The sequence below is a fragment of the Vicia villosa genome, linkage group LG4, assembly GCF_029867415.1.
Source record: "Vicia villosa cultivar HV-30 ecotype Madison, WI linkage group LG4, Vvil1.0, whole genome shotgun sequence".
NCBI classification, from domain to species: domain Eukaryota; kingdom Viridiplantae; phylum Streptophyta; class Magnoliopsida; order Fabales; family Fabaceae; genus Vicia; species Vicia villosa.
The window spans coordinates 194152489-194224391 of NC_081183.1; the positions used below are offsets into that span (position 1 = coordinate 194152489).

Below are 71903 nucleotides of genomic sequence, written 5' to 3' on the forward strand. Positions count from 1 at the left end.
ATTAATAATATGAAATTTGTACAAATGAAAAGTCTCCTAAGCATGCTATGCTATAGATAGCGATAAACGAGTGTCTTGCAACGTACAAATTTAAACAAGGGTTAAATATGTCTGGGGTCCTCATAAATATGTGAATCTTCAATTTTAGTCCCTCTAAAATTTTCCTTCAAACAATGGTCCTCGCAAATTTTTCCCTCCCTAAAATTAGTCTCTCCCGTTAGTTTGCACTAACGGAGCTTACGTGGCACGCCATGTATTATGACACGTCACTCTTTGGCATAAAATCACTTTAGATTGCGGGGGTTTTAAACCTCTATAAATTTATCGATTATTTTCATGTTAATCTTGCTCCTCCTTTTCTTCTTCATACATTCCTCTCACAATCATTTCACAAACAGATCTTTTCCAACAATATTGTTTCCATTATCAACTTCTAAAGAGCTTATTTGTTTAGCTAAACAAACTAGAATTATATTGCAGTTGATAGGTTGAATTTGAATAAATCATGAATAGTTCTACTATTTTCACCACAAGGTAAACTTAACTCCCAGCCAAACTCATTATTATCAGATAAATAATTTTTTTTTGAAACAGCATCAAATAAAATAATTAATTTGTATTGTTCTGTAAGGTAAAACACCTCTTAGCATCAAATCTTATAGATAAGATAACTTTCAAAAACAATATCATTATTCTTTGTTTCACCTTAAACATGTTACTTCCTTTTCCTATATAAATCCACTAACTAGTCCAATACTCTCTTATTATCATAACATTCTCATTAGCTGGTCTTTTTTAAGTCTCTTCTAACGTGTTGGTCATAAATACTACGATGCATGACCGCTAACATTCTACATAAAATATTTTGCCCTTGTTTTCATAACTAAAATATATCCATGAGTATTAAGACATAGAACAAATAAAATACATTTCTTTAAAAAGATATATCTAGTTTATAATAGGATGGATATCATCAAAAGATGTATCAAAGTAATTTACATGAAAAATGCACGGGCTTGTAATAGTAGCTTGAAATATTTGGATTTACTAAAGTGATAACTTCTCGGCACTTTAAAGTTTCTCTCAAGAGCAGTGTCAAAATAATTTATTGCGTCCTATTTTTTATATTGCCGACTCTTTATCATAGAGTGGAAGAAAACCTACAAACTTGGAAATCATTGAAATGTAAGTTGATAAATTTCTTATAGAAACAAAAAGAGACTGGAGTCAAGAAGTATAACAATAGAAACAATGAAACCTAAATAAAACCTTCCATGCTAATTAGAAGGACTACTTCGTGCTAATAAATACATTTTATCCAGAAAAGCGAATACACATATTTCAAGCAGGCGATCCAAGAGCGCAAAGATAAAAAAAAGAAAATACACATAGTTGAAACAAGACCAAGCAGGTTGAAACAAGACCAAGCAAAGGACCAAACGTAAAACTACTCCGTCGTGGCGATCAAATGCTAACAAGTGTTATTGATTTTGTGATATGAAAATAGAAAGTGCTTGAGAAAGCTGAGTTTTGATGTTGCTATTAATACGAAGTCAGTTTAGTTGTCTGGTCTATTTTTCTCCCAAAACTATAATCTATAAGAAATACAATGTTGTCCTTAATCTTGCTGAACAACGATTGTGGAACTGGATTATAATGGAAAGAGTTGTCAAGCGTTGGTTTTATTACAAAACATGGGGAGTTATCAAGTGCTCTGTTTTCTTGTTGATGTATCATAGTCGAATGGAGACAATCAATTAAAACATTCATAATGCTCAGAAGCGATTTGATGAAATGTCTAAGAAAATTTAATAATTAAGGGAGGTTTATAACCCCCACAACCTACCTAATTTTATATTGACTTTAAGTGACGTGGCGTGACACATGGCATGTCACGTCAGAATCCGTTAAAGTAAATAGACAGCAGGGATGAAAATTGGGGACGGAAAATTTTAGGAGGATCATTCTTTGAAGAAAATTTTTATAGGGACTAAAATTGAATGATGGATTATTTATAGGGACGAAAAATATATTTAACCCTTTAAACAATCATTACCGCACAACCGGTATGTTGACTCAATCAAAATTGGAGAATTACCAAATGCTACTTCAAATAATCGGGCCAAAATTTGAGTCTAAACAACAAGAAAAATAAAAAATAAAACTATAAAATTCTATACTAAAATATACGACCGTTGGGGTGCCTCCCAACAAACACTCGTTTTACATCGTTAGCTCGACGCCTTTATTATGCAAGGATAGTAGCTTCCCCTATGATACGCCAATGCTCTCGCGTCAACGCAACCTAAAGAAAATGTCATAACCACACACTTGAACAAACGTTACAAAACGATAATATTTACAACAAAACATAAATAACACATATGCCCATATACTCAAACAATAGAAAAATCACAATTTACAAAGGAATGGTGAAATTGACTAAACACGTTGAAAAGTGAAGATATATAATTTAAGAGCTAATCTGACTTTAACTTATTTAGTTAGCTCACCAAACAAAGCGAAACAAGTATAAATATACAAATATGAATATGCACAAAATATACGATATGGACATATTTACGAAACTTAAAACATGAAACCATTGCAATGCAATTAAACTCAAAACCAATCCCCGGCAACGGCTCCATTTTGCTTGCCGCTTTACTGCTCCAACACTAACTTTTAGCAGTTGTAACACTATGGATTGTTAGTTTTATTAGATTTTTATCATCCAAGTTTTATCGAAGTATTGTGCAAGTTCAGAGCAATTAGTTTTAATCATAAAATCACCATTGTAAAGTGGTAGCTTTCTCCCTTTGAGGAACTACTGCACCTTAGTGTTCTTAGGATTTCATTTTACGCTTGGATCAACAATCTTGTTGGCATATGAAGTATTAATTTAGTTTCCATTTCGTTTGAAGTCTGTTCCAGTTTGTATTTCAGTTTTACTTTCAGGTTCAATAATTTACAATTGCTTTAGTTTTTAGTTTTGCTCTGATTATTTTTATAACATTTTTGGTTGTTGTTGTTCCGAGTTCTTTTTATACTTGTCATAGAGTGTTTTAAATCATTTAGCATGTTTTTGTTTGTATTAAACGATTATATTTGTATGTTTGTTTCTGAAACCATGTCCGACTAAATATCTAAGAGTCCAGATTTGAGGACCGTTGTTCCGACAGAACCCGATAAATTATTTTGGCGTTGATCTTAAGATGTTAAACAATTTTGTACTAGAGCAAAAACACTAAGGTACTGGTCAATAGCACGATAGTGTGAGATCCGTACCATAGTGAAATTTATATTTAATTTCTAAAAACAGCGACAACGCTTTAGTCATTAATTAGATTTTATCGGTTTTCAAAAAGTGTTTCAAACCCGTAATTGAGTGAGCGACAGCAAAACACTTAGAGTCCCGAAACGTAACACAAGTTGCGTGAGAGTGTGCAGTGTTTTTTACATCCAAAAACAAACGCCAAAAATTTATTGAGTCCCTGAGGTTCACTGGAAATCACATTCTTGTCTCACTTATCTGATATCTAGTGTTAATATTTACTTTAAGTTCCCTCTAATTAGAAAACTTTAGTCTTAGATTTACATAGCATCAATAGAATACAATAGATTGATTATAAGTCCTTGTGGGTTCGATATCTTTAAAACTATAGCAGATTATGCGCGCTTACGAAATGCCCCCATCACTTCAGTCCTTCATCGAGCCATTCAAAGTGTATCTTAACCGTCACGTACCAAATGGAATTTCCTTTTGCCCATATGGGGGCCACCGCAAGACGTGTTCTATAACACCCTAATTTGCCCCGGCGAATAATAATAAAATCAGAGTAAAAATTTCATTTAAAATATTCATCACAAAATCAGGATGTCACATTCTTCAAAACATGGGCATTTGCTCACAATTATTAACGGATACATAATACATTTAAGTCGGATGAACCAATCAAGATAACATAGTCTTCAAAAAAACTTTTATTACGCAGCGGAAAATATTCATAATTCAATTAAAACCAACATAACAACTTAATTCGACAATTGCCAATATCCAAATTTAAGAAGGCTTCGACCATCATTAAAATCCAACAAAGAAAAACAAATAAGCGTTCATCCCCCTAGTGTTACGTATCAGAGCAACAACGCCGACTTGAACTAACTGAAGGTAACAATCCTTTATTCCTGATCACCAGCATGTTACCCACGAAGAGACAACATTCAAACAGAAGGAGTGAGATATCATAATAATATAAGGAAACATATGATATTAAGTATATGAAGAGTAAAGTTATACACATTTCACCAACTCCATAAAATTATCATCATCCATCAACACATAAAATACAAGTATTCGACAACAAACTATATATTATCACATCATTGGTTATAAAATGCAGTGAGACCAATACCGACTCAAATGCATGTGTTACCAACAAGGGCATAAGCCCTCAACATAATGCCAATAAATAGAGGTAGCAACAAGTCATAAGCCCATAATAACTTACCCATATAGGCCAACAACAGAGCATAATCCCTCAACAATATAATGTATGCGACCCCGACATGCAACAACACAGTTATGCAACCACAAAACATAAGCCTTCTACAAACCTCAATATCGGCCATCATATCATTGTCATCATACAGCCACATCATATACTTATAAACAACACTCAGTAAACAAGGTTCAAGGTGTGTTTCTCAAACAATCATCCATTCCAATGCATTAACTTAGAAAAATCAAGTATTCGGTTTTCATAAAAATCGACTCAAAGATCATTCAAACGATACCATAAAATTATGGAAAATTCACTAAAAATCATGATAAATCATTAGTATACAGGAACCAATTCAGTTTTGAAAAATATAAAACTTTTTCTCTCAGGTCTCGCTAATCAAAATAGCGATTATGCAAAAAAAATTGGCTACGGGAAACCTACTGTCCAAGCTACTGTTTCCCCAAAAAATCCATCTTAAACAGTCTGGTTTTACCAAATAATCGTATGATAACGTCCCTCTATACATATAACATCAATTGGGATCATAAAAACACAATTCTACGACGTCACTTTCGTCACCGAATTTTTTGTCAAAACATAGAATTTTGTGAAAACTGACAACAAGACTAAATTTCATGAGATAGAAATCATACAACACATATAAATCACATAGCAACAAGAAATCATCATCAAACATGCATCAATTTATCAATTCTATGGATATCCTATTCAAAACCTAAGAACATCAACATAGAAATCAAAACCCCATTCCCTACTCTTACAATGGATTTCTTGCTCTAGCCTCTTTGTGTCTTTTCTCCTCTTCTACGATAACTTCTCTTTTTCACGTTTTGTCTAACTTCCTCTTCCCCGATTCTCTTTTCTCTTTTAGTTAACCCCTTACTAACTTCTACGCACTAATGGGCTTAACCAGCAACACCCCCACTATTTCTTATTATTATTATTATTATTATTATTATTATTATTATTATTATTATTATTATTATTCAACCTCTAATAAAATAGCATAAACACTAATCTCTAGCCACACCCTCACATTTCTACACTTTTAGACACACACCCCTCCAACAACACAAATCCACGGATAAATCACAATTTCACAAAATAATTCACAATCAAATAATTAAATATTAATAAACGGGCGTTACACATTCGTTAGACGTCATTTCCTTATAGTCCAGATGGCTGACATGTGGGTCATCTCTTATGTTTCTTTATTTTCCCGAGCGAGTGATGTGTTGGTTTAACTATTTGCATATTATTTGAAGACCCCCTATGAGTCCGCTCCTTCCACCGTTCGTTCACAGATGTTGATGCGATACCGGAGGATTTCAAGAGTCACTTGGTACCAAAGGAGTATCGCATGGCGGCAGCTCCTTTTCAGTGTGCTTTTGCTGACGACTACATGGTATGGTTCGATAGAGTGTCACACCCTATCATGACACCAGATGTAACACCCCAAATTTCATTAATTTATTTAATTGAATTTTATTTCATTTAATTACTTAAGTGATTTAAATTATTTTAGATGAATTATGTGATTTATGTGATATTTTGTTGGGTTTACGGGAAATTAATGTAGTTTATTTAATTATAATGATAGAATAATAATTAAATAAGTATAAAAGGGAAATAATGATATTGGGGCAAATATTAGAAATATTGGGAAAATAAGGAAAGGTGGTGAAAGTAAAGATAAGTTAAGGGTAAAGGTGGAATAGTTAAAAATATGAAAATTAGATTAAAATTAATAGGAAGGGTTAGTGGGAGTCAAAACTTGTCAGTACGTGAAATTGTGAGACTTAAAGAAAAGAGGAAAAATGAAAATAAGGGCTTGAGGAAGAGGAATAACACCATAATCATAACCAAACCTTGATTAGGTGCTAGAAATTCGGGTAGGGGAAACTACTCTAATATAGGTGTTTTTGTATGAAGGGTAGAGAGCAATCCTCACCCTCCTCTAGGTTGTGCTTTGTGAGTTTTTTATTATAATTGTGTGAAATTCATGCTTATTTCCATCTTTAATGTATAAATTTGTGTATGGTTATATGTTGAATATTGTACATGATGTGTTGGTATGAAATAGGAATGTTGTTGTTGCCATGGATAGGTTTTGGTTTTATGAACATAATCTTGAATTCACATAAATTGATGAAATTCGGTGATAATCAATGCATAAGTGATGTCTAATTGTTGTAAAATATGTATCTACTATTTTATGTACGATTTGGGGGGCTATGGGTCGATATTGGAGCTTAGAATGAGCTCTCATGACTGAAATGCAAATTCTGAGTTCTATTACAACGTGGTCGTCACGGGCGTGACGGGTTGACGGTCATCAACGTGTTGGCGAGGATACTGTCACGGTCTCCAAAGGGTGATAGTTTGCATGACGGGTTGAGTGAAAGTTGTCACCCTTGTGACAAGCCAGTTGCCACATCCGTCAAAGCTTTTTTTGGGCATTCGGCCTATTTTTCGATATTGTTTTCTTGTGCATTCGTGTTTGGAAGTTGTTTGAGTGTATTTGATGAAATTAATTGAGCCTGATGAAATATTGTGACGAGTTAAATAATAACTTAATTAATTGTGTAATTATAAGCGTGAATTATAATTAAGTATATGTGTTGTGAATTTGCGATTATAATCATGTGATGTGCATGTAAGTATAAGTGTGGTTGTGATAGTAGAGACTACTGTGAATGCTTTCTTCCATGTTTTTTTATGGTTAGAAGTGGAACCATATCTACTTTTGTGGCATTATCGTTGTATGTCATGCATCATACACGTCAGTATTGAAATAGGCAAGTCACGAGTTCAAAAGTGGGGACCAGTGATCATTCGGGGTTCAGAAGTTGGAACTCGGTGTTCGGAAGTGGGGACTTGATTCAAATGAGGAACCATTGTTGAATGAACGAAAATCAATAACAAACTTCTGGTGTCCAATCGGTACCACATGCAATGAGTCGAGTTGTGAGACACATTACATCCATAAAGGCTATGTGAAATTGTTTATACTTATCTGCTATTGTGTAAATGAATGTATGTTATTGATTGTGTGATTTAATCTACCCTTGCATTCTTTTACAGTGTTAATATATTAAAGTGTATTATCACTTTTTTCTTGTTTGTTTTGTGTGGCTTTGTACAATGTTGTATAGATACTCGGGAGGAGTAAGTGCTATTATAAGTTTGAAGATGACTTTGAAGCTCTCTTCATTTATTTATTATTTTTCGCTATTAGATGGATTTTGCTCTAATATGTAACATTGGAGAACGGGTCGTTTAATTTGTTTTGAATTTTGTTGATTCCATTAAGTATTTCAATTGAAGAGAAATTGAAAGTTCATTTTAATTATTAGAGAAATTATTTGAGCTATGCTGTGAGTTTTGAATTTATTTGGAAAGTGTGCATGTATGTTTGAGTAACATCTTAAAGTGATGAGATTATTTCTTTAAATTAAGAGTCGGGATTTTAGGGTGTTACATCATACGCTCATGGATGACAACTTAGGCCAACTAAGTTGAGGCTAGTTATGACCACACCAAAAACATGTCAGCGGTTTGTCGACGTATTGTGGAGATGGAATATGAGACATAGAAGCATGACTTTTTGAGGATGGTTGTCTGTTGTTGGCCCTCGTTGAATACATGATTGCCGAGGCACCGAGTGCCTTCCAATACAAACGGAGGAGAAGGCAGAGGTTAGATATACCCAATAGGTTTTATTTAGTAGTAGTATTTTATATTTTCGAAACAACTTATATATGGTTGATACATTTTAATAATTATATGACTTATTTCATAATTGTGTACTATATTTGAATCATTTAATGTGTTTTTCTTCTAATTCATAGCCTAAAATGACCTAAAATATTCTTGCATAAAATGGCATAAAATAAAATGTGTAAGAAATTATCAAATTTAGTAAATAAAAACTAAACAAGAGGATATTTTAAAAAATGCATATACAGCCAAATAACATCCATAGACGCATGTCCAAACCATATTTAATAAAATTTAAATGGATATAAAAAAGATAAAGATTTTTGTGATTTTTCGAATTTCCAAAAGTGCAAAACATACCCCTAAAAGTAGAAAGAACATTCCCTTTAAAAAAAATATACTTGAAAACTCTACAACTACTTCAACTCCTGAAATACTTTGATTCTAATAAATTGAGGTTATTTTTCAAAAAAAAGTAAAAAAATTCATTAACATTTAAAAACAAAAACATCCAATATATTTTTTGAAACTAAAACATCCTGCAACATTACACGTCAGTGTGAACTTCCATATATATTTTGAAATCTCGAAGACACTTGAACTTTCATTCAACATTCTTGAGCTCACCAAGAATGATCATCTTGAAATCATGACATTTGGTATGTGCAAATAACATATCAAATCCTTCAAACTAATTTTGATCCATTTAAGTTAACTTCTTTCAATATTATTGTTACATATGCAGAATAAAATTTCCAAAATTGGGAAAGATATTGCTTGGACAAGTGATGATAATTTTAAAAATGAAAATTGAATTGATAAATAGTCATCAAATGACAAGTAGTCAAAAACAACTAAATTAACTAAATTAAGGAAACAAAATTGGTAAAGTTGATCTAAATGCTGCTAAAGTCTGGGTAGGAAATAAAAATCCCAAGTCCAACAAAAGCATTTACAGTTTGCGACCAAAATGTATGTACATCTACCGCGACAACTTCCTGCATTCATCTTAACTTAATCTTCTACAGTCTGGATCTCACCCATCATGATCCGGTTACTCACAACATTAAATCCCAAAACTAAAGGGCTAACCTTCTTCCCTTTTTTGCCTTTCTTCTTCCCGCCTCCTTTGGAGGATCCTTCAGTTTGGTCCACGTCCTGTATATCTGCATTAGTTGAAGCCGTGGGAGCAGCGCCAAGTCCATTAACTTTCTTACCATGCTTACTCTGGAAAGCCATGTCCAACACATCTGATGGTAACATCTCCTTGTAATTGAGGAATTTGTCAATGAATTGATGGTCAGGGTCAAATGATCCAAGATTTTCTTTTAGAAGCGTCTCAGCTTCTGATCTGGATTGCTTCAAGCAAAATTCAAGGAAACTTGTATCTGCCACACTCACCAAAAAGAGTTGACACATTTAATTGTGCATCAAGAATAACATGCTCTAAACCATAAATATATTAGTTGTGGTGGGTTGCAAATGATAATAATAAACATGCCATCATACTTGAACATGGCAAACATATGTATCATATTTTCGAAGATATTTGATTGTTCAATTTTAAAATAAATGTGGCTTAACATACCTTTTGTCCCAATAAGCCTAACACACTCATTCTCACACCAATCCTTGAAGCCCATGGCCTCTGAAAATTTACAGAACAAATTATGGATAAGTATTTTAGAGAATCATCAATTGATCCAGTTAAAATTACATGGAACTAAGAAAGTGGGAGCAATGTGTCTTTTCTTACCAGAATGCTTAGTCATAGCATCTTTTTTCAATTTCAGTACCGATTGAGAAGAGGCGGGGGATGATGATAGAGGTCGCTCAGTTGGCTTGCCACTTGCTGATTTCTGCCGGGTTAATAATCCTGGAGAATTACCTTTCAATGGTACATTTTTTGATCCCCGGCTTCCCTGACTAGCCAGCTGAGGGAAATCGGTCCTGCTCACAAATAAAACATACAAATCAATCAAACTATCTCCATCAAAACAAACAACGATTAGTGATTAGCAATCTACACTTAAATTGGAGAGACAGAAGTCATACTGCTTAGTTTCTTGCTTGGATTGTTCAATTGGACCCCAGAACAAGTCATCGTCTCCTTTATATTTAGATTGGTTGGAAGCATGCGAGTTTACCAGAAGTGGTGAGGCAGTTTTAGATGGAGAGGAAGCTGAGATTGGCCGTGAAGAAGCACTATTCCAATTAGCCTGGGCAGGCTGAGCTTTCTGAGGCATAGGCACTGGACTTGCAGGCATGGCAAAAGAAGCCTTTTTCTCCTGCTCCTTCAGAATGTCCCTTAAAGAAGTTGGTTTAGGGACTCTGCCAGAATCAGAAGACCATGCTGGAGAAGGAGATTGGATGGGCTGTTCTCGCTCTCCTTTCCAAACAACAAAGTCTCCCAGAGAGGGTCCTGCTGGGATTGAAGGCAGTGCTTCTTTTTCTTGCTGTGCAGATCGAGAACTTTTACCTTTTTCAATAGGGCTTGAAGATATGGGTACTTCAGTAGACGCGGCAGAAACTGGGGCTTTAACTCCAGAACCCTTCTTTGCTGACTTCTTGCGGCTTCTTTTAGTATCTTTTGCCTCGATGAAGTTACTACCATTTATTGACTCTGATTGCACAGCAATATCATTCAAAGACAATGTGCTATCTGGAACCTCCGCTTCTGTTTCATTAGACTTTTTCAAAACTTCTTCAGCTAATAGATCATGCAACTGACTTTTCTTGCTCTTCATATTCTGAGAAGCTTGAGAATTAAAAGGATATTCTGTGTTGTCTCCTGCATGACTTTCACTAGATACCTTAACCAAGTCTGGATATGATACAACCCCAGCCCAGGGCGTCGCCAAACTCAAGGAATTGACAGAAGCAGCAACATCGGATACAAGTGTTTCTGTCTGTGCCTTTCTCTGTTCTTCCAGCTGAATTTCTAATAAAGACTTGGCCTTGACACTTGGAGCAGGTTTCCAAGCTCGTCCAGCAGGAACTTCGGCATTGTGAGTAGAAACAGAACCAACTGCCACAGAATCGCCTGAATGGATTGTTTCAGTGATGTTTCTAGTAACACTGACATCTTGATGATCTGCTGTCTCTAGTACAGCATTTTCTTCAATCTGACTAGCTTTACTTCTTGTTTTTTGCAGATATGTGTCATGTGATCCACCATTGTTTGTTTCCCCCAACTCATTAAAATGTGGTATTTCAATTTCTGACTGCTTTGATGGCTGCAAAGTCGTGTTTTTTAGTAATCCCTTTGCTTGGTCAGAAGATTGAGCTTTGTTAGATTTTTGCTTCTTAGATTTCTTCTCGGTAGCCTTTTTGGGTTCATGTGTTTCAACATGCACAGCATTGGAGCTGTATATTTCAGCCAGACTAGCTGGGGATAACTCAATCCCACTAGATCCTGTCGAAGATTTATCAACAGGAGGTGCATCATGCTGTAAATGTCCAGAAGGTATTGCCGGTATGGCAACACCATCAGATCTTAAGGCGCTGTCCGGTACCTGCTTCAATGACTTAGCAGTATAGTCAAAAACAGAATCCTGCACAATGTGGGATTCCTCTTTGGAGATGTTCAGGTCATGCACAAGTGAACTCGCAACATAAGGAGCTGGAGGTTCCTTATTATGATTTTCATTAATTTGCTCAGCAGGAGTAGGTGCCCAGTTATTCTGAGGACTAGTATCCCCGAATACCTGATGAGGCAGACGCATGGTAGACCCTTTACTGCCAACTGTATAACTTGCATCTTGGCTGACATTAGGATGCAAATTTATAGATTCAGTACTAAGTTCATTATGCACACTAGGAATTGGCATCTGGGAGCTCATAGGAAAAGCATCTTGTGGGGTTTGAAGTTGAGAAGGATCAACACGCAAATGTCCCATTGGTAATGAACTTTGCAATTGTCCATAAGATGAATTGCCAAAGAGCTGGCTAGACTGTTGGTCTTGCAACATTTTGGAAAGCAGTTGTTGCTGTTGTTGCCTTAAGAACATCTGCTGCTCCTCCTGCTTTTGCTGCTGCTTTAGCAACAGGAGTTTATCTAACAGGGGAAGCTGCGGTGCTGAAGCAGCTGCTTGAGAATGTAACTGCAACAAGTATTGCTGTTGCAACAGATTCATTATTTGTGGATCTTGTGCTAAACCAGAAGAAAGTAGCTTCTCTGCTGTCAAAGAACTAGCTGGGTTATCCCCGCCTATAGCCAGTAAATTGCTTAAAGAAAGCTGATTTTGCAGTGTCGGCCTTTGCTGTTGAATTCCAAATGGCATTTGAGAGAAATTCTGATCATGAACTGAGTCAATTTTATTCTGAAGGAGATCCAATCCACCTTGTATGGGATTATTTGGCCATCCAGGACCATTATTTATGCTTGCAGATGTTCTGTCGGATAACCCTTGGATTATTGACAATAACTCAGAGTTTTGAGACTGAAGTTGACGTGAATTGTCACTCACTGAAGACAAGAGCTTTGAATGCAGCGACGCATCTGGGACATCTGATTTTGGAGCAAGAGATGCTGCATCCTGCCCCGGCCAATATGGATATGAATTGGGTACGGACATCTGGCGTTCAAGCTCCATCCTCTTGGCAAGCAAGTAAATGTTGTTCCCATTATCTACTCCTGTTGGGCCCAGATTACCAGAATTATTTCCAGCAAAGCCTTTAAAACCTGAATATATAACATAAATGTTATCAAACCTTGTTTTCTCAAAACATCATAAATATGTTGCTGTAGAAGAAAAAGAAAAATCATAATCGCATGAAAAAAATTTACAGCTAAATAATCAAAATAAATGGAAATAATTAAATATAACAGGTAAGAACCTTCTGATAGTGCAAGGTTGTTAATTGTAGGACCGCTTCTGTTACCAGACATGAGTGACTCCAGATACCTACTTTCAACTCCGGTACCAGAACCCTGCCGATGCCTAGAATCACTTTTCAACATATCAACCTCACTCAAACCAGTGATGGTATTACCAAATGTAATAGGATTTTGGCGAGCAGTCATATCTGTCAATTCATTAGGTTGTGGTGCAGAAAATCCTGGTGGAGGTCGGGCTTTAGCTCGTAAATGCGGCATGACATCACCAAGAGAAAACCATGGTGAGTCAACTGCTGAATTTTCCAGACGAACAGGTAAATCAATACCAAAATATCCAGCCTCAAACCATCCAATTATGTCAATTCCTTTAAATGGACCTTGGATTAGACCCTTGGGATCTTTATACAAAAGGGATAACTCCTCTGGAGCAGTCGGAGGAACTCTTCTGGCTCCAAGTTCACTTTCCAAAACACCAGATAGCTGCCTCTTAATAGTGGGATCTTCACTACTAGCATGCCACTTACCTACTTCTTTGGACTCGGATACAAAACCCAACTTGCTTTCCCATGGACTTTGAGGATCTTTTGGCTGGTGTGAATTCACGTCTGATTTTCTTAGTCTAGCATCACTAGATACATCCCTGCTATTGTGCAATAGAGCACTTGTATGTTCACCGGCTGGCGTTGCTCGCCATGCAGCACCAGGATGAGGAGAACTATTTCCTTCAAAGGATGAATCTCTATTACTGGACAATTCATCAGCCACTTTGTAAGAACCACCATCTTCACTTCTATCTGTGCATTAAAGATTTTAGAAAAACTCACAGTATATGCAGAACAAGGAAATTATATTTATCAAATGCCAAAAGAATAGCACACAAGCAAGGCTGAGTTTTATTAGATTCAGACACACAGATGAGATATGAAAGAACCAATATCAACATGATAATGTAGTATGACATGAAGACATGGTGGACACGGGAGAAAGAAAAAGGTACAGAAATTCATGAACTAAGCTTGTTTGTGGTGAGATGTTGAGAGAGATAACTGAGATGTTGTTTGATCTTTAATGATATAAAAAATACCCTAATTCCAAGGTTTTATTACCACCAGTTATGCCTTTATTTTTAACCATTTGGAGGGTATATGAAGCTGATGATACCTGAATTTTTTCAAATTAGTTAGGAAGTTAAAACTGTGCTTATTTTTGAGCAATTCATATGAACAATTTAACAGTCTAATGAATAACGGATTATAGAAGCTATGAAAAAACCACAATGCAAAAATGGTGTTGCAGCCTATGGAAGAAACATAATGCATATAGCAGGTGTCGCAGCCTAAGGAAGATGGCACACAATCTGCCAGGTCATAATGCCATGGCACTCCATGGCAACAATTCAACAACACTGAAACTTAAAAAGCCAAAATCATAATCTCTGAAACTATCACCTTAGTGGCAAACCAAAACAATTCATTTCAGGCAATGTTGTCAAATAGCAGCTATAGCCTATAACATACCAGAATTTGAACAAATCCCTATTATTTTGTGATAGGCTACTTAGCAGAAAGTGTTAGCAAATAGACACTATATAGCGAGGCAGAATTTAAGCAAACAGCTATTTTCCACAATTGACATCGCTGATTTCAGAAAGCTATTCAGCACCTGAAACTATTTATAAGTAATATATCCCGAGTGTACCTTGAAGAGGAGTGATTCCAGGCTTCATTCGTCTAGTCTGAGTAAAATCTGTTGAGCCCCTTCCTTCTTTGGATACTTGAGGTGCACTACTACTAACTATTTCCCCTTTTTCAATACCATTTAAGACAGACTGTTCAAACAGAAAAGCAATATATTAAGCCACAAGAAAAAACAATGGCATCCAGTAAAATATAAACAAAGAGACTATGTACCAGTTCCTCAGAACTTGGTGTTGTGAGAGCAAGAGGCTCCAATGATTCATCATGTGTAAGACTTGGAACCTGCACAAAATCATCAACAAGATTTCTATTTCTACCCATATTAGTCACTCTGTATACATCAAGCAGTTTTGTCCTGTTATATCTGAAAGGTTCTTCATGTTCACTTTCGACTTTGTCTAATGCAGATCCAGGATATGTGCTATTCAAAGAGTTACCACCACGGCCTAATCCAGGACTGAAGACTGGCGGGGGTGTATTCTCCCCACGACCACGACCATAGGAAAATGTAGAGGCCTGTTTGTTAGGTGGTGTGCTTTGGGAATGAGGAGGTTCTACCCTTCCACGGCTTTGTGCGAAGTTAGGTCTCCATGGTCGAATTTGGTCTCCTTCCTTCTCATCCTTCCCATGAGACAAACCTTTATCTAGATGTATATCACCGTCTTTTCCTGAGTCACTCCATTTTTCACGAAGACCTTCTGGCTCCTTCTCATTAGGACCCCAGCGTGTGTTCCACTTGCTCTCACGCCGCTGATCAAAGTTAGCTTCTCGGTTTCCTGATTCATTCCACCTATGAGTATCAGGTGTAACTCGACGTGCTTCTCCAAAATTCTTTGGAACTGGATTTTCTCCCCATCGATCCACCTTTCGTGAATCACCTAGGTCTTTGTCTCCATCCCTCCAACGATCCTTACGGATGGAGGACTTTGTGTCTCTCTCAGTGTCTCTCTCTTCATCACGCCAACGATCACGGCGTCCACTTTCTGAGTCAAACATGGATGGCCTAAAGACATCCTTTCTCTTCTGTGCATCATCTCCATCACCAGATGTTTTAACAGTCTCTGAGCGACTGCCATGTGATGGATTAGAGATCGCATGATTTTCCTGAGTCATAAGATACATATAAGGAAAAGGAGAAGCTAAAAACTTAGAATCAGTTATAAATTATTTTAGGAATATTAAGGCTGAACTCAAATCTTATTTACATAAAAACATTACACAAAATTATAGACAAATAGTAAATACAAACCATAGGTCCTGTTCCAGATTTACTCTCCCCTGGCTTTGGCAGAAGCCATTGTGGTGAAAGTGGGATAGGATTGTCAGAGCCTTGGACATCTGTACGAAAGGAAAAAAATTCAAATTAGTGAAAAAAATTGTTAGAAGCTATTAAAAACTGTTACAGCAAGAAAAAAAAAATGCATGCAAAGCTTGTAAAACCATAGCCTTTGACGATTGTAAAAGTAGGTATATCAAACACTTAACTTTAATATATAAAAACACCTTTCAGCATTGCCATAACATAACCAATTAAATGCCCTCCTTTCTGTTCTAACACACCCTAAACCCGATAGAATACCAAGAAAACAGAGAAAAAGAGCCAACGTAATTTTTAAAAAAAAAAATGAATCTTTATAAAATTTATGCATTGGTAGTTTCTATCAGTAAGAAGCTGAAACCAAACTGGTTGAATAGGATCAAGCCAATAGATGTTGATTATGTGTAAAGCATTAACACTTGGAATATGTGATAACGCTTAATAACAATTAAGGACACACAAAACAGGAGTTGACATATATAAAAAAAAAAAAACACAAAACACATCATCTCAATACCATGCAAGACATGTCATGGAAACGACAACCAAATACTCTTAGCTACATTTTACAACCAAAAAAATTGAACTTCAATAACAATACAATTAGTGTCAAGATGATGTTTTTACCAATATTTTGGCAAATAAACGCCTAAAAAACTCTAAATACCAAATTTTTTTCAAATTCCATCCATGAGAAACTAATATCCCCAAAATACAATCTCAAGTTCGGTGAAATCTACGTAACTCTTCAAAAAAATTAAAATAAATAAATCTAAAAACAGTGACCCTCACTGCACTGAAAAGTAGTAAGCTTGAAAAACGCAGCACATACGAAAATAAATTGATGAAAAAAACCGGTAATTTATAATTCACATAGTTTGAAACTCAAAGACGAAATGCAGCGTGTAAACCCTTGAGTAGCGACGAATTCATCAATGTCAATTACCGTATATAAAAACAATACAAAACCCTAAAAAACACTGAGAAAAGTGAGCCGCATTTCGGTTATTACCAAACCAAAACCCTAAGTTTAAACGGAGCTAGGAGAAGTGATAAATCAGAACGAAGATGAATAAGAAGAATAATAAAATTGGGAATGGTGAAACCTTTGGAGATCTGCAATGGAGTTGCAGCGTTAGCGTGAAAGCGAGTATCGGAAGTTGAGTTTTGAGCCATTGATGATGAACGAACGAGAGTGAACACTGAGCGAAAACACTGTTTGCAACGATGAAAGGGTGCGAGGGAGAACGTAGGTTAAGCCTGAGACACAATATAAAAGGGTAGTGTGCACGATAACACTCTGTAACCTCCTGTGCGCACGTTAGTCATAACCTTTGTGATTCTCGGTGAGAAATTTCCACGCGCTTTAAGTTGACAGTGTGTAACACGTTAATTGGTTTGGGTCTCCGTGTTTTGCACGCGCGTTCGTGTTGAAAATTGGGAAGGGTTTATTTTTGTGTGTTATTAGAATTTTCCCTCGTCTATAGATTTTCGTGGTGCTCCCTATTCTAAAATACTTTAAAACTGTAACCAAAAAAAAAAAACTAAAACTTTGGTTTTGAGATGGAAAGATTAATAGATTATTTGGTGATTAAATTTATTGAGCTCAAAATATATACATGATTTATTTGTAATCTTATAAAATAACCAATTTAAATCTAAAATATTATTTTATATATAATACTGTATTAATTATATTTTTAAATTTTGATTTTTAATTATTATTGATAACATAATCTCAATTCAATGTTTTTTATTTTAAATTTAAGACCAGAAAACATTTTAATAAAATTATTATTCTATTTGAAATAGTTAATTGGGTTATGTGTGTATGACAAATTTAGTCTCAATTTTCAAGATCAACTTAATTATATATTTTTAATTGTATATTTTAATTTCCCGTGACTTGTTTTATTTTTCTATTTTGATTATCTTACTATGATTCAGTATGTTATTCTTTGTATGTATAATAGTAATTAATATGTAATTATTTAATAAAGATACTAATCGTTGTATGGAAAAAATATTTATATTAAATTATAAATTATTTTACACTATCATAAAAACTAAAAATGTCTTTTAAGTTTGCATGAAATAAGAAAAAGTACTTTGTAACTTTGCATTCATTTGCATTCAATGAGTTCAATCTATTAGATTGATTAGGACATCACACTTCTACAATCAACCTAAGAAACTAATGAATGTGATAAGTAATCCATCAAAGCTTTATAGTTCATGAGCTTTATTGAATTTGATGAGGTTGGTCTTTAATCATTGATAAGATAGTTTTCTTCTAGAGATTTTTTAAAGAGAATTTTTTAATGTAAAATTATCTAGGAGTGGTAAACGTGTTGTGACCCGCCAAGTTAATTTGCACTCTCGCCAAAAAATAGCGAATTGGATTGGGATTTTGGGCTTGTCTATCCGCCGCAACCCGCCCCACGCACCCGTTTGGCCAGCCCACGGGCCACGATCCATTTTGTCACCCCTAACTATAAGTTTTTTTTTGCAATTAACATTTCTATTAGACACTTGCATAAATTATGGTTCCTTCTTCATGAGACTTGATCAAACTCAAGTATGGCATGGTTGCATGAAGTTTTTTACTCTGTTTGAACTCAAACTCATTTACTTTCTTTCTATGTAAGATACAATAATAATATTATGAATCGGTATCTGGATGTTCTTGTGATATGGTGTTTCCTTAGGTGAAGTTATATGAATGGTTTTATCATGTATATTCATCCAATAGTCCTTTAGAGTTTGAGCGCAAAAGTGCTCACTGCTCAATGCTCATTCTACCTTTGGCAGATTTTCAACATAATTATGGGAAAAGTGAAGTAGTGAATGAATTCTACTCCATTTGATCGTGAAGTTTCTAATCTTGTATCAAGTTATGAATAAGTTTTAGCATTGTATAAGGTGATCACATCATGTCTAAGTTAGACCATCTAAGCCATATGTATTTTTCCTTCTTTCTTCATATTTTTCTCCAGCGTGGACTTTATCTTTGTTGTTGTCGTGGAGCTTGCTCTACAACCGCGCTGAAACCATTGCAACCAATAATCTTTTTCCTACACACACCTTTGTCTTTCCTTTCCTTGTAATGTAATTTCAACTATATAATTTATTTTAAAAAATAGATAAAAAAATAACTAGTCACTTTGGCGGGTGCGGTGCGGGATAGCTTTTTAAGCTCAATTTCACTTGGTAGACTTGCCCGCCACGCCCCTTTTATGGCAGGCTTAAGGCGGGGCGGGGCAAGGCAGGTGGCCCATTTGTCACCCCTAAGATTACTATCACATGTTGTGAAAATATAATAACACCCTTCAATTTCGGAGATGCATATTAAGACGTGCCACATCTCAATACATTCCTAAATCAAACGCTAAATCAATGGGAAAAATTACGGAGATGCATCTCGGGACACTATTTATTCAAAAATGTGCCAAAACCCTTTCTTCTTCCTCGCTTCTAAAAAACAACTATAAACCACTTAACTTTCTCAATCTCTCTCAACTCACATTCTCTCAAAATCATTCAACCAACTTCAAAGTTTCTTCCATCAACATCAAGTTAATCAAATAACCCATTCAACACATAAGTAAACACACAATTTGCAAATTTTTTATTTTTTTTATTTTTTGAATTTTTGTAGAAATTGATGAATAGGTTATGAAATAAATGGTTCATACATGTTTGATAATTTATACATAATGAAAATTTTATTTGATAGGTAATTATATTGTTTAATGCAATATTTTTGTTGTTTTGGGTGACTGCATTACTGCCATTGACACTGATGAGAGTTGCGGAAAATTCTGGAAATACATCTCCAGAATTGTCCAACATTTGGAAAAGTGAAGTAGTGAATGAATTCTACTCAATTTAATCGTGAAGTTTCTAATCATGTATCATGTTATGAATAAGTTCTTAGCATTGTATCAGGTGATCACATCATGTCTAAGTTAGACCATCCAAGCCATGTGTATTTTTCCTTCTTTCTTCATATTTTGCTCCAACGTGGACTTTATCGTTGTTGTTGTCATGGAGCTTGCTCTACCACCACGCTGAAATCATTGCAGGCAATTATCTTTTTCCAACACACACCTTTGTTTTTCCTTTCCTTGTAATGTAGTATGTACTATATAATTTATTTTAAAAAATAGATAAAAAATAACTAGTCACTTTGGCGGGTGTGGTGCGGGATAGCTTTTTAAGCTCAATTTCACTTGGCAGACTTGCCCGCCATGCCCCTTTTATGGCAGGCTTAAGGCGGGGCGGGGTAAGGCAGGCGCCCCTGTTTTGTCACCCCGAAGATTACTATCACACGTCGTGAAAATATAATAACATCCTTAGATTTCGAAGATGCATATTAAGACGTGCCATATCTCATTACATTCCTGAATCAGACCCTAAATCAATGGAAAAAAATTACGGAGATGCATCTCGGGACACTATTTATTCAAAAATGCGCCAAAACCCTTTCTTCTTCCTCACTTCTAAAAAAACAACTATAAACCACTCAACTTTCTCAAACTCTCCCAACTCGCATTCTCTCAAAATCATTCAACCAACTTCAAAGTTTCTTCCATTAACGTCAAGTCATTCAAATAACTTATTCAACACTAAAGTAAACACACAATTTGTAAATTAATTATTTTTTAGATTTTTTGAATTTTTGTAGAAATTGATGAATAGGTTATGAAATAAATGGTTCATACATGTTTGATACTTTGTACATAATAAGAAATCTATTTGATAGGTAATTTTATTGTTTAATACAATATTTTTGCTGTTTTGGGTGACTGCATTACTGCCATTGACACTAATGAGAGTTGCGGAAAATTTTGGAGATACATCTCCAGAATTGTCCAACATTTGGATTCCCAAAAACCAGAGATGCATATCTGGAGTTTTCTAGTCTGGATTTTTTCACTTGTACTTATTATGTAACGTTTGTGTGGTTTACTGACATGCATTATTGCTGATAGGAAATATTGATTGAGGCACAGAAGGATTGCACATCACACAATTTTTCAGGGGGGAAAAGAGTCAAATATCGCAAGCTCCTGCTACCTCTAGCCATGTTGATGCAGAGGCGTCAACTTCTCACACACTAGAGGTACGCGAGGCTTCCCATGCCCAAGAGACAAAAGAGGTACCTGTGACACCCCAAGTAAAGAGACAACAAAGGTACTTGAGACACCTCATCCATATGATGCAGTATGCACCACATGGGTTTGGAGGAGGCCCGTCATACTTGTCAGTGCTGCTTTTTTATCCGAACCATACTGCCAGACATGTCTGTGACAAAGAGGTAAAATTAGTTGGATTTATTATTTTTAAATTATGTTTGTTATAATATCTAATTTTTTGTATGATGATTTATTTTTCTACATGATTGTGATACGCTAAAATTCATCAACTATAGGTGGAAGATTACTGGCCTACAACAGTCAAATGAGTAATGGTTTTAGGATGTTTTGCAACTATATGGGATGAGAGACTTGAGTAAGCAGATTGTTGACCATGGTATGCTTAATGCGTTTATAGATAGATGGCACACAGAGACGTCATCATTTCATCTACCATATGGTGAGATGTCTGTCACACTAGATGATTTCTCGTGTCTGCTGCATCGTCTTATTAGAGAAAACTGTTAGATCGCATGAAGATTAACATATATGATGCACTTGAGTTTATGGTAGACTATTTGGGTGTTAACATAAAGGCTTCCATGGCGGAGTTTAAAGCCATCCGAGGGTCTCATGCTAGGTTTCAATTATCGCGAAAAGGTGTATACATATGAGCTACTTATATCACATTAGGTTGTTGGTGATGACGAGCAGGTTGCGCAACATATAGCGTATGCTATGACATCATAGTTGTTATGTTTGGTTGGCATTACCATTTTGTGGACGAGTGTCACTTATGCGGATGTCATCTACCTGTGATACTTCGATGACATTGAGTGGATCCATCAGTACAACTGAGGGGTCGGTTGTTTGGTCTACTTGTACTCTAAGTTATTCGAAGGTTGTATGTGGAAAACGAAATAAGTGACATGCAGCGTCACACTATTTATGATAATGTTTATTGGGTTTTTAGTGTTTTTGTGTCATTTTCATTACACTTTTGCACTGCTATTACTAATGATTCATGTGTTCCAACATTTTTCAGACTTGGATCCTTCAGCATTTCCCGCGCATCATTGGCTGGTCACGTGTATTGATATTATTGATGATATTTCATGTGCTTATGCATTCACCCCGCTCAGAGGGAACCAGGTGACAAAGTCATTTGGAGTGTATCTTGACTGCTTGGTAGCAGAGGACATAAACTTCCATTCTTACATCGATCATCGTGAGACGCGTCCTTTTGATGACATAATACTAAGGATGGTTGGCTTATTGTTCACATCTGATGTTTCCTCATTTTCCCAAGGATGTCATGCCACAGTTCGACTAGCAGTATATTCCCAAAGATCTTTATGTCTCTGTTTCTCCCGCTATGACACGTAGACATATGGATGATATGTTTGATGATTATCTTAATCATCTGGCATCGAAGACGGGCATTGACAGAGAACTTTTTCCAGATGGCTCTGAGGCAAACACTATTACAAAAAGTATCTTTTATAACGACACCAAATTTTACTTCATCATGGCCAAAGGATCCAATGTGGTAGAATTTATTCAATTAGACATTTTTCTTTTATTTTTATTTTCATTTTAAGCCCATTTTTCACCACGGTTGGAATTTCCAACCGTGGTGAAAAGTGGCGCTTGGTCATGAGTTCGGATCCTAGCACCTACAGTTTTGTTTTTTTATTTATTTTTAAGTCATTTTCACCATGATTGAAAGTTCCAACAGTGGTAAAAATTATTGTTGTTCTACTGCTGTATTTTTAATATTTTATGAAAAGACATACATCAACATTTGTTTAATACAATTGTTGTATGTAGCGCATTGTCATGAGTTCAAACCTTGTTGTTGTTGTTGCTGTTGTTCTGCTGCATTTTTTATATTTTATTAAAAGACATACAACAACGATTATTTACTTCAATTGTTGTTGTATGTAGCACGCTTATTGAGTTTCTTCAATTGTCCTTAAACAAATCTTGGTCATCTATTTAGTGATTATCGACACTCATAATATTACTATTAGTGATCCGCGTAAAACCTAAAACTTAGACGAACTTCATGTTCTACCTTCAAACCTCATCTTTCATTTACGACACTATATTCCTCCATTAAACCAAACTCGAAAACATCATTTCTTTCATAAATAAAACTCCAAAATATCATTTCTTTCATTAACGAATTTCAAAACTCTGTCATCTCTTCTCCAACTTGAATGAGACAACGAAAGTACGAATTCAAGTTAGCAATGTTAGTTGTTATTATTCTTGTTTATTTTTTGTTGTTGTTGTTGTTGTTGTTGTTATTATTATTATTGTTATTGCTCTTGTTGTTCTTCTTCTTCTTCTTGTTATTGTTGTTGTTACGGGTGTTCTTGTTGTTGTTCTTATTGTTGTTGTTGTTGTTCTTGTTGTTCTACTGCTACATTTTTTAAAATTTTATTAAAAGACATACAACTGCGATTATTTAATATAAACGCGGTTGTATGTAGTGTGTAGTCCAGTTTACTACCACGGGAAATCGATTGTGATTATAATTACTCCACTTACAACCACACTCTACATAGCAATGGTTGTTCAACCGTTATTATAGATCTTTCGCGACCGTTGTTATATGTGTTTTTCGTAGTAGTGATGGGACGTTGTGGATGCCATGATGGCGGAGTCACCACAATACATGAGGAAGCGTAGGAACAAGGGGTCCCGAGGCCAAGTCCCTAATACGCAGTAGTTTATAGTATTTGTACTCTGGATTTATTTTCGGTTGTATTCTATTTTGACTTATTTCGACTTTGTTGTGTACTCTGGATATATGTTGTATAGTCTAATTTATCACAGAGTACCTTTACTATATCTTCAATTTCATCTGAGCATCACTAAAACAAATGCAAAATTTATTGGCGGGCATGAGGCAGGGCGGGCGGGCCGTTTTGCCACCCCTAGTTGTGTCTAATGATAATGTTTAGAACTTGAATTTAAAGATTGAACTTGTAAAATTATGATATTTTGAAATTTTAAAATTTGATAGGTCTCGTGATTTTTTAGAGATTGAGTCATAATATTCGACCGATTTAATAACTGTATAGTTTTGTTAGAGAAATCATTTTATTAATCGAGTTATCTGGTTTAATCAAATGATTATTTGATATAATACAGTTTAGTTATGTGATCAACCCTCGTTGATATGATGACCAATCTAATATCAGAAGAAAAATTATATATATATAAAGAAAAAAGAAAAAAAATTGGTGTGGCTACAGCCACAGTCAATCTTAATATAGATCCACCCATGAGATAGTAGATAAGATGGAGAGAAGTCAAAAAATTAAAGAGAGAAGAAAACCTAGAAAGACCTTAAGAGTAGTTATTAAGAAAGATTTCAAGATTAACTATTTAAATAAAAACATGATCCTAGATAAAATATTAAGGCGCAAGTTGATCCATGTAGTTGAACCCACTTAGCGAGATAAAACTTGGTTGTTGTTGTATACTCCCAATCAAACTTCAGACTGCCAAAGGAACTATTAACTAAAAAATAGTTATAAATAGTCTCCATAATCTAATTAAAAGTTAGGCTCAAATTTTTGTCTAATAATATATTTTGCCTTTTCAAAAATTCTTCTAAAAAAAACTTCCAATTGGCTTTTGGAGCTACTACTTTGCACTTTCTACATGTATTTTTTAATTAGTCATAATTGATACGATTGAGCAATTGATTAAATAAAAAATGCACCCTATAATTAATATAAAATTATATTTACTCAAATCAACAAGGAAACTACAATTGAAAAATAAATACACACTTATGCTTATAAACCATCCCATCATTTTACTTGTGATGTAGAAAATGAGGGGATTCTTGAGGCAAGTTTGGCATGAGCACCCCCTGTGGTCAATACTTGAGGAATTGACATGCCACCAGATATAACAATTTCTGTATCACAATAAAACACATTGTTACAACATAGAAAAGTTAAGGAGTGATAAGAAGATTAATAAATTAAACTTTAATCTATACGTAAAAGAATTTGAATCGTGTACTACTTGATAAGAAATATGTGCATGTACCTATTCCTTCGCGAACAGAGAGATTAGGCCTCAAAATATCATTTGGACTAATGAGAAAAATATCTCCAAGATACAAATGATTAGTGGGAATATAAACACAATAAAGCTCTTCTTCATCTCTGGGCTTCCTTAGTACTATTGAAGATGTGATAAATCCCAATGCATACTCTCCAATTCGAGGGTGTTTTACAAGGGCCACTTCCTTGAAAGCATTGGAGCTTTGATCTGCCAAGCATGTGAAAAGCTTAGAGTATCGAACAAAAAATATTAGTGATATTTTAAGCTAAATATACAAAACACAAATATTTTTTATTGAAGGTGTGTTTGGATAATGACACTTGTGGATTTAGTTACATTTAATTATTAATTTTTTTAAAATTATAACAAGTATCAATGTGACAATGTCAGAATTATGTATGTGGACGTTTCATGAATACATGATTATAACAAGTATCAATGTGTCAGTGTCTGAATTGTGTCTGTTGATACTTCATGAATAATACATACCTGGTGATATTGCTCCACTTATTTGCTTGGAGGCAGCATATATGTAGCTTACAAGTGGCATTTTCTTGATGAACCATTCACCTAAGGTGAGAACAGAAGTTCCTAACCATGATGACATGAAAATTCCAACTAGAAAGATGAAAGTTATGGATGTAACAAATCCAAGACCTGCCCAGTCAAACAAATTAATTAATTAGAAGACATGATAATAATGTCTATTACAAATGAAACTAGGCCACTTAATTTTGCAATGGATATTGTGAGAAGTGATCACATGATTTCTATTATTCTCTGCTTAAAATGGAAAGAAATCGGCATTATTGTTCACTAATAGCACATTATTAAAAATATGCGACACAGTGTGCTTATAATGCTACTATAATTATTATTTGACAATATTTTGTACTAAATAACACGTTGGGAAACAACTTCATGTGTTATTTAATAATATTAGAATGATTGATATTCATAAATCAAAATGCAAGAAATATAATCCAAGAACTTACCAAAAATATTGATCCCAAGATGATTATATATAGGAGAAAAGAAACCATCAACAAACCGAACAAATCCCCAAGTGACATAGAATGTTATTGCAATGGGAAGAAGAATGACACTGCACATATTACATTATTTCTAATCAGAATATGATAATCAAAACTAGAAAACCCTAACAAATTTTTTCATGTAATCTCAATCATTTGGATTCCAAAAGTTTAAATCACCACGTCATTATGTGAATCTCTCTAACCATGCAAATCTCAATAATATGAAACAGTATGTTATAATTTGAATAGACAAATTGTATATACCATCCTGTCATAAATTTCTTTGAGGCCCAACTTCGAATCACTTTTGAAAATGCCTGAAATAAGTGAAAGAGATTTGATTTTGTCAAATAAAGTGAAATAATTACCATGAAAACATTGTTTCACGATGTAATTTGATATATCCTCATGTATATGAATGTTACCTCTTGACCAGAGTGATGTTGAGGGGAGAGAGTGGCGTTGCCAGGAGAGGAAGAATTGGATGATGATTTAGAGGCTCCATTGTTAGAGATGTTGGACACTGGAATTAGAAGCTCTAGATCTCTTGTTGCAGCCATCCTCTTTCTCCTTTTCTTGATTATTATTGTTTCTAACAGAATGTTAAAATAATTTCAATTAATTAGCGAGCTTATCAACCATTCTCTCATTTGTACATGTGTATTATTATTTTTACTCTCTAATAATCATGTGACATGTGATGTTTTACTTTGAAGAAAACATAATAATTTATACTTTTATATAAGTGAATGATAAAGGAGTCTAAACTTTTGTGTATGAATGTTAATAAGTTTTGAGTCCTAATATGTTGGTCTGGATCACCTTTTGATACACCGACCGTAAAAAATATAGGTGGTTGCTCTTTACTTCATTAATGATTATTTAATACTCTATGAATTTTAAAAAATTGTCTAACTCCTTTAATATGTATAATACAATTTGGACGCACTCTCAACACAACACACCATATTGTTTATTTGAAATGGTATTGTGGCTTTAATTATTTTATATGTCCGTATTTTAACATTCGAACATAGTTATTTCTTCACAATTTTAACTTTAGGACAATCACACATTTAGTAATAGAGTCTCGTGAACTCTCATGATCATGTAACATATTTCTTTAATTAAACTCTCTCTAAAATTCTTTCCTTATTTAATCATTTCATTTGATAGCACTACTCAACCATATTTTGACATAAGAAATAATATAATGGTCATAAATTACGGGTAATGCACATCTATATATTTTATCATTTAATCAAAAAAAAGTGATTTTTTTTATTAATCATCAAGAGAATAATTTAGTTTTTAAAGAGAAGGAAATTTTGTTCGAGATGACAACGGACATGGTTCAACCCAAAAGCATACTCGCAATCTTGAAACAAAAAATGACCTGAAAAAGTGTCACATATTAAGCAAATATACAATGTTCGTCATATAAACAATAAGGTGATTAAGAGTCTAAGAGTTGAGATGCAATAGTTGTTGAAACTGTTGGATAATCATCACTGTGTTTATAAATATAGAGTGTGTGAAGATTAAAAGTTTGTTTGGGGTATATTTTGCATGAATTCCGAATCCATCAAGTTATTTGACACATTTTCCAATTCATTAATAGTTGACGCAACATATTGTTAGAATAAGATTGAGAATCTACGTTCAGAATCTGGTTTTGATGATAACAAACATATATTTTGTGAGTAACGATTTTATTACTATTGCTTTCATTAAGTGTGCAAAATATTATGCATTAAGTCTTATACGACATTAATGATGACAACATCAGAAAGAAACTCAGTTAAGCTTCAAGGAATTAAAACATATACATGAAGACTCGTTACAACAAGAAGATCATATGAATAAATGATCAGAAGTTCTGACCAAGTGCAAAGTTTCAGTGATCAAAAGAAAATCAAAGACTCAAGTGCAAGCAACGTCAATGTTCCCAGGCAATACCAACAAAAGACGTCTTTATCCAGTATTCAGAAGCTTCTAAGAACAAGCATAAATTGATTCAGTAAAATCACATGCAAGCAATCACGGTACTCAATGCAAAGACAAAATTATGACATCTATTTTGGTCTATATCTTGATTAAGCAAAAGAAGACACGCTACCAAAAAGAAAAGCGAAGAAGACACGCTATCAAAGATAAGATTCGCCTTGGAAATAGGTATTTCATCATTCGGTCTACAGCAAACATTAAATGCTATGTTCAAATATAGTTCAAATGGTAATATTCCAACGGTAATAACAAACTTCTATAAAAAGAGCAAAAACTATGATAGAAAAAATAAAGAGTGAGAGAGTGTGAGCAAGCAAATAAACATAAGATTAATTAAGCTGCTCCATTAGAGACAACATACACAAAGCGTGTGATGAAACAATAATGTTGAAATACACATCATAAGCCTATGAAAAGAAAATAAAAAAGAAAACTCTGCATGTTTTGCAGTCTGCTCCAATGGAGTTATAAGAAATCCACAAATACTTGATCGGTCCATATATTCCTCACGTTCAATGACTAGAGAAACTGAATTCACTGAGTTGTTGCTCTATAGTGATTCATGATTACTTAATATCATTAATGTGTTACTAGCTTGAAGAAGAAGATGAAGGTCAATTCACAAGAAGCAGTCAACACAAAAGTTGTTGCTCCATATCTGCTTATGAAGAAGAAAGGAAGATGGTCTTACAAGAAGGAAGTATATTCAAGAGTTGAAGCTCTAATCTCCTTACTCAAACAAGAAAAGACCAAACTGAAAGAAGTAATTTGAAACAAGGGTTATTGCTCTTAATATGCTTTCAGAAGAAGATGAAGATCTCATCCGGAAGTTGCAAACAAGAAGACTACGATATGTTGTTAATTCTTGTAATGATATGTAAAACACAAGAGTTGTTGCTCGTATTGTGTTATTCCTTAAGAAACTTCTGATAGATTGTTTAGGCACCATAAGTGACTTCTAGTCAGTGTGTCGTAAACATATATACTTAGAATAAGAGAACATCTGCTTAATTAAGAAGCACGCGAGTAATCTCCAGAAGAACAATTCTGAAAGAATTGTTGTTCCTTGGGCATCCTCTGATATGGATACTTGAGAAGTCCTTGAGATCTGGTTAGACTCTTAGAGGGTTCTAGGTCAATAAACGTTATATCTCGTGGAGATCACTGAACGATTTATTGTCTAGGGTAAGTCACGAGCAGTTGGCTTGTGCAGGTTGTTAGTCACAAGCAGTTGGCTTGTGCAGGGTGTTAGTCAAGGGCAGTTGGCTTATGCGGGAAGTGAGTCACTCACGTGTAGCTTGTGCATTATATTGTGAGTCACGATAGTAGATCGTGCAGATGTAATCAGTTTGGTTATAGTGGATTAAGTCCTCAATTGAGAGTCAAAATCACTTGAGGAGGGTGGACTAGATGTAGCCTTGTTGAGAAGATGAACCAGGATAAAAATGAATGTGTCTTTTATCTTCTGTATCTTTCATTTAACTCAGAACATTCACACTGATTATCTTCAGAACTGTACTTGACTAAGTCAGAAGTTCTGATAGAGTTAAGAAGTTAAATTGAGTGTATATCTCATTGGTTATGTGGTGTTATCTCAAACATGCTTTCACAATAATGATCTAAGCATATCCAGAAAATGAGATACTAGAAGAAAGAAAAGAATTTTAGAAAGGGAAATAAAATATGAAAGAACACAATTCAACCCCCCCCCCCCCCCATTTCTTGTGTTTTTCTCCACCTTCACATATAAGACTGAGAAGTACAAATTTTATGTTTTTGAAATTGGTGTTACTTTTACGTATATGACTTATTCAATTGGTTTTGCAATTTTGGAATGTGAAAAGAGGATAGAGTTACTTGAGCTTTAGAAACGTATCATAATATGTTGAAAGACAAAAAAACATGCACAAGTGATTATCATAGATTATTTCTATTAGACGACTTTAAAATCTTCAATAGGCAATTTCATAAAAAGATTTACCTTTCTCTTTAAATACTAAAGCATATTGAGATGATCGATCACGTATGTGTCTCGGTTGTTCGTCAACCATTTTTATATAATTACAACATCAATAAGACCTAACACGACATAAACACAATTTAGTCATAATGCATGTGGTACAATAGGCATGTATGATGATCAGATAACACTATCTAGATGAGGCTGAATAAAACTATCTTGACAGTTTCACATTAGTGACACAAAAAGAGAAACAAAACCCTAAAACTTCTAAAACCAAAACAATGATAAGCATGAAAAGACTATATACATAACAATAAATAATTGTGATATCAATAAAGAAACAAATGAGATTTCAAAATTTAAAATAAAATGAATGTATCAGTCACTAGAAGTAATGTGAGAATATAAGCTGAGAAATGTCCATTAAAGCCAAAAACCCGATTGGAGGAATGTTCGATATTGATTAATGAAGTTAACTTGAACTAATAACATTAGGAATAGAGAGATTTTGCAATTTATCTATTTCACAAGGGGAAATCATAGTTTCTTTTTTTTATATCCACTGGATGAGGAGGGAAAGCTCGAGGAAAGTTATATTAAGAGTGTCTGTGGATAACATTATCCGGAAGGTGTCAGGATAGTGTTATCTAGACAATTTTTTTTACTTCAAACTAGTCATTCCAAAGAAACGGCGTGAGGATGAAATGTTTGTCTAAGATATATTTTGTACGCATCCCAAATTCATCAAATTGTCTAACATATTTCCAACTGTATTGTAATTGATGCAACAAATAAGATTGACAAGTTCAAAATTTAATTTCTTAAAATTAATGGTGTTACTTCTATAGAGATGACTTATTCAGTTGACTTTGCATTTTTGGAATGTGAAAAAAGAGGATAATGTTACATGAGCTTGAGAAATGTGTCGCAATTTGTTCATTGACTATGAAAACCTGTCACAAGTGATTGTTTTTAATTGATATACCTCACAAATGATTTTGTTTACAAATGTATTTCCTATGCCATGTGTATTATTGTGTGGGTATTATATAACAAAAAATGTGAGAGGTATAATTAAGGGAATTTTGGTAAACAAAATAATCAAGCGTGAATATGGGGAAATGTACAAACCTACTCAAATACCGGAACCCATAATAGATGCTTGAAATGTTACAATAAACCCTTCTACAAAATAGGCATATGTCGATTATGTCATGTAATTCAAAAGTGTGAGAGAAATATCCAAACTTTTAAAAATATGTTGAAACTACAATAGTAGACCTATTGTAGGAAAACATTGTTTGTACATAGGCTGACTAGGTTAGTCAGAAATACCCTAACTAATAGAGTCAAATCTGCTCATAGAAGATTAAAGCACTTATTAGGAGATTTTAATGGTGATTTTTGCAAGGGTTAGGAATTAGTGAACCAAATAATTGAAATGAAGCATAATGAGATACATAAATCATTTGGTAAAAGATCATAATATTATAACATAAATTAATGGAAAAAAATATGTATTCATAATGGACTGGTAATATATCTCGAGTGAAACTGAAATTTATCTATTATGAAGTTGTGCGAGCATAGAAAATGCGTTCAAATAGCTCAAAGTATGTTTGTATGCTTAGAATAAGATATTGTCTTCCTTGTGCTTGTTTAATAGCCAACAAGGTAAAACTCGAGAGACCTATATGTATGGATGAAGTAATTACGCACTAAAAAAGGCTTTTGTTCGATGATGGTTATGATGATGATATGATTAGGGATAGTAAATTAAATATATCTATTATGACAAAATGGTAGGTGATTTGAGAGAGGTTTTGAAAATTTCATTATAAGATGAAGCAACACATCAAATAGCAGATGTGTAAGATATTTTATCCATAAACCACTGATTTGAAGCCACTAATGGAATCAGTAAAAACTAAGAGTGCTCCTAAGAAGGTCAAACCAACTCATAGTGATAACTATACTAAGCAGTCACCATCATATGGTTGCTCGCATTAGCAAACTCCCGTCTTCTCCATTTTTACCAAAAACGAAACATAGGGATGAGATGTCTATCCTTATTCACATATACATTTGACTAGATTGTAGATTTTAAAGGTGATTGTAACTGTGAATTTCATGATGTTTCATTTTTGGTAGGTATGGGAGAAGAGAACCATATACTTGTCCATCAACATCTTATCAAAGAGTTAACATCCCATAAGGAAGATTACACGATGTTATACGAGAAAAAAGAAAGATGTGATGATATTTATCGTGCTTTGATTCTTGGTAGAACAATCCAATCAACAATTTAAAAGTGGACGTGTTTCCCTAAGACGTGTCACTTGTAGCAATGACATATGATGGAGTTTATGTCGATCGAACTAGATATGATTTCTCATAAACATTTTCCCATTATGAAGTGGTCCACCAAATAATCTTTTAGACGAATTATCTGTATCGGACGACTTTCAAAATATTCAATAAACAACTCCGTACAATGATTTGCCTTTTTCTGTGTGTACTGAAGCATATTAAGATAATCGACCATGTATATGCCTTAATTTTTCGTCAGCCATTTTTTTTACAATCACAATATTAGTAAAAACTAACAGAAGATAGACATTATTTTGTCTTAACATGTGTGATATAATAGGCATGTATAATGCTCGGATAATACTATTCAAATGGGTCCATATAATACTACCTTGACAACTTGGCACACGTGATAGAAATAGAGAAAGGAAACCCTAAAACTTCTAAAACTCATAACAATGACAAACATGCATTAGATGACATACCTAACAATCAATAGCTGGGATATCAAGCAAAAAAAAAAAGAGATTTCAGAATTAAAAGGAAAATAAATTTATTACACTCACTAGAAGTAATCTGAGAATATAAAATTGAGGAGTATCCTTCAAATTTCAAAAAATTAATTAGACAAATGCCCGATATTGATTAATGAAGTTAACTTGAATGAATAACATTGAGAATAGAGAGATTTTGCAATTTATCTATTTCACGAAAGGGAAAACAAATGTTCTCTTTTTTTACAAACTTATTGAATAAGGTGGGAAAGCTTGACAAGAGTTATATTAAGAGTGTGTCTGAATAACACTTCTGGAAGGTGTGTCAGAATAGTGTTCTCCAAACAAATAATTGTTTCTTTCAAACTAGTCATTTCAAAGAAACTCCCGGAGGATGGAAAATGAGATATGTTTGTGCACAAATCTCAAATTTATCAAGTTATTTAACATATTTTTCACTGTATTAATAATTAATGCAACATATAATACTAAAAATTATTTTCAAACAAAGAAAAAATGCAAATAAAACAGCCAAGCACTTGGGCTCCAGTGGTAAAGGAGCTCCTGCTAAGGACCCAATCCAGGGAGTACCGGGTTCGATTCCTAGGTGGGAACAATGTTCGGCCAGTTTTCGTACCTCTCGGCACAAGATCTGGATTACAAGGGCCCCATTCCCTGGGGAACCAAAGTGTGAAAGCAAATAAAACACTTTTTATAAAATTGATGGAGTATTTAAAAATATGGGGTATACACTTTGATATTCTTCAATTTAGTTGGTATCAATACTCTCAACCAATCAAATACTATATTCAATGTGACGTCTCTTTTTTATTTGTTTTATTTAAAATAAATTAAAATTTTAACATAATTTGCATTACAGATATCGGTGTCCAACATAGATCGATGGGTACCAAAGAACTTACCTTTAAAAATACACAAAAAGAAATAAGAAAAATGCTCTTTCCACCCTTATAATGTTCATACCACATCCTTGAAAATAAAAAAATACTCTTATTGTATCCGGATGCACCTAAAATTACATAAATAAAGACGTTACAAGTGAAACACTTATATTTTACTCAAAAGTTTGTCCGAAAATGTATCTCCTGAAATTCAAAGATACACTTTCGTAAAAATGTCTTCACCCCTAACCTTTTTATTGTTCTTGTTCTAACCTTTAACTATTTCATCTCTAATAATAGTTATAAGACGTTAAACAATTTACTTCAAATTTTAATCAGTCATGAAAAATACAAAACTACAAACATACATTGCAAATAACAATTTCAAAGTGATTAATTAATAAAAAATAATTTGCTTTCATGTAATTTTTTCCATCATTTGTTTTATTTGTAGCATAACAATTTAATTTTTTTATTCTTTATTTCAAATTTTCCCAATAATTATTTAGTATTCATAGTAATAGAGTGATCTTGAAATAGCTAATTGTAAATAATAATTTTTTCCCATCAAACTCAGCTTTTGAGCTTTTGATATAGCTAAAGTTAATGATTTTATACAGAGAAGATTACAGAGATACATCTACGGAATATTTCGGTGATACATTTTCAAACTAAATTTAAAAAAAATGATTATACAATTTACGCTATAAATAAAAGTGTGTCTGATATGTATTCTGGGACATTAGAAGCATTTGAGACTTTTTTTTCGGTATTGTAGAAGAACATATGAGGATAGAAAGAGCAACCCTCAACAAACAAATGACACTTTTATTGTTCAAATACCATTTATGCTTCTACAAGTAACAGTCATTATATGAATAAAGTTCACACAAGATAGGAGATGGGACTTTTCCTATACTATATGGCATGATCCTATATGATCAAATTGGCTTTTGAGCAATGACATTTCTCTTTGGGAATTTCTTTCTCCACCTCTATACCATCGTAGGGACCTCCAGTGCAATTACTTTTTTACCCCCAGAATTCGGAGATGCATCTCCTAATGCACCACATTTCATTTTTATAGGTGTTTTCGCAAATGCATCTCTGAATTCACCCATTGATGGATTTCAGAGTTACATCTCCGAAATATTTATTTTCTGATACAAACCCAAAAAACCAGAAACACTTAACATAAATTTAACATAGATGTTCCAAATTACATAGATATTGAAATAGAATTTTAATTTTACATATTGTTATCAACGAGTAACTGAGGATGTTACAACATTTTAATGACATCTTCTCCATATCTCTGAATCTTCGCATCAACTTCAATCGGACTCTTAGTGGAGTACCGGTGAAAAGTACTCCACATAACCTTTAAATTGTCATATATTTTCAGTGCAAACTGAGTGAACAACATCTTTCCTTAAATATCGAGTGATGGTGAATGACACCCGAGCTTGACTATCTTCCGATTTTCTAGATATTGCAGGAGAGAATTGAGTATCGTAATCAGCTCAGCTAGCGGGGTATCCTCGGAGAATCTAAATTGAAGTGGAGGTTTCGCACCATTGAAGTAAACAAAAGTAAGATGGGGATATGACTGGGTTAGAGACATGTCTCTGGTTTGTGGTTTGTGATGTTGAAGAATTGGTGAGAGACTATTTATAGAAGGTGTGGAGCAATTTGGTCCCATAATTTCTTATCTTGTGTCAGCGTATATTTCAGAGATACACTTCCGAATTCACCCCAAATTTTTTAGCGTAAAATGAGTGTTTTAGGAGACGCACTTCCGAAACATTCCCTGAAGGTTTTTTTTAAAACATTTCAGAAGTGTATTCATGAATTATGCAGAATCAGAAACATAACTTAATGAGGCAGAATCTACACCATCGGTAAAAGTAGGCAGCTGTAACATATTAAATAGATATATTAAATATGTATTGAATCGTATAGAATTTACATTGCACACGATAATACATACAAAAAAATGGTTCGATTATATTCTAAAATATACAGAACAAATTGTCACCGCTAAAATCTAAAATTGGTTCTTTCTTCGACTTCTCCTTATTTGTTTCTCTCTCAAGCTCCGTTAACTTGGTGAATTCTTCCATTCTTTCCAAAAAATGAGCCAGCCAAGTTTTTGCCTCTTTTGCAGAATGTGTCGTCCACTCCACAAACATAGCCGGAATAGGACACGTCGATTTCAAATAAACCCGAACAAAATGGAGCGACCTTAGGTTCCCAATACAAATGATGCGGCTGGATGGGTCATGAGGTGGCCGACTCCGAAGTGAAAAATGTGTTTGAAAACCATATCTTGTCAGATCGATACACACCCCGTCACAAGCACTTGCTAAAAGATTACCCATTTTTGGGAAGCACATCCATTTTTTAGGTGATGCAGAGACAGTAACACATGGAACAAGAGCATTGTGAATTTTATCGAATCCTTCCTTGTTCCCATATAGTCTTGTGTAAGCTTCCCTATGCACCATCAACTCCGAAATAAGTGTTTGTCGCATAAGAGTGTGATTCTCTTTTCCTTTACCAAGTAAACCCGACACAACCTGAAACCCGCAATTACCATCACCCCCACATCTACAATCCTTTCAATGTGTTTGTGCATAAAAAACATCATCTCATCAATGTGAATAATCAGTGATGGAATTGGTGGTTTCTTACTCTGAGGTGTACGAGGTGGTTTGGAAATGCAAGCTCCCTTGAAAACACTTTTTTGGGATTTTGGGGTAGGACAATCCAGGAAATGTGAATAAATAATTTCATGGTAACACGGAGTCCGCTTTGTTGAACTGTCATCTTGTGTAATTTTCACCTATTTTGAGGCACCTTTGATTTTTACCGGTTGCGAATTGTAGCAACCTGCCTTAAAATTTACGTTAAAACGAGTCGCAACCCACTTTGTTTGGGCAAGTGAGAAACCCTTACAAAAAATATAAGAGATTTGGGTAAGTAGGTTAATTAGACAAAGGGAAGGTATTAGACACCCTTTGCCTCCCTTGTACTCAAGGGGACCCATTTAGCCTTTAGGTTTTTTAAAAGGTTTTTTTTATAATCGTTGATTAATAAATTAAAAATAATAGGCCTTTGGCCAAAAGGGAAAAACCTAAAAGGTTTTGATAGGGTCATTGTCAGATCGAGACAACAATGACCATGGCTAAGACAAAATATAGAAAGAATGAAAAACAAAATATAGCAAGAATAAAAAAAAATGGCCTCAATGTATCATCATTGGCCAAACAAGTTTTTAAGTTTTATTAAAACGTTTTAAGAAGGAGGCCTCATAGAAATCATTGGCCAAACTGGGCAAAAAAACAAAGGTTTGTAAAAAATATATTGACAATAAAAAAAAAAACCCTTTTTAATAAAAGGGTGGCCTCATACCAAAAGGTTTAATCATTGGCCAAAACAAGATTTTTTAAAAGGGGGGCCTCATAGGTTATCATCGGCCAAAAGTTTTGAAAAATAAGTTTCAAAAAAAGGGAGGCCTCATATGAAGTCATTGGCCAAAAATTTGAGTTTGAGTTGAGGGATTTGAGTTTGAAAGGGGGAAAGGGTTTGTCGGACGTTGTCAGTTAATCGACAACGGCAGGTTAGGGTTGTTCAAGACAATCCTAAGGCAAACCCTCGGAGGGAGAAGAGAATCATAGAAATAAAAATGTGTGTTTTCAAAAATTGTTCGTGAAAGTGGGAAAAAGGTCCCTTTTAGGGTTGCCAAGACCCCTTTTTATAAAGATGGAAATTAGGTTAAAAATCCATAAAAGGAAATAACCCATATCCAAAAGCCCAAAATTTGCCATTAGTAAAAATAGGAGAAAAAGTGTGAAAATGCCACTTGTGGGATTCGAACCCGTGACTTCTAACTTACAAGCCTTATTTCTTGCCAATTGTGCTATGTTATTTATTTGAAATAAAAACCCAATTGAAAGCATATGAAAGACGAGCTAATATTTGTTATTTAAAAATATATAAATAATTTACAAGTAAATTATTATATTTTTAAACAAATAATTACAAAAATCCAAAATATTGTAAATAAGCCAAGGAAGTTTATAAAACCCAAGTTTAAAAATAATTTTGAATTTTGAAATTGGGCCTCATATTTTATGAATAATAATCCCAATTAAACACACACTTTTATTTAATATATACCCCTATTTAAAACATAATGACTTCACATATTATGGATGTTAAGTCTAAGAGATTGAATTGAAGTACACACCTATTTTATAATCTTGATCACACTTATATACGTATATATTTTAATACATAAGAGATATAACGATCAACGACTTCTTTAAAAATTCTGACCTAACTTGTCCCCTAAAGAAGATTTCCCACTATGACACCCAATCACCGTCTTCTTGAGTATACTGACTAAGACTAGTCACTCAAGGAACAATAAATAGACATTGATTAATTGTTTGTGTTTACAATATTGCTTCTTAAAAGTAAATTACACAAATTGTTTAAGTACAAATGCAACATAAAAGTGTTGAGCCAGATATGAGCAGTAACTTCTTGCTTCTACAAGATTCTACAAAAATGTTTTTGATATGTTGTTGATTTGCATCTTGTACTAATCTTCGTTCTCTTATTCCTTTGTCCTCCTCAGCTTCAGTTTCATATTTTTTCAACAACTTTTACTTTGGCTTCTTCGTATTTGGCAGTAGCATTGCAGCTTTATCATTAGCGACAAACAACATCTTTTGCTTTGGCATTTGCAACCAGCAACATCTTTGGCTTTTGGCCATTGTTGTAGCAATCAGCAGCTTTGCATTAGCAATCGACAACCTTTCTTCTGAAGTATTGATCTTCTTTTATAGGCTTCATAGAAAGAGACGTTGTGGGGATAAAAGAGTATTTTCTAAAATCCATTGATTACTTTCCAAGAGATAGAAGTGTGGGTGTTGGATAGTACAACATGTTATTTCTTTAGCCTGTAGCTTGGAGCTTTGACATGATGGCGTGGAAGACAGGTTTTGAATAGTACGAACGTCTTAATAATTATGAATTGTTTAGCAAACCGTTGTACTGAATCTTCTTAAGATAGTTTCTTGATCTTATCTTCAAATGATGTACTTCTGATATGAAGTAGTAAGCTTGTAAGAGATCACTTTCTTTTTGTTGTTCTTCTGATGATGTATCTGATGAGTAGTTCAGAAACTACTTTGTTATGATAGCATGAGAACATTAGAACCAATAGGAACATAACTTTGTCTTTTAGAAATAATAGCAACAACCTTTCTAAAATACAATGCAAGACTTCCTATATCAAATATGTATATGAAAAGATAACTGATTTGAGAGTGAGAAAGAAATCACGAACAATAGTGTTAAATTCTTTCAGAATAGAACACTGACTTCAGATAATAGTGCAACAACGTATCTGAGGACCACATCTTCATATATCAACAAGAGTCATAACAACTAATCTGTATTTCTGATATTTGATCTTTATCAGCTGATCTTTACTATGTCTTTAGAGTAACGAGCAACAACTCTTCTGACAAATATATATTGACATCTGATCTTTGAGGCAACAACTTTGTGTTTGATGTAGACTTTGTTTTTTGATCCTGAGATATTTGAGACTTCTGAAGCAGCAGCTTGTTGAGAAGTACACAAGAGATCCTCTTTCTGATTAACATCCAGTATTCCATAGAATTACTGATGTTTCTTCAGAGGTAAAAGAGAGTAGTATTTCTGACGACATTATTTCTGATGATTTTTTAGACAACAATCCTAAATCATATAGAGCTTCTAATTTTCACACTCAAGAAAACATTAGAAACACAATTGTTTACATATAAAATACATGTGTTGTTATCATCAAAACTCAGAGATAAAGTGTAGAACCAAATCTTGTTCTAATAGTACCGTCCTTCATTGGACCTTAGTCATAAAATCAGAGTCTTTTCCAATGAGTGTATACCTCTTCCATGCATCCATTATTTTCTCCACCACGACACTAGATTTGACCATGTTTCCTTCATCATCCTTGATTTCTTCTGTGCCAACCGCAAGTTTGAGTTTGGATCTCACATTTTTTGTTATATGATACCGACAAAGTAATGTATAGGATGTAGGAAACACACTACCAACCACAATCATAAGGGTGTTATCTCGGTCGGTTACAATGACACTAGGCATATTTTGTGGATCCTTCAACAAACTCTTGCGTATCTCCAACGCCCATGTAACATTGTCTTCTTTCTCACATTCGAGAAATTCAAATCCAACCGAAAATGTCTTCCCTGTAGAAGTGACACCAACAATTTCTAGAAGAGGAAGCATGTACTTGTCGGTATTGTACGTTGAATCAATCATAAGGACGATTTATATGTTGAACAACTTGATACTTTTTGTATGAGTCCAAAAAATGTCACGGACACTTACTTTATCATCACACATTAAGTACCTTGAAACATAGTGGTTATCGTCCAAAATTTTCAAAAATTGTTGCATTTCGGATCTCGAATCTTTGCTCCCATTTATTCTGTTTATATCGTTCGTTGTAAACCTGCTTGATATTTGACACATTATGCGATCTCCGGCTTAAGTCGACCTACAATTGGATGACCTTGTAGTTTGGTGTCCAACGTTAACCACAAATGACACTAAACTGCCACATATCTACCACCCTACATGATCCGCACAATTTAAACGGACACTCACAATTTCTCGCTCTGGTGTGATCATGTTTTAACTGTCGAACTCTTGAAACATATGTTTTGTCTCTCTCGTATATCATTGTTACAAATGCTTGCCTACTACTAGTGCCATTGTCAGACCTTCCAATCACAACATCAAACCCGAGTTTGCTAGCTTCCATTCGGACCCAGTCAAGCATATGTTGATGAGCCTTGAAAACTTGATCGCTTGGAAATTGTTTCCCAACATTTATCGCGATAACAATTGTTTTAGCATCGTCATTCACCTCATCCGGCTTAACATCATCATTCAACTTGGCCGAAACAATTTTGGGAAACACGTCGGGGTGCACCATATCTAAAACGGGAAAAATATAAAATCTGTTAATAATTATGTTCTGTAACAAAGATATTTTCGGAAATGCATTTCCGAAATAATGTAGGTGAATTTTGGAAATGCATTTCCAAAGCAACGCAATATTTTGATCCAAAAACAACTCCAAATGCAAAGAAATAAGGGATGAAATCGTGAAACTTTACCTGAAATTGAAGCTTTTTATGCTCTCTTTGACATGATAAATCACTTGAAACTTGGTTTGAAGCCGAAAAATAGATTGATAATGGATGAAGTTTTTGGTTGTGGAGTGAAAATAGAATAATGAAATAGTTCATCAACAATGTGGTATATAGTGAATTATTTTAGAGATGCATCTCTGAAAATATCCCTGAATGTTTAAATTTAACGTTTAAATAATAACAGGGTGTTTTCGGATATGTATATCCGAAACGCCTACAATTTTGATATGAATAGGGTGTTTTCTCTCACCACCACCAGGTGGAGAAAGAATTTTTATTTTTTTGGTTTATATGTCATGCTTCTATCTTTTATTTTAGTTGTGGATAGTTCTTTGTTTTCCTTAACTATGCGCCAATCATATTCCACATAATATTTCATAAAAAGTTGAGTAATGTATTTTCAACCATTTACAAAATCTATTTAAATTTAACATAATTAATTAATTATAAAATAATACAATTATTTGTTGTTTCTAAAATATTTTAGACTTAAAAGTAACTTTACCGAAATTTTTAAATTAAATTGATAAGAATTCATCATATCTAAATGATATTTACCATTTTTGGAACGAATAGACAAAATGTAAATGATTTGAAGATGCCAAAGTTGCATCAATAGCTTCATGTGATTCTGTCGGTTGATTTTAGTTTTGTTTTGGGTCTTCACTTTTGATGTTTGGAGGTCATAGGCATTGCCTATCTCATTGCTTAATGTGGAGTAGCAATAATTTCCTATAACTTGAAAAAAATCAATAAATTGAATTTAATTATATGTGTTTGTGTGTGAGAGTGTCAGACACAAAACACACATTTGTTCAGAAATGTGATGCTGATTTGCTGAAAACAAAATTCTAAGAAAAAGCATCATATTATTTGAACCAACATTAAGTATTGACATCATCAAGATTTCAGTTGACTCAACACTTATAGCAAACACACATCATAAAAAAATGCAGCAAGTTGCTTCTAACCTAGACATTGAAACGTTTACAACAGAAATAGAGGAGGATCCTCCTCTATACAGACACCATTCTTTTACTTCAGAACACTCTTAAGACCAAAACATTTTTAAACAATTAATAAATAAGAATTAAAACAACCAACAAAAATAAAAACACCACCATCCTTTATCTACTTTCTTGTTTTTTAAATTATGCATTCCCTCCAGCATAAACACAACTATTATAACCTACAAAATAAACAAAGTATATATTGTAAATTGAGCATGTCAATTGAGTAAAATAATCGAAGCAGGCAGGTAATGTCGCGCAAAAACCACATGATAACTTACTTGGGTTATTTGATGTTAGTGTCGCTGTCTGTGAGAAATCACAAGTTAATGGATTTTGCCCAGTGTGATAAAAGAGATTCATGGCATATGCTGCATGATTCGCTAATGTGTTAGGTTCGAAACAAGCTCCTCCTGGTTGGATTGAGCTGCAATCAATCCCCTGCCCACAAGCATAATCTAAGTTTGCTTGTAGCTGCACATCAGTTAATCCTGGTTTTGGCACACACCATGCTATGTTACTATTATACGGTAATGTTGGAGTTGAAACTTTTGGCGACGAATTCAAAGGAGATTTTGACACATCCGGATTAATCTTCAATAAAATTCAGAATTACAAAGTGTTATTTACACTACTAGAACAACAATAAGATAAGATATGTGAGCATGATTAATGATTGCAAAATGCTGGCTTCATGTCCATTTAAGAATTCCGCTTTACTCGGCGTAGGACTACGGCCTTTTGTTGTAGAACTTGGACCTGTTGGTGCAGCAATCACAGGAGTTTTCGACACTTCCGGAGTCTTCAATCAAATTAAAAATACATTGTTAACACAACAATAGTGTAGGTGCTCTAGAACAGTTTCAAGATGAGAGCTATGAAAATGATGATTCTTGGTGGTTCAAGGTTCATGGTTCATGCTCATTAAACTATATGAAGTTGGTTAATCATTAACCAATGACAATATTCAATAAATGATATTGTAATTAATATTGTGATATTATAATGATAGAGTGCATACCGGTGCGGCCACGGGGCTACTAGTAGGAGTAGAACTTTGCTGCTTAGACAGGCCGGCATCATAGATCATCGACTGATCAGGGTTGTAAAGCCCAAAGGCTCTCTCAGAAGCAGCTCCGGGTTTCAAATCCTCGTCATACAAGGCAAATATGTATGTGTCCACTGATTTCCCCGGCATCAATGGAGTCCCAACCTTGGACCTCAAGTGTGTAATGAGATTACCGTTGTACGCCTTTGCATTCTCAATACTCGGTCCAGCCTCGTCGGGATCCCCTTTGTATGGCCACCCTGTCTCCGCAACTACAATCTCAACTTCCTTAAAACCCATAGCATCTAACGCAGATCGAACCGCATCCACCTACACAAAACAAACTCATCAAAAAAACTTGCATTTTAAGCTTCCGGATTCCTAAAATAACTAATATATAACTTCTTTTTAGCCTTATGCTCAATAGATATACACTCATTTTAACTCATCTAAAGTGTAAAAACCTCAACTAATATCTGCAATTTACTCAAAACAAAGACAATTATATTTATCGTCAGAGTCGTCTTTGAGGGCGGGCAACCTGACTAACCTGAGCATCAAACATATTCATGTAATTGAGCTTAGTGTTTGCGTCAACTCGGCCCGAGTTGGGCTGAAAGAGGCAAAAAGCCAAATTATCTGCTCTTCCAGGGTCACTTTTGTAAGCAAAATAAGGGTAAGGGTTAATAGCAAAAGGAGAACCAGTATCTTTGTTAAACGACAACAAACCCTGCAAAACGGTACTATATTCCGGATGAAAACTTCCAGCAGAAGGAGGCTCAGAGTTCTTCAAAACCGCCATAGTATGCACCGTAGAAACCTTAATCTTCCCGCCGAGAGAAACCGCCTCAAGTGCGCCTTGCATGTTCTGTATCGCCGGCAACATCTGGTTCACAAGATTGGTATCGTTTGAGTCTATCACTTCGTTACCAACGGTTATGAGGATGATGTTGCTAGCGGGATAGTAAGGAATCACGTTGGTGTTTATCCAGGTTTTTGCGAAAGATGGATCGGAACTGAGTGCCGGAATGTCGCCGTTTGCAGCTCCGATTACAATTCCGATTCCGGTGTTGGCTAGAGCTTTGATTATGGCGGGGTCGGTTCCGTATAATCGGACTTTTTCAAATGCGGTGGTTTGGAGGAGTTTTGCGGTGGCTGACGGTGGTGGAAGGTTGTCGGCGACTTGTCCATAGTTCACGCCGAGAAACGGGTCAGAATCTGCACACAATAATAAAATTCAGATAAATAAACTAAAAAATTAGAAAATATCTGAGTTTAAAGTCGTCTTAAATGAGTTCAGTTGATAGTTCTGCAGAGATATCAGATATAAATTTGATAGTTTGCAGAGACATCATATTATATCTGATATATGAGATTGAATGAAGGGATGAGATGTAACTTACATGCAAAGTTGAATGCTAGAAAGAGGACAAGATATGTGGAACCGGAAACCAAGTTTGTCATGTTAACCGTTGAGAATTTGAAACTGCACTTAAACTAAGAGAAGGAAACAGAAATTTATAGCACGTAGTGGAAGGGTATAACCGTAAAGTAAAAAATGTTTTAAATATCAATTTCTCAATGAATGCGTTTTGAAAAGTATACATTTAAATTAAAAATTAAAAATTTATAAAGTAGTGTATGTGGCTAGTTATTATGAATTTAAAAAAGTGAACAATATTTGAATAAAATGAGTTGTGGATTCAATTGTAGATGTTACTTGCATGTTAAACAAAGAAGATTCTAGAAGTTGAAGAGGAAGATACATGATAGCATTAAAGTGATGAAAAGCATAACATTAGTGGAATGTTGTTTTGGTTACATAGGCAAGTAAGGACTAAGGAAGCTTTGCTAAGGTTGGCACAATCTATGAGCAAGCAATCTTTTTATGTTTTTAGTTGTTTAATAAAAAAAAACATTACACTTTTCAAAACTCAAATTTAAGCTCTTGTTTTAGAATATCATTGTGTATAATTTATTAAATATCTAATAAAAAGTAGGTAAAATTATAAATGGAGAAAAAAATTATTGTATGTATAACTTTTGAAAGTTTATTAAAAATTTCTACTAAAAATATATTAATAATAAATGCATTAATACTTGATAGTTCATTGGTTTTACAAAATAATTTTAGTTATTAAATGTTAACCATTATACTAAAGACGGTGAAATGTGATAAACTTGATAGTAGCCTGCACTTTGAAGTGAAAAAGAGATAAAATAATTAATATTACATTAAAAAATATTTATTCATTGTTGTAAATTGTTGCAATGTACTAACACTCAATCTACAATGAATGAAGTAACATTTTTCTTAACTTATTTTATTCTATGCTTATATGCAAGAGAAGTGTCCATATGATGAGGCAACTTAGACAGTGTTAAGAAATGTGGTTAGGCCTAACTCAACCCTACAAAACCGGCTTGTAGGATGAGGATTGCCCCCACTTATAAGGACATGTTCAGGCCATATATTGTCCGATGTGGAACTCTTAACAGGCAGTAACATCTAGACACAGTCAATTCAAACGAATGTGCTAAGGCAACATACTCTAAGTTAGTGGTGCAATATACCAAACTAGTCAAATTCAAATAAGGTTAAAAAAAGCATAGCTTAAAAACAAAAGTAAAGCAAATAATATAAAGACGTATGATGTGTGAGTGCTTGTTTCTTCTTTTAGCTCGGCTCCACATTAAAAGTTGATTAGGCAGAAAACTAAGTTAAATTGCATTGCATTGCATTGCATTGGGACTTTTAAGGAGAAAGTTGTGTTGTGAGATTGAGACCAAGAGGTAGGCCACGGCTTCCACTTACATTCAATAATTGTCCATCTCCATCTCTCTCTAGATTAATCAATTTCTTGTTTCTTAATTCCTAAGTTACCCAACAAAACATCACCAAGTGTAAATTTTCATATATCTTTATTTACCTATGTGGTACTAGCAATAGCATGTAGTGCTATCTATAGGGACATCTAATACAATTTAAAACATGTGTCATTAAAATGTAATTTTATGTATTTTATGTTGTACACTTTTATATCATTTTAATTTTATGATATTAAATTTTTTTATTAAAATCATTCTTGTGCAATTATATATATTTAATATTTTGTATGTTTTAATTAAAATAGTTAAATCAATATTAAATTTAAATTAAATTAACTACAAATAAATAAATATAAATATGTGGGATCAAGTTTGAATTATTCATAATCAACCATCATTGAACTAAAAATTAATTAGGTCAACTAAAAATTCTTAAAACAATTTGATCCTATTGTTTTTTTTTTATAAATCGATGTATCCTCTGCGCGCAACTGCAGAGACTAATTCTTTAGGACAGGAATCAATTCCAGAATTTTTGGTTAAGCTGGAAGAGACCATCATCTTATCATCTAAGTGCTCTTGGATTAATTTGATCCTATTAAAAATAACTTAGTTGATCTAATTTAATTTCTTATAATTCACTCCTAATAAAAAGGCTCTTAATGTCTACAAATATTATTTGAGTTTTGAGGTCTATTTATATTAAGAGCTTCTTCGATAAATGTATTTATGTATAAAAAAATTAATAAGATAATATATAACAAAAAGAAAACCGATACAAACTAGAGAGAGAAGACTATATCAAAATTCTCTATAAAAAATGAACCTAAAAAAGCAAGTCTATTTCTTTTTTACAAAATCTACCCTATTTATGCGGGTTTCATATAAGAATAAACTCACTCTTTTTTTAAAGTGGAAGAATTTGACGCAATTTAGTGAGTAGCTTAAAAATTATAAAATTAACTTAAATAAATATAATATCATTATTAATATTTAATTCATAGTAAGATGTCCTAGCATTATTAAAATGTAATACCTTATTGTTTTGATTATTGGAACAAATGTGCTCGAGTTACACGATTATAATTATGATATAATATTATAGAGACTATTCATTGTACAACGTTTAAAATAAATTCATTAACTAAATCAATATTAAATTTATGTTTTCTTAATAACATTCATCATGTGTTGAGAAACTACTTTTATATTTTTGTTGCAGAAAAATTCATATGAATGACTTTCTATTATACTATCTTTAATACCCCTTGTAAACCAAAGTGAGGGGATGGAATTTGAATCTCTCACACTTACCTTAGCCTAAAATCTTCAAACTTAAAAGGAGGCAAGGCTTTGGTCATGATGTCAACACATTAATGTTGACCAGGTATGTATATAACCTCTAACTGTTTGTGAAGGACTTTTTCTATAACGAAAAAGAGATCTAACTCCATGAGTTTTGTACGAGCATGGATAATAGGGTTATGTGCAAGAGAAAATGTGTTGAGGTTATCATAATGAATTGTAGGAATGGTATAATGGATGCCCAATTCTTGAAACATGAACTAGATCCATAGAATCTCTGAAGTAGCTAGGGCCAAACTGTGATACTCAGCTTCAGTGTTAGACATGGATGTGACTGGTTGCTTTTTGTCCCACTACGAGATGAGTGTCTTGCCTATAAAGACACACACGACAGACGTTGAGCTACGGTTATTAGGGCCATAGCCCTCATCCGCATCACATAAGGCCTGGAGAGAAATAGGGGGAAAAGGTGCAGGTTTAAGGTGCATATCCCGTGAGATGGTGCCTTTGAAGTACCTTAAAATATGATTAACAGCTAGCCAATGACTTTTAAGTGGAACATCCATAAATTAGCATAATTTGTTGACAACAAAGCAATTATATGGCCTCTTGATAGAAACATATTTGAGGGCACTTACAATTGATCTATACATAATTTGATCAAATATGGTATCTGACCTAGTTTTGGAGAGTTTTAGGTCAACAACCATATGTGAAGAAAGAGGTTTTGCCTCAAGCATGTTAGTTTTGGTGAGAACATCTCTTATGTTTTTGCGTTGAGAAAGAGAAAGAGAGGCATTGGAATGATAATTGACCTTAATACCCATAAAATAATAAAGTTTTGCTAGGTCCTTGAGAGGAAAAATAAAGCGAAGTTGGGACACAGGGGATTGAGTGAGGATGATGTCGTTGCTAGTGACAATGTTGTCATCAACATTAACCAACATGTAAACTAAACCAAAATTGTGGGAGTAAACAAATAGTGAGGGATCACACTTGTTAGGTACAAACTTCAAATTGAGGAGAAATAACTTAAGGCGATCAAACCAAGCCATTGGGGCTTGTTTTAAGTCATATAATGCTTTGTGAAGTTTGCACACAAGATACTTGTTCGAGGATTCAAAACTAGGAGGTTAATTCATGTAAACTTCCTCTTCCAAGATTCCATATAGGAAGGCATTATTAACATCAAGTTGATGTAAATGCCAACCTTGTGAGAGAGCTAATGTGAGAAGGGTTTTGATAGTCACTAGTTTGATGGCAGGTGAAAAAGCTCCGGTGTAGTTATCACCATATCTTTGGTGAGACCCCTTAGCAAACAACTAGGCCTTGAACTTGTTTACTGAGCCATCTGAGTTTTCTTTGACTTTAAACACCAATTTGCACCCAACGAGGAGTTTTCATGGAGGCAAAGGGACAAGGGACCATGTCTCATTTTTTATAAAAGCATCATACTCTTGAGTCATGGCAACAAGCCAGGTGGGACTACTTATAGCTTGTCTAACAGTGTGAGGTTCAACATTAGTAATGAGTAAAGTGGGATGTAGTTTTAGGCATACTATTCCACATGCATATGCATTGAGTTGCATAGTTGAGTCGCATTGAATAAATGAGTTATATGCATAATTGTAATGGTGTATGATGTTGAGTTGGACGTGAGAATATTGTTATGAGGTGATGTTGTGCTCATCTGTTGAATGTGTAGATGTTTGCATCCTACCTTGCAGTATATACCACATATTTTATTGATGTGATTTCTCACCCCTTTGTTATTGTTGTCTGTGTTCCTCTTTAGAGTACAAATAAGCAAGTAAGTGAGTAGTTGCTTAGAGCGGGAGGATGACGCGAGGTCGTTCTTCCTTCCTTTTTGTTTTGCATTCTTAGAATTAGGTTGCTCTGGTATATAACACTAGGCGGGGTGAACGATGCTTTTATTTCTATTTTATGTTATTTGGAGAGTTTGATGTTATGCTCCCGTCGTTGTGATGACTATGTCGTTTAAGGAGATTTTTACTGTATTATGTAAGTTTAACAAAGTAAATTCATGAGACTTATATGATTTGTGAAATATGTTTATTTTTATAATTCTGATGTGATGATACCCTAAGTGAATGAGAGCATGCGATGACAGGTGTTAAATGTCTTATTATATAATTATGTGCTACAAAACATACGTGTTTGATGTAGAGTAACATCCTAAGTGCGAATATGTGTTGTTCTATATGACTTATTTTACTAAGCGCATGATTTTTAGGGTGTTACATAATGGTATCAAAGCAGGTCGGTCCACCCGACTAGGTTTTTGTAATGTTGTATGCTCCCTAGTATGCAACGTGAGTGTGAAACACTATCGATTCTTGCTTGTTTTTCTAATTGCTTGCCAATAAGAGCGGGATTGAAATAAGTCAGGGAGAAACTTATGCTTCTCTGAGATGTTGCAAGTGTTTTTAATGAAGAAGAAATATGGTAATATGTGTTATGTGTTGATTACCGGCATGTGGATGAAGTTACTATCAAGAATAAGTATCCGCTTACGAGGATTGATGATTTGATGGATCAATTAGTGGGTGCTTGTGTATTTATCAATATTGATTTGAGGTCGGGATATCGTTAGATTGATGCGAAAGTTGGGGATATTTTAATGAGTGCATTCAGGATAAGGTATGATCATTACGAGTATTCAGTGACGTTGTTTGGTGTGTCTAACGCTCCCGGTGTATTCATGGAGTATATGAACATGATTTTTCATCCGTATATGGATAAGTTTGTGGTGGTGCTTATTGATGATATTCTAATTTATTCGAAGACTGACGAAGAGCATGTTGAACATGTGTTAAAATTGTTGCAATAAAATCAATTGCATGCTAAGTTGTCAAAGTGCGAGTTTTAGTTAAGAGAAGTGAGCTTTCTTGGCCATGTGATTTTTAATGGAGGTATTGATGTTGATCCATTAAAGGTCGAGGTTGTGTTGTAGTGAGAAACTCTTAAGTCTTTCACTAAGGTCCATCATTTCCCTTGATTAGCTACTTATTATCGTACATTCATTTAGGGCTTTTCCAAGTTGGCCCCGACGTTAACTCAACTAATTGGGAAGGGTCATGCTTATGTTTGGGATGTGAAGTGTAGAGAGAGTTTCCAAGAGCTTAAAAGGAGGTTGACATTGGCTTCAGTATTAATTATGCCGATTCCAACTGAATCTTTAGTTGTGTATTGTGATGCTTCTAAGACGGGCTTAAGAGGTGTGTTGATGCGTAATGGACAAGTTATGGCTTATGCATCAAGGCAACTTAAGGTTCATGAGAAGAATTATCCTACACATGACTTAGAGTTGGCCGCCGTTGTGTTCGTGCTTAATATTTGGAGGCATTATTTGTTTGGCTCTATATTTGAGGTGTTTATTGATCATAAGAGCTTGAGGTACCTATTTAATCAAAATAAGTTGAATACGAGACAGGAGCGATGGCCCAAGATGTTGAAGGATTGTGATTTTAATTTGAACTGCCATCCTGGTAAAAGGTGTAGAAAACCGTTTTAGATTGTCCAACAAACCACATAGAAAATCAAAGTGATCCAAGAGAATATGTGGTGCCATCTAAATCTTGAATACTTGGTTAATAGTGTGTCACCATGATTCTTCAAAAGGCATATACATTGAAGTTCTCACATGCTCGCTTAACCTTACTCGGGGTCCATTTAGGTTACATGTTAGGGTACACTTGGATTGCATGTCACTTTACATAATTAAATAATTAGCCATTAATGTGTAGATGGTCTCCATTAAATAATTAACATTTGAACCGTTATACTTATTTCTTAATCATTCTGCTCTTAAAAGGGCCTCGTGTTTGAGGGATTATGGACCGTTATATTAATACTAACCGGGTCCAACTAACATCAAGAGACCCCGAACCAGCCACTTTAAAACATACAAACCCCTCAGAAAGTATGTCAATCAAAATAGGCGAGATGGAACAATCTTCGAGTCAAATGGTCCAACTCGCTCCAACATGCTTGATCATCGTATCACATGGTCGAATTGGTCTCGAGTCAATAAGCCGACTCCACCTTGAGTCATGTAACCGATTTTGATAGGGGTTACACAATTGAGGCTCGAATAAAGGAATGAGATAGTAAATGGCCATAATGAAGTTACATCTATAACAATAAAGGCTATGGAGACTAGATAAAATAGTACACCTACGAACACAACCAATTAGGGCCGAGAAATATCATCATTTATTTTACATATGAGAAACATTTATGTTTAACTTGTTCATTACAAGTAGGGTTACAAATATCGTACTCTTTGTAAGTACAATATTACACAAACACTAGATTATCAAACCTACATATATGAAGATAACACATATCACTAGGTCATAAACCCTAACAAAAATCCACCGCCCCTTGTTCATTTTAGTGACTCCTTAATTACAAAACTATCGCCAACAAATAATCGAGATAGTTCATAGTACATATTTCATACATCTTAACACATACATCTAGTCCACATCATTACACCACATGGATACAATTTATAAGTTCAAAACATATTTTTCCAGATTCACATGTTCATACAACATTATTCAGTTCAAATTTTCACAACACATTTATAATGTTCCTGGAACCATTTTGTGTATATAAATTTTACATGATTGTAACTAATTCACATAAGCTACACACTCATAACACATACACACGATTCATATATTCATCGTGCAATTCATATTCATATAAATAATATGTAACACATAATTCACATAATCATACCATGTTTATAAGTACATCACAATTTAAACATTTTTATTATTCACACGCGAACACATATCATATTATTTTGACATCAATATCAATACAATAAGTATAAGGTATTTTAAAATCAATTTAATTATTGGATCACTTATCAATTTTAATCACATAATTTAACGGTAAACCACAATGCACCTTGACAATGTTTACAATACTCATTTTAGTTTCAGTATTCAACAATCCATTTAATCAATATAATTTTTAAGTAGGGCTTAAGCAATTGACAACGGCAAGTCGTGAGCAAAAATGGTAAACTGAGTATTTTATTTTGTCATACTCATTACTTCACACATGTTCTAATTGAACCGTCATACCCATAACTCCACCACTAAGAATTTAACCCAAAATAAATAAAAAAAATCCATTTTGTCATCAATATTTGAATCCTTTTAAACAATTGGTGGAACTTTACCGAAAAATCAATGAGATGTTTGATGTTTTTGAATGTTTGAGGAAGAGGTTATGGGTTGGCTCTCGATTTTTTGCAAAGAGTTTAAGAGAAAATATATTGAGTTATGCATCAAATTGTTTAAACGACATGTATGTATGCAAACATTTGCATTTGCAAGCACTACCCCATCATAGATAAAAAAAAGAACACATATTTTGTCTTTACTCATATCTAAACCCTAAATTCTAACCAGCTCAAGTTAGTATCACTAAATTAGTGTTTTTTATAATCTAATGGCTCTAGTTTCACTAAAAACTAGCTAAGTAGCTCAAGTTACAACCAAAATTCTAAGCAAATGTAAAGCAAGAAATTGAGTATATGAAGTTCAATTTGATAATTTAACTTAGTATGAAAGATTGACTAATTAGACTTCAAAACGAACATGAAAGTTTCATGTGATTGAATTATATTTCTAAAGATATAAGAATAAATCTGATTGGATAATTACAACTCTATATAGGGTGTGATTACTAGATAAAAGTCGCAAACAAAATTTTAAAGAGTGAAAAGACATCTAAAAGTGCAATACAAGATTACATACATTCAAACTCACACCTTAACTAACACAAGAAGAAGGTTAATACTATTTATATATAACCTGTTTAGGTTTGGGCCAAGCAGGCCCATTACTTAAGTTTTGGCCGAACAGGCCCAACCCTTGATCGTGGCCGAACATGTCCATATCAGTTTCAGGCCCAATAAGCACGCACTGGTCGTTGAGGGCGTCAGACGCACATACACACCAAAGAGTATGTGGTCAAACTCACTAGCGAGGAATTCAGGCAGCTCACCCGGAACCCTATGCTCCACCTATCCATAATACGAGTCAATTGTTGACTCAGCCCTACTCCATGGGGTTCTGGCAGTTTCCTAGCACGGGGGCTTCCAAATGGATTTGACCCAATTAGAAAATCTTGGCCCAACGCCAAGGGCTATAAATACCTTCTTTCACTAGAGGGTCATGTATTCATTATTCTCTCACACATATCTCTTTTGCATTTGCTCTCCTAGCTTTATAACTTACTTTGACATCGGAGCACCTTGCAGGCACACCCCTCAATCCAGCAGAAGTCTAAATTGTTGTCGGCCACAAAGATTCGTATGATCAGGTACCATTATAACCATTACAAGGTACCTATCTAAAGGACTCTAGAATTATGGTAAAATCACACAAATGTTGGGTGTTATATATATCTCTTTATTGAAAAGATTTCGTCCTTAAATTTGCATCAAATCATAAACATACGATTTACTTTTCTCAAAATTAAAACTTAGTCCTACTAAATATAACATTATATATATGTGACATTCAATATATACTAGACATTCATTACAAGCCTAGGACTAAACATCTATCACATATTTACTTTTACTTACATAAATAAAACGAGTTACAACAACCTAAACATGACAAGAAGAATTGTTCAAAAAAATCCAAGAATTGAACAGAACCGTCGAACCGAACTGAAGTTAAAATAATAGAATCGTTAAATTTGGTAAGTGAACCAAACCATTATGCACAAACAGTTTTAGAATTGAATTGTAACTGAAATCGAACCGAACTGAAACTAAAACTGAATCGAACCAAAATTGAAAATGAAAAATGCTTAAAATAAGTTAATTTTTTAAAATTGAAAAATAGCTTAACGGTTCGGTTATTTGATAAATGACTCGGTTTGAGAAAAATTGTCTTTTAACTATTCGTTACGGTTTGAAATTTTGAAACGGTATATTAAACCACTAATTCTGATTCAATTCGATTCTTAATAAATTGAAACAGTTCGATTCAATTCGAATAAATTTTTACTATGATTTAGTTCGACTCGTTTTATTTTTTCTCACGTAATATATCTTGAACAACCCTAACAAATAATGAACCGATACAACAAAGCCTCCTAATATTTCTCATACTCAATATTTTTATCATATATAAGGTAAAAAATAAGTATGCTAATTTACCACAGCGCATGAAAGGAAAAATAGAATATTAATCATATAAGCACAAATCATCTATAAATCATACATATAATTAATCGATAGTTGCAATACATACTTAAATTGTGAATCAATTTTAAAATTGAATACCGAGTATAATTTTTAATAACTTGTACACTAAACTAGATTCCTATCAAATAAACATATAATCCACCTATTACAGTATCTTTTTACAAGCTGAATTGAAATAGTTTTACTTTGTGTATTCTAAATATATACGTACCATCGAAGTAAATATGGAGGGTGCGGATAGTTTCTTTTTACAATAAATAAAGGCCCATATTTGAAGGCCCAAATAGGAATTCCTTTATAAACAAAAACAAACCCTAAATTTGTTCTTCCACTCTCCACAGCTCGAGTCAGAAGCAACCTTGCAGGTGCCGCATTTTCCAACCCTCGATTCATTTTCCTCTTTCTGTTTTTTGTATTAGGGATCCGTTGCGTTTTATGATTTTCAATACTTGTGATGATTCAATAAAGTATACGATTTCTGTGACGTTCGATGTCGTAGCGAGCTTGAAATGCTTTTAGTTTTTTGGTAGATGAATCTTTAAATTTAGGGTTTATAATTTACATTTCGTTTGTTGTGATTACACTGTCTTGTGCTGATTCATGAGGTTTCTGCTATATTTCTCATTTTTTAGGTAAGGCGCCATGGTTAAGCACAACAATGTTATCCCCAATGAACATTATAGGAAGCACTGGCAAAACTATGTGAAGACATGGTTTAATCAACCAGACAGGAAGAAGACAAGACGCTTGGGTAATTAACTACAATTTCTAGCTTTTTTTTACCAAGATTGAGTTTGTTCTATTGTTTTTTAATTGTAGGTATTGATTTTAGTCTCAGTTTTGTAGTGTTTGAATTAGTTAATTTTAAGAGGTTAATTTTGCTAATTTTATGAATTGGTTCTAGATTTTTAATTGTTAGTTTGAATTTGAATTATAGTATTGGATAATGATAATTGATGTTCAATATATTCATTTTGACATTATGTTTGTGTTTCAGCTCGCCAAAAGAAGGCAGTTAAGATTTTCCCCAGGCCTACTGCTGGACCTCTTAGGCCAATTGTTCATGGCCAAACTGCCAAATACAACATGAAACTCCGAGCTGGAAAAGGATTTTCTCTTGAAGAGTTGAAGGTAAACTAGTTTGTGTTCTCTTATCTATATATATTGTTATGTTTTGATTAATAGGGTGGTATACTTTCATTATTGTTATCCTGTTTTAGAGTTTTGCCTCCATTTTAGTTTGAAATTGGAATATTTTAGTCTTTCGGAATAAGCTTCCCTACCTTTGTTCTACTGTAATTCTAGCTAATGCCGGATACTGAATACTGTTTTTAGACATTTGGCTGTTTGATTTGGGAGTATTTTCATTAGCCACTTTTTGTAGATTATAACTTCGGACTTGACAATGGATTATAACTTGAGGAATAAGCTATTTCTTTTATATATATTTCAGGCTGCGGGTATCCCCAAGAAGCTTGCACCAACCATTGGTATTGCTATTGATCATCGTCGCAAGAACCGTTCTTTGGAGGGTCTTCAAGCCAATGTGCAGAGGCTGAAGACATACAAGGCCAAGTTGGTTGTTTTCCCAAGACGTGGACGCAAGACCAAGGTAATACAAGAGTTTAAATTTTATGTTTTTATTAAGATGGAATTTGCTTAGTTTTATACTCATTGCTCCAATAGTTGAAGTAGAAATTATTAGCGTGCCATGTGACACATTTTTTGGTTTGCAGGCTGGTGACTCTACACCAGAGGAACTTGCTAATGCCACTCAAGTCCAGGGATCATACTTGCCAATTGTGAGGGAGAAGCCAGCAGTTGAACTTGTTAAGATTACTGATGAAATGAAGGCATTCAAAGCTTATTACAAGCTCCGCCTTGAACGCACAAACAAGCGTCATCTCGGTGCTAGGCTCAAGAGGGCTGCTGAGGCAGAAAAGGAAGACAACAAGAAGTGATGACCTTGAGAATTCAGAGTTCATAATCGATTCATATAATAGTTGTTTCAAGTCAATTTTGTTCGAAATTATTTTTCTTCAGAACATGCGTAGTCTAAATTATGGATGCATTTGGTTATTTATTTTGTGTACTAATACTCAAGTTTGTTGGTTTAGTAATTGCTATGTTTTGTCTTCTATTTCAAGTGCTTATTTTATTAGTTCTCTTTCTAATGCTTTTTTCTATATCTACCTTAATTTGAGTTTAGATCAATATGGAGTTAAAAATTTCGATTACTCTAGTCTCCTGTTTAAAATACTAATTCAATGCTAGCTCGAAATAACAAATACTGTAGGTAAATCATCTTTAGATTGTAACACATGTTATTATATAAGTTTAATATATAGCATTTAGAATTACCCCACATTTTATTTAGTGGAAACAACATATTCTTTGGCAGTGTATCAAGGACGTATATTCTTTTTGTTGAGTTTAAGCGTCATTTGATTAAAAGTTATGTTGATTTGCTCTTTTCCTTTATTGGTTTATTGGGGGCAAAGAAATGACACACTAGCAGGCCTGGTGGCAAGAGCTGCATATTTGCTAGATTCTCCATTCTCCACGCATCATGTGAAGCACACATTGGAACCACCTATTAGAAAAGACACTGATCTTTTCTACATGTGAAGCACACATTGATACTAGTATAGTTTGTTGAATACCACCTATTAGAAAAGACACTGATTTTTCCATGGAAATGAGGAAATGCATCCATAGAAAATTCTAGTATCATTTTAAGGTATAGGTGAACCACCTCATATGCTTTAAGAAAACTTGTTACGACTACAACCAGTCTCATAACTGAATGAAATGTGTTGGAGATGTCCGAGTTGTTGTATAACACAATGAGGGTTGCAATACTCTTCTGAAGTTTTATTGTATTTACAAAGCAGATCTCTAGCCATCAATATCATCCTGAGCTGTGGGCGACAAATTTTTCTTGCTGCATAAAAATTAAAATTGAATCTCATTACTTTTGTCAAGACTCGAGTCCATTCGATTGAAATATGTTTCAAAGAACATAGTTGTTTTGCTATTAAAAAGGAAATTTGGCTTCACTTGTATATTAGGAGATTTGGCTTCACTTGTATACTAGGCTCAAGAGAGCTGCTGAGGCAGAAAAGGAAGACAGCAAGTGATGACCTTGAGAACTCATAGTTTATAATCCATTCATATGATAGTTGTTTCAAGGCAATTTTATTTGACATTAATTTTTTTTATGTTTAGTTTAAATTATGGATGCCTTTGCTTACTTATTTTGTGTAACATTTACTCAAGTTTGTTGGTTTAACAATTGCTATGTTTTGTCTGGTATTTCAGAGTGTTTAATTTATTAGGTCTCTTTACCTACCTTAATTTGAGTTTAAGGGCAAATGGAGCAACTTTCTTCAATTACTTCAAATTCTGCTATTTAAAAAACTTAGCAAATACTTCAATGCTATCTTGAATTATCATTTCTAAGCTCAGATGTAGTTCTTTTGCTATTTAAATTTTATTTGGTTTTGATTTTATTATTGTTGAGTCATTACATAAATATTGGCATGCTTTGGAAATTTTGTAATAGGGACTTGCTAACACTCGGGCATTCTAATGTGTATTGGTTTGAAACTGTATTTGAACCCTTGCAAATAATGAGAAGAAAATTAGGTCCTGCTTTTAAAGGATAAACACATCAATTTTGTATGAGAGCATCAATAAATCATCGTTAAATAGTAACACTCAAATAAAGGTTTATACAGATTCTTGTGTGTTTGCAATGAATATAAGATTAAGATTTATTCCACATTTCAATTAGGGGAACAATATTTCCTAAAGAACTTTGTTTAACTAATGATGTTTGTGCTGCTTTGGTTGTTTGTCTCTTGCTGATTTTGACGTTATTGGATTAGAAGGTTCGTTGATGTGGATGCTGCCTGATCTGGTCTTTTCCTTGAAATCTTGTTGTTCCATTTCTTCTTCGTCTTTTTTGTCAACAAGGACCTGTGTTGGAGAAGTCAAGTTGTTGTTCTACACATTCAGGGTTGCAATATTCAGTCTTCATGTTCCTCAAACTTGAAATATCTGAAAGTGGATTTTGAAAAATGAATTCCCATTTACATGTGGACATAATGTCAATGGGAGTTCATACCTTAATGATGCCAAATTTTAACACACTTTAAGACGGATACGGGTCATCATACCTTGAGAAAAAACTATTAGCTGAGGAGACCATGCAAATACTTCAGGCCGAATGTTATATCTGTTTTTGATAATTTGATCAATTCATAAATTCCTGGTTCACACACGTCGTGTGTGGGAATTTACATGGATTGATCAGAAAGTATGGACTTATATGATGCAAGCAACACTTACATAGCAATGTCAAAGAAATTGGTTTCATTAAGTACAACTAAAGAGCTTTTTTTCTTTGGCCAACAAAAGTTTTTGAGAGGTGGTTTTGATAAAGTTGTTCAACACGTTCTCGACAGTGATCCTTCCCGATTCTACCTACAAGACCAACAAGTATAGACTTCCGTTATTTGAGATGGTAGGTGTTACATCCACCGAGAAGACATACACCGTTGGTTTTGCTTTTTTGGAGTGTGAAAAAGAGGATAATTTTAGGTGGGCATTAGAGGTGTGTCACTCACTTTTGAAGGAACAAGTCGAGATGCCTAAGGAGATTGTTTCGGACCGCGATATCGCGTTGATGAATGCGGTGGCAAATGTATTTCCTTCTTCTAATGCATAACTTTGTCGATATCATATAACATGTAATATGAGAAGTAAGGTTAAACCCGCAGTAGGGACGAAACAAGTAGAGACGGAAGGTGAAAAATCGGTGAAGCACGGTGGGATTGTTGAACAAATAATGGATGCATGGAGTCGTATTGTAAATTCTTCGACAAAAGAATTATATGCCGATTCCGTCACTCAATTTCGGAAAGTGAAAAGTATCCTGATTTATTGAAATATGTTGAAAGCATCATTCTTGACAAGGTGATAGAGAAGGTTGTTTGTGCGTGGACTAATAATGTCCGACATTTTGGGAATACAACCACCAACAGAGTTGAGTCGACACATGCTAGTCTGAAAGATTGGTTGACTAATAGCAAAGGTGACTTGTGTCGAGATGAGATTCCGTAAATCTCATGATTAAAAAACAACCCAATGAGATGCAAACCACATTTGGTTGGAGCATTACGGTGTTGGAACATTGATTCAAGGACAACATACTTTATTGTCAATTGATCGGTAACGTGTCTCGGGCCGGGTTGAACTATATTTTTCACGAGGCCAAACAAGGTGAAGTTGTAGGTTCCGATAGCGCAAAGTGTGGTTGTACTATTTCTAAAACGTATGGTCTCTCGTGTGCGTTTGTTATTGTAAAAAAAGATGAAACTAGGCGAGGCAATAAGAATGGACGAAGTTATCCCTCATTGGAAAAGATTTAGTTTTGATGATGATGGTTGCAACGAAGGTGAAAAATCAAATATCTCTATTACTTCCAAATTGGAAGTGATACAAGAGAGGTTTTGAAAGCCGATGACAACATGAAACTCCACATCAAAGAACAATTGCAGAAGATTGGATATCCCGAAACAACCGACATGAAACCGCCTTCTTAACCGGTTAAGACAAAGGCTGCACCGAAAAAATTGAAGCCTACACCAAATGACAACTCATCTGGAATGAATACAAAGCTTGCTTCAGGTAGAGGTGATTGACCAACGTTGTGGTCATGTACAAACTTTCGAATTTCGACCACAAATTCGCCGTCGTCGTCTCTTTCAAAACCTGTCGAAGAACCTTATCACCAAGGCTCAATAAGACGACACTGTGGACTTTCTCTACCATAGTTGTTTTCCCCTTCTCCGTTAACGCATCGTCCATGGCCGCGGTTCCCTTCAACGCTTCTAACCACCCTGTGTAACTAGTAGGGCTTTCATTTTCAAGTGCCATAAATCGAAATCGTTAACTCTGGTGAACTTTTCAATCTCATACTTTGTTGACGACATTCTTCTCCACGTTCACCGCACCAATTTGTTATGAAATCAATGCCAAGACCAAAGTATAATAGGTTTCTTTTCTTGACAAGAAATCCACAAGGGTAGGAAAGAGGGAAGTAAGAAAAACACAATGAAATTGGTTATAAAGTGTTATCCTTTACTTTCTCTTTGAAACAAGATTACAAGTGTTACAGTATAACAAATAACCTCTCTCACCCTAATTAGGATTTGCAGTATGCAATGATGAGAGACTAGTATGCTATTTATGATAAAACTAACACACTAAACTTATTCTTACACAAGTTAACTTAAACAATTGAGCTTAACAAACAGGCCTAACTCGACATGCTAACAATCGTAGCATTTCGACTACTACATACTTGAGCATACTTCAACTACAACATTGCAACCTTCGACTACAGCATGTGATCAGATTTCGACGACATGCTAAGATCTTGTCGAATTGTCGAACCAAGAAGCTATTCCTTCGACCATACTAGAGTTCAATCCAATATCTCACTAGAGTTTCTATTCACTTTCTCATTGAACGTTAAATAATTACAAGTGAGAAATAACAACCCACATCTCTCCTAACATGTGAGAGAGCAGTCTATTTATAGACTATTAACATATGTATCTAATGTATGATCATAACATGAATACATAACATACATGTTTCCAACATCATCAAACTACTTGTTATATGAGCATACTTCAACTAGAATATACATAAATAGACTTCAACTACAAATTTATATTCGAATCTTGAAGTTATTCCTATCGAGTTCGGAGTACAATCCAAATACTAACCTCCAAAGCTATAACATGTTGTTTGTTCCTATGATTTTTGTTGTTGAAAAAAAAACTGATATTAGAGTCAAGGTGTTTGTCCATATCGTGGAATGGTGGGATTAAACGTTCTCTGCGTGATATTTTGGTGGAAGAAAGTAGACAAGTTATAGAGAGGCAGGACCTAAAAAGTTGGATGGACCTATTATTTATTGAGGTGGCATCGATGTATACTTTGTGGTGGAAATTTCTCTGAGCATTAAAGATATTTTTATGCTTTGCTTGGAATTTTTCTCATGACTTTTTGTACAAGTGGAAATGCCACAATACATTATAGTCCACCCACCTAACACTTTCCTTTATAAAAAAGAAAAATGCTATATTAACATTTCTTTTTAAGAAATTCACAAATTATATTCTAAAAAACCAAAAAACACGTTAGGACATATTTTTAATATTTTACAAAAATGGGTTTTCTGTAAAATAAATCAAAAATAAAATGGAATTCGATATCATATTCTCATATTTTATGTTAAATTAATCATTTTAATATTTTTATTAATTATTTTATTCTTTCTATTCTTCTTTTTCTTCTTTTAATTCTCTTTTCTCTCTACTATTTCATTATTTACTACTTTTTCTATTATTTTAGTTTTTCTTTTTCTTTTGCCTATCCATTTTTCTTCTTTAAAACTTTTAATCTCACATTTCAAAATTAAATTATATTTTTTCTAATTTAAAATATTCAACTTTTTCTTGTTTTGTTTACTATTATTCCAATCTATTTATTTACTATTTTCTTTTATATTTCTATTTTTATCTGACTATTTAATATTTTATAAAAATTATTATTCGATTAATATGATTTTGACTTAATTTAAATTTATTGTTATTGCATACAAATAAAATATAAAAACATAATGAAATATTAATCAATATTAAATATAAAAAACATGTGATACATTAAAAATTAAATAAATGATTGTTAGAACCTTAATTTTTAAAATTTATATTTTTTTAAAAGTTATTCCAAAAATATATTTATTTGTATAAATAAATATTTTTGGCAGAGATTGAATTATTAAAATAATTTATAAATTTCAACAATTTTTTTATACAATTAAATATTATTGACCGAGATTGAATTATTACAATAATTTATAAATTTCAACAATTTTTTTATACAATTAAATATTATTGACCGAGATTGAATTCAATGTAAATTTCACATATAAAATAAATACTTAATATTTTTATCTTTTATAATATCAATTTTTATAGAAATTATAAATGAACATAATTGTGTAAAAAGTTGAAAATTTCAAGAACATCTGTGTAAGTGTAACAACAGAACAGATCCGTAGTTCTTTCTAGAAACAAATTTTATTTAATTTCTTTATTTATTTTCCTCTGGTCATTGTGTGACACTGTTATTTGTTTTTATTATTTGGAAAATTACTTTACAAGTCGAAATTTCACACATGACACATGCACTTCCTCTTTCTTTCCTCACTCTTTGTTTTCTTCTCACATCACTCTCTTCTTCTTCTTCTCATGCTTACAGGTTCTTTTCTATACTTTCCATGTTTTTTATTTTCTGTTACAAACTTTATGATTTTTGCGTTACAATGGATTAACTATATTATGAAACATAGAATTTTTTATATTTTTTTATTTATGGATCTGTTATTATGAGTGTGAAAAAACGCTATTGAAACGAAAATATTAATTAAATATTAATCTATTCCTGGAATTTTGGATTGTGAGATGGTAGATGAAATTACTGATAAATCCTTAGTGGACTCTGTTATGTGATCTATGATATGAGCTTTTTCGGAATTTTGTATATTTATCCTTGAATTCTGTGTGACTTTACCTATGCTGATAGTTATTTGATTTTGTTTTATCTTGTTATTGTGATAGGTTTTGATTGTGAAAACTGAGAAAAAGTTGTTTATATAAGAAGTGGTTTAGAAGTTGAAGGAATTTTCAGTTGCCATGTTTAATCTTTGGGGGAGTTCTCATCAAGATCAACAAACCAAAGATGCTCTTGCTGATTCCAAGGTAAAATGTTTCGGCCGTCACAAAAAATTGATTCTGAGTGAATTCTATTAATAAAATTGATTTCGAGTGTATGTTTTGGTTTCATGTTTGGAGCATCCAAAATTGATTCTGGATGTGTAGAATTGATTGTGATATGTTTTGTTGTTCTCAAATATAGTTGATTATGCTTTACGAAATTGATTCTACATGAAGCTACAATTTGTAGCTTTTGAGTCTAAACGTGATTTTTACACCGAAATTTTCTGTGCAACTCGCTTTTTCAAAAACTTATGCGAGCATAAATCACTTTACTTTCAAATCACTTTTAGCCAAAATCAATTTTACATAATCAATTCACTTAAAATCACGTTCTTCGCCGCAGAACTAAACATACACAATGTCATCAAAATCAATTTTACACGTATGAAATCAATTTTGAATCCTGCAAAAGTGGAACTGAAAATACACTCGTTTGGTGATGTTATGTTATTAGTTATTACCTTTGTTAGGTTGCATCATGGTTCTGATTTCTGAATATTGAAATTCTTACAACCAGATAAAAGAGCTCAAGGTTGCAATTGGACCCTTATCAGGAAACAGCTTAAAGTACTGCACTGATGCTTGTTTGAGGCGATATCTAGAAGCTCGCAACTGGAATGTCGACAAGTCCAAAAAGATGTTGGAAGATACACTCAAGTGGAGATCAGTCTATAAGCCCGAGAGAATCCGTTGGGTATGTTTTGTGTTTGGTCTCATTTTTTTATGATTTTTTCGTGCACGAGTATTGTCTGAAATGATTCGAAATGATGTAAATGATGATTCAGGACGAGGTTGCAGAGGAAGGGGAAACAGGGAAAGTTTATAGAGCAGGTTTTCATGACAGACATGGAAGAACTGTTCTTATTTTGAGACCGGGAATGCAGGTATGATCGTTTTGAGATATTTGGTTTCACTTTTGGACTCATTGGATTAACTTATTTAAACTTATCGACTGATTGGATTAACTTATTTGAATTTATCAACTGATTGGATGAACTTATTTGAACTTATCGACTGACATAAGTACACTGTTTGAAAGAGCTATGAAAAAGCTTATAACATGTTGATAATTTGTTTTCAGCTTATGTTATAAGTGTCTAGAAACTGAATTTTGATGTGTTTGCAGAACACTTCTTCAATGGACAATCAGATTAAGCATCTTGTGTATCTTTTGGAAAATGCTATGCTTAATCTTCCACCGGGTCAAGAACAAATGGCTTGGTTGATAGACTTCACAGGGTGGTCAATAACCAACAATGTGCCTCTCAAGTCAGCTAGAGAGACGATCAGTATTCTACAGAATCACTATCCCGAGAGGCTTGGAATAGCTTTTCTTTATAACCCTCCTCGAATTTTCGAAGCTTTTTGGAAGGTTTGTCATCATTGCTCTCCATAGCTATTCCTATTGATATTATTGATTTTCGGATCCGAATTCCCTGCAATCAGGAATCACACATTTGATGCAGTCAAGAGATTTGGACCGTCGGATCGATATTAGACTGTCCGACCTTGATCTGAGGGAATGTCACATTTGATGCAATCACATGATTTCGACCTTCTAATGAATATTAGACAGTCCACATTTCGACTTTGGTAAATGTGTACCAAAACACAAAATAAGGACGCGAACCGTCTGATTGGTAACTGCATAATTTTGTGAAGGTACAAAACCCAAATTTAAAGATTGTACTTCTTTTTTATGCAGATAGTGAAGTATTTCTTGGATAGCAAGACATTTCAGAAGGTGAAATTTGTGTATCCGAAGAATAAAGATAGCGTGGAGCTCATGAAATCTTATTTTGATGAGGAAAATCTTCCAAGTGAACTAGGTGGAAAAAGCATATTGAACTATAACCACGAGGAATTCTCCAAATTAATGACTCAAGATGATTTAAAATGTGCAGACTTTTGGGGTTCTGATGAAAAGCTCTCAAACCACATGCATTGTGCAGCAGAAGTAGCTCCAGAAGTAGCTACCTGAGGAACTTAACCTTGTTTTGACTTAGTAAAGATATAAGTACTAGTATAATCATAAAGCTATAAGCTCTAGCCAAATTAAGATTAAGGAGATTTATGATGCATTATCCTTTGTTTACAATATTACTATTTCTTCACAATGTAGTAATAGTGCACTTGCTACTTTGCTAGTAGATTAGCTCAAGCTGAGGAACTTTTGAAAATATGGGAATGGCAATATTGCTGATTAAATAAGTAATTGTTTTATGATAAAAACTACAAAGCCATTTTTGAGTAAACCAATGTATCTTCTGTATGCAATTGCAAAAACTAATCTCTCAAGATAATAAGATCTATTTAAGGAATTCTCAGAAAAGAATTGTCAAAACTAACAATGACTTACTATGAAACTTACGAGGGTTAAAGTATTAAAACTAATAAAAGAAGGAAAGAAATTGTGAACAAAACAAATGGGAACTATCATGTTTTCCATAGATAAGTAGTTTTGTTTTTCTTATGTCTAGAAATCAAACTCAGTACTTTGAGATTTACAATATTCGCTATTCGCACACACTCTACACACAAACTATTTACAAAAGAGGTCATATGAACTTCCTCTTGAAATTACGAGTAGTTGTTCGGTAAGAACGTGCCAAAAGACTGACTCCTATGCCAACTCCTACACAGATGCCAAGTCCAATTCCAACACCAACTCTTACTCCAGCATTGAACCATGATAGCTCACCACCATCTTCCATGTCCATATATCCTGTTCTTTGCCAATACATGTTATTGTAATCCTCTTTTTCTGGTTTGAAGCTTTTGTACTCAGCTCCCTATGTACCAAAACCAAACATTGAATAACACAATTTTAACCAAAAATCTAACAAAAAGCTAAGTGCACATTTAATATCATAGTAGATTTGCCAAAATCACTGAACCAATCACGACTTTCCAAAAGCTACACTATCTAATAGAACGTAATCACATATATAGGTGTGGCGTCGGTGTCAAACACTTGTCGGATACAAAACACACCTTCCATGTCGGTTTTATAGAGTTCCTAACTTGATACATGCTTTATATTATCCACAAAATTTTGCATAGCCAAAGAAATAACCATATCCCATAATGAAAATTATAATATCTCTAATAAGCCAAACATAAAATTCAGATTCATGTAAACTAAAAGCTATTCTGTTGTGCAAATTTACCTGTAAATCAAGTCCATGATGATCATGATCATCAGAAACATATTTCTTATACTCAGTTGTTTCATATTCCGGAATCACATCCAACATACCCAACTTCCTATTCTGCTTCTTCCTACAATTGAACTGCAGTGTCCTAGTTAAGATTATAGGTCTTCCCAAGAAACAACCAGCAACATAAACCTCAATTTCAGGAACACAAACATTTTTTCCTTTGAAAAAACCACTATTAGATTTCATTTCCGTTTCGCAATTCATACTCCAAAATCTCTTATCACCATCATCACCATCATTCATCTCAAGAACACAAGAGAGAACACATTGATCTTTATCACAAATCTCAAACTTCATACTACCATTTAATCTTATACTATCCGTATTCACAAAAGTAACTTGTTCCGATTTCTTATCGATTCTATCCCTTCTTAGAATCGAAGAATCTTCATCATTGTTCATGTTACTTCGAACACCATTTATTTCTAAAAGTGTATCGGGACTTAAAGGCACATGATGAAGATATAGAAATCGCGATGTCGATTCATCATCATTCACTTGAATTCCACTAACTCTTACATAAAAAACTCTTACATCAAACCAAGGTAATGAAAATGATAATAATTTCATGCATGATTCATAATCATAAGGCGACGAATATTCGATTATTTGAAGATTTCTTTTTGTTGATTCTCCTTCATTGCATGATGATACATCATAAGATCCTTCCATCTTCATATCCAAAATCATTGAAACTTTGAATCCATCATATTTTTTCTAATCAAAACCTGTTTCACAATCACCAAATCAGTTAAAGGATCACAAACGTTACCTTGTACAAATCAAACAAAAAAAATGAAATCTAAATGGAAGTGGAATTTCTAAAGTCACCAAATAAAAATTGACATTTAATTTCTATAATTAGAATGGATTAAGGATGATGAAGTATAAGAAACTGAAGAGTATATTAATTGATGTACCAAATGATTAATAAACACTTCGTATAGTAATTAGTAGGAGAAAAAATTGAGTGTTTAACACCACAAACAAATATAAATTCCTATATTTCTGGAAATAAACTGTAACCATGAAAACTAAACTGTGGATGTACACACTCTTTGTTTATGATGTTTTCTTATCTATCTTTTATCACAACCACGCATGCTTCTAATCTATGATATCAAATTCATAATCCAAAGTATCTTTCAGATCTTAGTCCACATAATATTTTTTATTACTAATTAAGTCCTGCCACGTGGTTGTTGCAGGCTGGCAACAATATAAACGATATATGTGTTTTTCTAGAGTAAGCATAATATATATTATAGTATACATAAAAATACATTAAGAAAGCATATACTTGTAGGATCATTTTTAGGATCCAAGAAATAGAGGCCAATTAAATAGCAAGTGAAAGGAGTTGTAAAGGACAATTAAATAGCAACAAAGGAAAACCAAGGTATTTAGTAAGAGGATGACCCAATGATAATTTGTAGACGTATGTCTCAAAATCTAAGTGAAGAAAAAGCATGTTTAGGTACCAACATTTTCCAGCGAGCTGGCGGTGTAATGGCATTGGAAGTCGGCCAATGGGTGCCGGAAGCGCAATGGAGCTTTGGAGGTTGGGGTGGTAAGTCCTAGGACGATTCAATTTAGTTCGCAAGTTGGTTAAGTTCAGCGACGAGTCGTGTTTTTGATTCGAATTGGATTTCCAAGAGTTTTGATAGTTATAAATATGATTCTTTATAACTTTTCAAGAATGCGATTCTTTGTGATAAAAAAGATACTATTATCTTGGATGAATCCAACTTTAAGGTTCAAGGAGATTTCAATGACAAATGGTTTTAAGGTTACCCATGATGAAGGCTTGAATGTCTCAAGAGGATGGAGTGCGAGAAAAGGGAAGTCCAAATCCAAAGGTTTCGATAAATCAAGATTAAAATGCTTTACATGTCATAAATCGGTCACTTCAAGAATGATTGTTCTAAGAGAGAGGGACAATAATGATTCTAATCATATTGTATTTGATTCAAATAAGGATGGTGTACTGCCAAAAAAGTACAGGTGTGTGTTCCTCTTGCAAGGGCGGGGAAACGTAGAGTCCTAGTAGGTATGTTACACGTTCGAGGGTGAGGGCTAGCTCACGATGGCGAGTAGCCATGTATGGTGGTTTTTGATGCTGTTTAAGGGACCAACCCACGTGAGGTGAGAGGCCCTACTGTTGGCAGGCGCTGCTAGGTTGCAGACGGGCGATTGGAGTTATGTTGTTAGGCTTACTTGGAGCCGAGTGCTCTCTGAGTGGTGTTTGAATGTGTGTAAGTATGTGTTACTTGAGAGTTGTCCTTTATCCCCTTAAGGGATAGTGTATTTATAAGAGTTCTCTAAGACCTAGGGTTTATGACCTCCTTGAACGTGGTCTTTAACGCTCCTATTTTTTAGGGAGACTATTGATCACCTATATTTTCGGAGTCAACAAGGACTATCTCTCGTTCAGCTACCACGTAGGGCGGTCCGCATGGGCGGCTACAATGAGTTCTGTCCAGGTGGGCCACTTGGTAGGCGATGGGTGCCCTAATCTAGGACTTTGCCAAATAGGACACTTATTTTATTTTTTATTTATTACGATTTCTTAACGTGTAGGAAAGTGTGACACTTATTTTATTTTAGGACGGAGAAAATAAAAAAAATTGAATTATAAGTAAGTCAATTTAATCAAACTAAATAAATAAACTGTATTTCATTTTCATAAAATATTTTTGTGCTTGTGTGGATTTAGTAACATTTATCTACAGTTTTGCTTAAGATAATTTATTTTAATTGCCATTTTTCTTTATCTCAACGTCAAAGTTATTGGCGTGGTTGATTATAATCAGATTTTACAACATAATAGCCAAAAGTTGAGTTACATTGTAGAAAAATGCAGGTTCAAGAAGGTGATTAGGGAGAAAATTAGTGTTAAATAGAGTGGTGGGATCAATCTTATCCGATAATAAATAATCAATATTCAATAGATATACAAAGAAATTGTATTAAGTATTAACGTCTCGTGAAGCCGGCGTCTAAAAGTATATAAAAAAACGAGTAACTTTTATGTTTACTATGAGGTTTAAGGTATTAATTAATCATTTTATTAAATTTAATTCAAATTTAAATCATAATTAGATTGGATAATATCTACATTTAGATTATCACTGTTTTATACTCTTCGTTCAATCACGTGTATTTGACTAATATTTTGTTATTAATAAAAATTATTTATGTCTTTGACTTAGTAGTTTATATTAACCAATATAAGCAAATGCATTCTTCCATCCCATGTATAAATATTGTCGTCGCTCATTTAATTTAAGTTTGAAAATAAACTTTTTAAAGAAACGTTTATTTCACGAGAAAGACTGATGAATACAATTATATTTATATTTTTTTAAAAACATATTAGTATTTAATAAGAAGTGAAAAAAAATTTAAATTTAATTTCATTTTCAATTGAAATTATGGAGTAGAGAGAAGAATTATATTTTTATTTTTTAATTAATAAAAAATTTAGATTAATTATTTATAAAATTACGTGTTATATTCGTTTTTATGCAAGTATTTTTCATATTTCACACGTATAATATCATATTCTACATTTTAACCTTTCACTTAAAGTCATCAAATTATGATCAAATAAATGATATATTTTTCTTTTCTTTAAATTTTTTTATATTAACCTAGCAATTATAATAATAAATAGTTATTTTAAAACTAAAAATAATAATAAATTTTGTTGAAAAAAAATAGAATTTAAGTTTAATGCATCTTTTAATATCTTATTTAATTTACTATTTCACTTTCGTCCTAATTAATAAACATTCATATTTAGTCCCTAAAAAACCATTTGGTTAATAAGTTGATCATTTTTATTAAATTTTAAGAAAAAACGTGAAGTTATGCATATTTGGCAATCTAATTGACATTATGTAATCCGACAAGAATTTTGACATAGTTTTTTTATAATAAAAATTTGAACTTATTATTTATTTTAAAATAATTAATATTGATGCTCTGACCTAGTATCCTTCCCATTTCATTTTATTTGGTTATCAAGGAGAAGAGAAGATGAGAAAACAACGAACGTCAAACCCTAGATTTAGTGACTATCTGATAGGGGTGATCAAAACCAAACCAACCCAATAGAAAACCGCAAACCAAACCAAACCAAACCGAAACCGCAAAAAACCGCATTTGGTTCGGATTAGTTTGGGTCAGTTTTTACAAAACCGCACGGTTCGGTTCGGTTTGTGGTTTGTATTTTGTAAACCGAACCAAACCGAATCAAACCGCACTATGTTACAACCTAAATTTTACTAACTCACATCCAACCCAAACTTAAACTTATTATACATTAGCATTATGATTACGAACAATTTTCTCATCCTTACACATATAATTTCAGTCTCGATCTTCTAAAATCTCTAATAACATTATCGCACCTTCTTTGCCACATACATCTTCCCTCTTCTTTTATAATCTCTACTCTCTTATATTCTTTCTTTTTCACCTTCTCATTTTTATGTAAATAGTCCGTATTTCAGTTTCGTTTTTATCGAATATCTTCCCTCTTCTTTCATAATCTCTACTCTCTTATATTCTTTCTTTTTCACCTTCTCATTTTTATGTAAATGTTCCGTATTTCAGTTTCGTTTTTATCGCATATCTTCTTCTCTAATCTCTCAACACTTTTTTTCTTTTTCACTTTCACTAATCTTTCGTCTCTTCTATTTTTTTTCCGTTATAATAATTTTTATATTGTTTTATGCTATTATTTTATGTTTGATATTCCACTTTTGTCTAATTTAATTTTTACATATTAAATGGAAAATTGTTGTTAAAATATGACGAGTTTTGTTGTTATTTGATAGTGTATGAACGTATAAATACAAAATTATGTTATCATCTATATGTGTATGTATGGCTCAATAAAATATTTGTAAAAAACCGAACCAACCGAACCGAATCAAACCGCATTAGTTTGGTTTGGTTTGGTTCGGATTTTTTTTTAAAAGCCAACCGAACCAAACCAAACCGCACTATTTTTTCTCTTGCGGTTCGGATGATTTTTTTCGTCAAAACT

At 33.7% G+C, this 71903-nt stretch overlaps 6 protein-coding genes across 9 annotated transcripts; 2 read left to right on the top strand and 4 right to left on the bottom strand.

Annotated features, from left to right (window-relative positions):
- Positions 1 to 9041: 9041 nt before the first annotated feature.
- Positions 9042 to 17422, bottom strand: LOC131596591 (protein ESSENTIAL FOR POTEXVIRUS ACCUMULATION 1). The gene is made up of 9 exons (XM_058869296.1): positions 17211 to 17422; positions 16036 to 16124; positions 15000 to 15890; positions 14788 to 14917; positions 13089 to 13883; positions 10305 to 12933; positions 10006 to 10199; positions 9838 to 9897; positions 9042 to 9637 (listed from the first exon to the last, which is right to left on the bottom strand). The coding sequence occupies exons 1-9, from the start codon at positions 17278 to 17280 to the stop codon at positions 9264 to 9266; spliced, it is 5232 nt and encodes a 1743-aa protein (XP_058725279.1). The 5' UTR covers positions 17281 to 17422; the 3' UTR covers positions 9042 to 9263.
- Positions 17423 to 24983: 7561 nt separating this feature from the next.
- LOC131594185 (protein LIKE COV 3-like) lies at positions 24984 to 26989 on the bottom strand. The gene is made up of 6 exons (XM_058866272.1): positions 26797 to 26989; positions 26636 to 26688; positions 26330 to 26439; positions 25824 to 25991; positions 25317 to 25541; positions 24984 to 25182 (listed from the first exon to the last, which is right to left on the bottom strand). Exons 1-6 carry the CDS (start codon positions 26929 to 26931, stop codon positions 25073 to 25075), a joined length of 801 nt encoding a protein of 266 aa, XP_058722255.1. The 5' UTR covers positions 26932 to 26989; the 3' UTR covers positions 24984 to 25072.
- Positions 26990 to 42155: 15166 nt separating this feature from the next.
- LOC131596592 (glucan endo-1,3-beta-glucosidase 7-like) lies at positions 42156 to 44925 on the bottom strand. Of its 2 annotated transcripts, XM_058869297.1 has the most exons (5): positions 44768 to 44925; positions 43915 to 44582; positions 43338 to 43694; positions 42598 to 42910; positions 42156 to 42495 (listed from the first exon to the last, which is right to left on the bottom strand). In XM_058869297.1, the coding sequence occupies exons 1-5, from the start codon at positions 44826 to 44828 to the stop codon at positions 42458 to 42460; spliced, it is 1437 nt and encodes a 478-aa protein (XP_058725280.1). In that variant the 5' UTR covers positions 44829 to 44925; the 3' UTR covers positions 42156 to 42457. The 2 variants fall into 2 exon arrangements, with proteins under 2 accessions (XP_058725280.1, XP_058725281.1); XM_058869298.1 differs by lacking the exon at positions 42156 to 42495 and having other exon boundaries at positions 42877 to 43118.
- A 10071-nt stretch (positions 44926 to 54996) lies between these two features.
- On the top strand, positions 54997 to 56911 carry LOC131594186 (large ribosomal subunit protein eL13z-like). The gene is made up of 5 exons (XM_058866273.1): positions 54997 to 55130; positions 55398 to 55516; positions 55763 to 55896; positions 56219 to 56377; positions 56502 to 56911. The coding sequence occupies exons 2-5, from the start codon at positions 55408 to 55410 to the stop codon at positions 56724 to 56726; spliced, it is 627 nt and encodes a 208-aa protein (XP_058722256.1). The 5' UTR covers positions 54997 to 55130; positions 55398 to 55407; the 3' UTR covers positions 56727 to 56911.
- A 6053-nt stretch (positions 56912 to 62964) lies between these two features.
- LOC131596594 (uncharacterized) lies at positions 62965 to 65747 on the top strand. Its single transcript, XM_058869302.1, has 6 exons — positions 62965 to 63108; positions 63468 to 63608; positions 64144 to 64320; positions 64412 to 64510; positions 64753 to 64998; positions 65332 to 65747. Exons 2-6 carry the CDS (start codon positions 63543 to 63545, stop codon positions 65605 to 65607), a joined length of 864 nt encoding a protein of 287 aa, XP_058725285.1. The 5' UTR covers positions 62965 to 63108; positions 63468 to 63542; the 3' UTR covers positions 65608 to 65747.
- A 306-nt stretch (positions 65748 to 66053) lies between these two features.
- Positions 66054 to 68004, bottom strand: LOC131596593 (uncharacterized protein At1g01500-like). 3 transcript variants are annotated; one of them, XM_058869301.1, is made up of 3 exons: positions 67903 to 68004; positions 66797 to 67575; positions 66054 to 66418 (listed from the first exon to the last, which is right to left on the bottom strand). In XM_058869301.1, the coding sequence occupies exons 2-3, from the start codon at positions 67535 to 67537 to the stop codon at positions 66185 to 66187; spliced, it is 975 nt and encodes a 324-aa protein (XP_058725284.1). In that variant the 5' UTR covers positions 67538 to 67575; positions 67903 to 68004; the 3' UTR covers positions 66054 to 66184. The 3 variants fall into 3 exon arrangements, with proteins under 3 accessions (XP_058725284.1, XP_058725283.1, XP_058725282.1); XM_058869300.1 differs by having other exon boundaries at positions 67874 to 67951; XM_058869299.1 differs by lacking the exon at positions 67903 to 68004 and adding an exon at positions 67768 to 67902.
- Between the last annotated feature and the right edge of the window lie 3899 nt (positions 68005 to 71903).

Bases quoted from the DNA above. Each gene is read 5' to 3' on its own strand.
- LOC131596591 (XM_058869296.1), bottom strand. From the start codon at position 17,280: ATGGCTCAAAACTCAACTTCCGATACTCGCTTTCACGCTAACGCTGCA. The intron at 13,884-14,787 runs GTACACTCGGGA...TTTAATGCACAG, and splicing joins TGGAATCACTCCTCTTCAAG to ATAGAAGTGAAGATGGTGGT. The intron at 10,200-10,304 runs GTATGACTTCTG...ATTTGTGAGCAG, and splicing joins TCCAAGCAAGAAACTAAGCA to GACCGATTTCCCTCAGCTGG.
- LOC131594185 (XM_058866272.1), bottom strand. From the start codon at position 26,931: ATGGCTGCAACAAGAGATCTAGAGCTTCTAATTCCAGTGTCCAACATC. The intron at 25,542-25,823 runs GTATGTATTATT...CATGCTTGGCAG, and splicing joins AAGTGGAGCAATATCACCAG to ATCAAAGCTCCAATGCTTTC. The intron at 25,183-25,316 runs GTACATGCACAT...ATTGTGATACAG, and splicing joins CTCTGTTCGCGAAGGAATAG to AAATTGTTATATCTGGTGGC.
- LOC131596592 (XM_058869297.1), bottom strand. From the start codon at position 44,828: ATGACAAACTTGGTTTCCGGTTCCACATATCTTGTCCTCTTTCTAGCA. The intron at 44,583-44,767 runs GTAAGTTACATC...TATTGTGTGCAG, and splicing joins TCTAGCATTCAACTTTGCAT to ATTCTGACCCGTTTCTCGGC. The intron at 43,695-43,914 runs GTTAGTCAGGTT...TGTTTTGTGTAG, and splicing joins TGAATATGTTTGATGCTCAG to GTGGATGCGGTTCGATCTGC.
- LOC131594186 (XM_058866273.1), top strand. From the start codon at position 55,408: ATGGTTAAGCACAACAATGTTATCCCCAATGAACATTATAGGAAGCAC. The intron at 55,897-56,218 runs GTAAACTAGTTT...TATATATTTCAG, and splicing joins TTTCTCTTGAAGAGTTGAAG to GCTGCGGGTATCCCCAAGAA. The intron at 56,378-56,501 runs GTAATACAAGAG...TTTGGTTTGCAG, and splicing joins GACGTGGACGCAAGACCAAG to GCTGGTGACTCTACACCAGA.
- LOC131596594 (XM_058869302.1), top strand. From the start codon at position 63,543: ATGTTTAATCTTTGGGGGAGTTCTCATCAAGATCAACAAACCAAAGAT. The intron at 63,609-64,143 runs GTAAAATGTTTC...TCTTACAACCAG, and splicing joins ATGCTCTTGCTGATTCCAAG to ATAAAAGAGCTCAAGGTTGC. The intron at 64,999-65,331 runs GTTTGTCATCAT...TTTTTTATGCAG, and splicing joins TTTTCGAAGCTTTTTGGAAG to ATAGTGAAGTATTTCTTGGA.
- LOC131596593 (XM_058869301.1), bottom strand. From the start codon at position 67,537: ATGATTTTGGATATGAAGATGGAAGGATCTTATGATGTATCATCATGC. The intron at 66,419-66,796 runs GTAAATTTGCAC...TTTGGTACATAG, and splicing joins ATCATGGACTTGATTTACAG to GGAGCTGAGTACAAAAGCTT.